This window comes from Miscanthus floridulus, chromosome 1 (genome assembly GCF_019320115.1).
Source record: "Miscanthus floridulus cultivar M001 chromosome 1, ASM1932011v1, whole genome shotgun sequence".
Lineage (NCBI taxonomy): Eukaryota > Viridiplantae > Streptophyta > Magnoliopsida > Poales > Poaceae > Miscanthus > Miscanthus floridulus.
Window position 1 is genome coordinate 43,917,752 of NC_089580.1, and position 70,955 is coordinate 43,988,706.

Genomic DNA, 70,955 nt, shown 5'->3' on the forward strand with positions numbered 1-70,955 from the left:
ACCCGAAAAAAATCATTGGGGCGTAACCCTCTTAGCGACACGCCATATCGGAACCCGGGTATGGTGTTAAATGGGTAAGGGCTGGGTCGTCACCCCCGTGACGCGCCGTGTCGTGATCTGGGCATGGTGTCAAGTAACCAAGGATCGGGTCGTCGCTTCCTTAGTGGCGCGCTACATCGGCGCCCGGGTGTAGTGAAAAATGAGTAAGGGTCTTCACATCAGAGTCGACGGGTGCGAAGGGTAAGGAAGCTAGTCGAACCAACTAGGATCCGTTTAGGTAGTTGGAATGTAGGGTCACTTACAGGTAAGTTAAGAGAATTAGTTGATACCGCGACTAGGAGGCGTGTAAATATATTATGCGTTCAAGAGACTAAATGGAAGGGTCAGAAGGCGAAGGAGGTGGATAATACAGGTTTCAAGCTTTGGTATACAGGGACAGTCACGAATAGAAATGGAGTAGGAGTTTTGATTGATAAGAGCCTCAAGAATGGTGTGGTGGGAGTGAGAAGGCAAGGAGATAGGATTATCTTAGTCAAGCTTGTCGTTGGTGATATGGTCTTGAACGTAATTAGTGCGTATGCCCCCCAAGTAGGCCTCGACGAGAGTGCTAAGAGATAGTTTTGGGAAGACTTAGATGGCCTGGTTAGAGCTATACCTAGTAGTGAGAAGCTTTTTATAGGAGGAGATCTTAATGGGCATGTAGGTACTACAAGCGCAGGTTTCGAGGCAGTTCATAGAGGTTTTGGGTATGGTAGTAGGAATCAGGAGGGGACGGAAGCTCTAGACTTCGCGGTAGCTTTTGACCTGATGATAGCCAACACTTTCTTTAGAAAGAGAGAATCTCATCTAGTGACCTTCAGTAGCGGACAACACTGTAGTTAGATTGACTTTGTCCTCGCAAGAAGAAAGGACAAACGAGCATGCTTGGATTGCAAGGTGATACCAGGGGAGTGTGTTGTTTCTCAACCTAAGCTTTTGGTGGCAGATTTTCGTTTTCAGATGCGTGCCCGTAGGGATAAACAAGCTAAGATTGAAAGAACAAAGTGGTGGAAACTGAAAAGGGAGACGTCAGAGGTATTTAGGGAAAGGGTTATCAAAGGGGGCTCTTGGAAGGAAGAAGACGACATAAACAATATGTGGGACAAGATGGCAACCAACATTCGGAAGGTAGCCTCAGAGGTGTGTGGAGTAACCAAAGGAAGGGGACATGAGGCTAAAGATACTTGGTGGTGGAACGAGGAAGTCCAAAGGGCTATTAAGGAGAAGAAAGAATGCTATAGACGCTTGTACCATGACAGGAGTGTGGACAATATAGAGAAGTATAAGGTGGCAAAGAAGACTGCAAAGCGAGTTGTAAGTGTGATAAAGGGTAGAGCGTACGAGGATCTTTACCAATATTTGAGTACGAAGGAAGGAGAGAAGGACATTTATAAGATGGCTAGGGTTCGTGAGAGAAAGACACGGGACTTCAACCAAGTTAAGTGCATTAAGGATGAAAGGGAGCATCTCTTGGTAAAAGAGGATGAGATCCGACATCGATGGCAAGAATATTTTGACAAATTGTTCAATGGTGAGAATATAGACACAACCTTTCAGTTGGATGACTCTTTTGATGACACCAATAGGCGCTTTGTGCGGAGAATCCAAGAATCTGAGGTCAGAGAGGCATTGAAAAGGATGAAAGGAGGTAAGGCGATGGGACCGGATGGTATCCCAATCGAGGTGTGGAGATGCCTCAGGGACATAGCTGTAGTATGGTTAACCAAGCTGTTCAACCATATTTTTCGATCGAACAAGATGTCTGATGAGTGGAGGAGAAGTATATTGGTACCGATCTACAAGAATAAAGGGGATATTCAAAGTTGTACAAATTACCGAGGAATTAAGTTGATGAGCCATACTATGAAGCTATGGGAGAGAGTTATCGAGCATCGCTTGAGAGCAATAATGCGGGTCTCTATGAACCAATTTGGTTTCATGCCCGGAAGGTCAACTATGGAAGCCATTTTCTTAATAAGACAAGTTATGGAACGGTATAGGGAGAAGAAGGACATACACATGGTTTTTATTGACTTGGAGAAGGCTTATGATAAAATACCAAGGAATGTTATGTGGTGGGCGTTGGACAAACATAAAGTCCCAACGAAGTACGTCGGGCTCATTAAGGACATGTACAACAATGTTGTGACTAGAGTTCGAACAAGTGATGGAGACACGGATGACTTCCCGATTAGGATAGGACTACATCAAGGGTCAGCTTTGAGCCCTTATTTGTTTGCTTTAGTGATGGATGAGGTCACAAGGGACATACAAGGGGACATCCCTTGGTGTATGCTTTTCGCGGACGATGTAGTGCTAGTTGATGAAAGCCGGACAGGAGTGAATCAGAAACTGGAGTTATGGCGGGAGACTTTGGAGTCCAAAGGTTTTAGACTTAGTAGAACTAAAACTGAGTATATGAGATGTGACTTCGGCACTACTACTCGGGAGGAGGAAGATGTTAGTTTGGAAGGTCAAGTAGTGCCTAGGAAGGATACCTTTCGATATTTAGGATCAATGCTACAGAGGGACGGGGATATTAATGAAGATGTTAGCCATAGAATCAAAGCAGGGTGGATGAAGTGGCGGCAAGCGTCTGGTGTCCTATGTGACAAAAGGGTACCACAGAAGCTAAAAGGCAAGTTTTATAGGACGGCGATTAGACCTGCTATGTTGTATGGTGCAGAATGTTGGCCTACGAAAAGACGACATATTCAACAGCTAAGTGTCGCGGAAATGCGTATGTTGCGTTGGATTTGCGGTCATACAAGAAGGGATCGAGTTCGGAACGATGATATACGTGAGAGATTAGGGGTAGCGCCAATTGAAGAAAAGCTTGTCTAACACCGGTTGAGATGGTTTGGACATGTGCAACGGAGACCTCCAGATGCACCGGTGCGTAGTGGAATCCTAAGTCAGGATAGTAACGTGAAGAGAGCCAGAGGAAGACCGAAGTTGACTTGGGTAGAGGCAATAAAAGGAGACTTGAAAGGATGGAATATACCCAAAGACTTAGCCTTAGATAGGAGTGCTTGGAAGACAGCTATTCACGTGCCTGAACCTTGATTACTTCTGTTGGGTTTCAACTCTAGCCTACCCCAACTTGTTTGGGACTTAAAGGCTTTGTTGTTGTTATTGTTGTTGTAAACTATTGGTATGATGTGAAACCTGAAACCTATAAGATAGAAGTTTGCAACCCAACAAAAGGCTTCTTTACCTTGAACAGAACCTGAGCTTGAGCTGAAGCTCTTCTGCATTTTAGTAACTCATTTTGTGGATCGTCCTGAGAAACTGGGCATACATCCACAGACAATGTGTGAAGAAGGCTTGCTTTGGAGAGAATAAGCTTCATAAAAGACAATGGAAGCCACCGAATATAATTATTTATCTGCACAACTTCAAGATTGGCACACATGCCATCAGTCCACTGTGCATTAGTCCACTCTTCACTTAGGATATCACAATTTGTAACCCATTCTGGCTCCCAATTTCGAATCTTCGCCAATAAAAGTAATAAAGAGAATCAGTTGTCAGCATCAAGATGACTTTCAAAAACATAATGATGATATCCAAAAGATAATGTTCAATATTACCTCAATTTTAAGTTTTTCAAGGTTTGGGGAGCTCCTCAACAAGGGGAACAATAGCAAAATGGGGTGCATTTCAAAAAAGCGTGTCTCTATTGCCAAGCTCTTCAAGTTGTGAAAGATGAATGGAATTGTATCTATCTTAACCACATTGGCCTGCGAGAGAAAAAAGATGTGATGGTAAATTGAAAACAAAAAATTGAACGCAAGTGTAGAAAGATGGATGAGATTTGGAGTATTGTTTTCAAAGGGAGCATAAGCCCACAAAAGCAGTGCAGGAATGGTACCATAAAACATTTCTCCTTTACTAAGCCAGCATTTCAGATTCTTTGTTAAGTCAAGGAAACCAAGTTTACTACTTATTACAGAATTATGATATGAGTACGAGCCAAGTACTAATGTTTCTACCTTGATCATGCCGGTTCATAAGGGTGTGGGATGTGTAATTACTCAGGCCCCTAAGCTTGCTGGAGCCTCAATAAAATCTTATATTAGAAGCTAGTTCATACCAGATTTTAAAAGCCCACTTGTTGGAAGCTAGTTCATACAAGATTTTAAAAGCCCACTTGTTAGACTCAATTACATGCATATCTGCTTCAATGTCCGAGGTTTCAAAGTAAAGTAGCATGTGTTATAAAACCCGCGTAATGATATAAAAAAGTTGTTTGTATGCAACCATAAGCTTAGAAGAGCCTATTTTTAAATTCTTCCATATGCCACTTGACCTAAAATAGAGCACCAATTAACATAATGCAGTAAAATTATCTGATGATTGCATCTTATGACTTATGAGCATTCACTGACTTTAGCTGGTAAGCAAGCTTGCTGGACAGGGCCAAGGACTGCCCAAACCTTAAGTCCTTGATTTAGGCCAAACAACACAAAATATATATGGTGATAATAGGGGCAAACAGTGCACCCACGAGTAAAAAATTAGCTCCCGAACTTGGGAAACCCCAGCAAAGAAGTGTAGCAAACGATGTCCACCATGTCCATGTGGCAGAAACACTGACACATCAATGTTGGCATATTGGAGGCGCGGCAACTTCCCAAATCGCCAGCTATTGTCAAGTTGCGAATCAACAACCAGACTTTGGAGATTTGGCGCCTCAATCATGCAGTCAACAGGGGTGAACACCTCCACAAGCGACACGAAGCAGGGGCGACCCCTGAATAATAGCTTGCAATTCCCTCTCGACGTTCCTTAGGTATAGCTCCTGGAGCACAGGAAAGCCGGCGAATCTAGATCGAGGGCGGGGTGGAATGCTGCAATTCTCCAGATTGAGGGACACGAGACGCCGAGACGGTCGCAGGAGAAGATAGAGGAGTGGAGAGGGTTAGTGTCTTACGTATGGCCCATGCTCTTTGAAGATGGAGATAGACTCGACGCTGCGGCGGGAGAGCGCGATGAGCCAGTCGTCGACGTCGTAGGAGACGAAGCGCGGGAGATGCTGGGTCCCGTGTAGCGGAGGAGGACGCGAGAGATGACCGAGGGGGGCGTGAAGCAGAGGGCGAGGCCGGGGAGGCACTCCCAACGGCAATGACGGAGCCAGAATTTTTTTTTAGCTGGGGCGAACTCTATACACAAGCTACATCCTAATCAAAAGCACCAAACAGAACAATGCTTAGGGAGAGTACCACACAATCATCAATCACGCTTACCCAAAAGCAGCGCTTCCTAGTGAAGCTGCTCCTCTCCTCCCTCCATCGCAGGCTCGCAACAGAGCTGCCAAAGCAGTAGCAGTTGAGCAGCTCCTGCCTCCTAGAGTCTTGGCCGGCCGGTGGGAGGCGGTCGGCGGCCGCAGAGGGCGGTCGGGGGGCGAGCTGGCGACGCCGACGGCCAACGTGGAGCGGCGGGAGGCAGGAGGCGATCTGGCGACCGCGCGACGGTCCGCACTCGGCAGTCGGCGCGGAGGTGGAGCCGCAGTGGCCGGCGGGTAGGGCCTGGCGGGCAGCGACCAGCTCCTCGCGAGCTTGGCTGCAGGTCACGATTGGGGGATTTGGAATTTGGGAACGAATCCACCGGTTAGGGAAGAAGTGTGCTTGTGTGAGATGGTGGGCTTTCAAGGGCCTCTCACGGTCTCACATCTGTTGGGCTGAACAAAGTAAATAAAAGGCCCATTCTGTGTGCTCGTTTATCCTCTCACCTCTGCTTTCTTCTTCCATGCTCGAGCGGCGCAGGTCGCTGCATCCTGCTCGTGCTCGCCACCGGTGTTAAGGAAGAAGGGGTCCGGGGGTCTTGGACGAGCTCGCCAGTAGCTGGGGCGGCCGCCCCACCCCGCCGCTAGGGTGGCTCCGCCATTGCCCAACGGCGGCGCCAGACGCAGCAGGAGAGCACGGAGGTGCGTTCGGCGTCGCGGAGGTCGAGGCGCGTCAGAATCATCTCGTCCAGCAGGTGCGCCGGGAGGGAGGACATCATGTCGGCGGCCTCCGCCTCCGCCGGTAGCAATGGCTCCATCACTTGTGAGCCCCTGCCGGCAGCAGATGGATCGATCTGCCGATAATGGTGGGGCGTGTCAGTTCGTTCACGTGGGAATGCGAGTTGATTCGGGAAGACAACGAGATGATGCTAGTAGGCTATAGCAGTGTGGGTAGTAGGCAGTTAGGCACCGACCTGGACCATGGACGGGGAAGATGGAGCAACGAGCAAGACGGACCGAGGACGCGGGACGTCGGTCAGTCATGGCTTTTGGTTGGACTGTCAAAAAAGTGTTGTAAGCTATGGGAGAAGCAGAAAGCCTTTTGGTCGAAACAGTCGTGAAACTGTAGCTTTGTTATGAAATATCTGTAATGCCCCATGAAGACATGATAGACTGTTTATATGCAAATTCTATTATTATTTGTGCAAACGACTGTTTATAGCAGCTGTGAAACAGGAGGGCGACGTCTGACGTGAGGACTGGGGAGAGATAATCCTGTGCATTCTATTATTTGGTTTGTTTTTGGCAAAATGGCCACTGTATTTGCTATCAACCTGTAGTATGCAACATGGCCTCATTTCACATCTTCCTTCCCAGCGAGGAAGGGCAGTTTGCCTCACTCTCGCTATACAATTAGGTTCTATATATGACATGCATTATTTGTGTAACTACTGTATGGACGCTAGATGAAAAATCTAACAAACAGGCTATAATGAAACAAGTTTCTGCAAATTGCTTGCCTCGAAATACATTACCAAAGTAGAATATGTTCTAAATATGTGTTTCATCTCTCGAATGAACAATATAAATAGTTGTTTCCCTTCGTATCATCATTTTTAACTGCGACGTTCTACGTCCCACGCCCCGTACATCGATCCATCGTTCCATAAACCTGACTGTTAGTCCCCGTTTAGCAGGTCCAGCTTCTTGCGGCTCATTCCAAAGAGCCCTGGCGAACAGGTATCTAAAAAACAAAACCTTCCAAGGAGCCAAAACAGTTTTTGAATAAAGGAGCTAAAGGCATAGAAATGTGACTTCTCTCGGCTCCTCTTTGCAAATCCAATACAAGTTATCCAAAGTTACCACTGAAACCGATTTTGCCAAACATTTTGTAAAACGGTTTCAGCTTCACCTCCACATGCTCTATATGAGAAGCTAGAGCCGAAACTCTTTCGTGAGGAGCCGAAGCCCTACAAAAGTACAAAACAGTACCTAAATCCGACCTACCGAAACTGTCTTTCATTGAAACTTTGGCAGCTCCATCCGTAGATTCCTCGCGCTCACTTGAACAGCAGCGAGCTACTCCATATACAACAGCACCTAAGTTTAAGCTGACGGAGACAAAGGATGGCTCCTGGCCGTCGTTTACATCCTTGACAGTGTGGAGGGATCGGAAGAGCAGAATAGTAATTAGACACGTGTGTTGGCGTCTTGCTAGCGCGCGGTTCGTTGCATTGCATATTTGCATTGAACGGATCCACACGCACGAGCGAGTCCACGACGATTCTTCCTAGTACTACATGAAAGAGTTTAGGATCACGCGAAGGGGCAAATAAGGTCCCTTTCGCGACCTTCGGACGCGCCCGGAGAGCCGCATCAGCAACAGGAGCAACGACTAGCTCGCCCATTCATCTGATCCGGTTCAGTTTCCGTCACACACTCTCTCTCTCTCTCCCGATGATCCGATCCTCTACCTGTGTGGGGATAATTGCATGCACTTTTTGTTTTGACTTGGTCACTAGCTAGCTAGCTAGCTTACTGCCAGTTAAGCTCTTCCGAGAAGCATCTTTTTTCTTTCTTTTGCTTTGGCCGACGGTAACAGTGTAATAAACCCTATGCCAGGCTTCACTACTACAGAATAAGCCATCACTACCGGCCCTATTATTACCGGAATTTTAAAACCAACACTGATAAACACATCACTGCCGGTTGATAAGGAAAAAGCCTATCACCGTTGGATTGTCTTAAGAACCGACAGTGATAGATATTATCATTGTCAGTTGGTGATATATTTCGGCAGTGATTGTCTATCAGTGTCGGGCTTATACTACCGACCGGCACTGATCCATATCTCCCAGACCCGAAATTTTTATACAGCCCAGTTAACCCGTCACTCACGTCCATCCACCCATACCTCTCTTCGCTCTCTCTCTCTCTCTCTTTGTCGGCAGACTTCCCAAATTCCTCCGCCCCGTCCTCGGCCCTGCGGTTCGTGCGAGCGTGACCGGTGCGAGCGCGACCGGCGTGAGCGGACGGCGACCGGCGCGCGCACGAGGAAGCGGCACGACCGGCGCAGGCACGAGGAAGCGGCGTGACCGGTGCGGCCCCACGGCTCGGGCAACCGGCGACCAGCGCGGGCGGGCGAGCGACCGCGGTCGGCTCGCGCGGAACCACCTCGTCGGCGGGCGGGCGAGAAGCGTCGGCGGCTTCTTCTTCCTCACGGCTCACGGCTCACGGTACTCTCTCTCCCCCGGCAATCTTCCCTTCCCTGCGCTCTTTCTCCTCTTTCACACACACTGTCACCTTAGATCTATCATGGGGGCGACGACCGGGGGTGCGGCCTCAGATCTTGCGTTGGAGCGGCGAGGGACGGCCTCCGGCGTGAGACCAAGCTCACCTTTCCCGGCGGAATCTCACTCTCTCCCCCTCCTGGCCTCGCCTCCCCTCCCTCTATGTTGTATGAATCAATTTGTGGATGAGTTGATTTATGATGTGTTGAACCCTTATGTGTGATGTATGAATCGATTCAATTTGTGGATGAGTTGATTTGTGATGTGTTGAATCCCTCCTCCTTTGTATGTGATGTGTGAATTATTTCTTGGATGAACTGCTTGACGGCGAGATGGCGGTGGCGGCGGTAGCCCACGAGCATGCTTGCTGTTTTTTTAAAAGCTTATCACTGCCGGGTGAAGTGCCGGCACTGATAGCCAAGTGACATCACTGCCGACATGCCACTGAACCGACAGTGATGAGAAGAATTGGTTAGTGCTTACTGTTTACACGCGACATTTGCTTGTAGTTTACAGCTTTGCTACATTGCCGCGCGAGCCGACCGCGGAGATGGGATGAAAGACCATTCCGTGTCCGTAAGAAGCCCTCGAGGTGAGGCAATTGTGTCATACCTCTCTCTCTCTCTCTAGGGCAGCAGGTGAAAGCCCTAACCCTCTTCTAGAGATTTTTTTTTACTCTACGTCTAGATATAGGGTATATCTAAATACATAGCAAAAGTAATACGTATCTAAAAAAAACTAAAACATCTTATAATTTAGAATACAGAAAGTACATTAGAACTCAAGTAGGAATTTTACCACAAGAAATCTAACCAAGCACTTATCTAGATTGTTGTGATTTTTATATGGTATAATCTAATCCTATATATGCTTGTATTTTTCAAGATTTATGCTGGGATTTAACCATCTAAGTAGTGTGAACATATATACATGTAATCAGATACTACTCGAGAGGGTAAAAGGCACACCGTGTCTAGTGTGAACACGTAGACATAATCAGATGCTCAAGAGAGGAAAAGGAGATAGGCAGTTCAGGTCTGTTGTTGGACAAAACAACGCAAGTGACCATTCACCAAGACGGATGAGCGAGCAGGAGCATCACCGAGCTCCTGCAACTGCAACGTCAGGTCAACCGGCCGATCCGCTTTTTCAACGCGTGCGAATCACTTTTCTTTTTCTTTTTCTTTTTTTGAAGCAAAACGCGTGCGAATTACTACTACCCCTACTCCTATATGCTGGCTGTCCGAAAGGGCAGCGGGGCACTTGGGCGTCGCTTTCATGGCCCAAGCCAGAGCCCCAAGGGCCAGCCAGCCACCCGACGACGCCGGTCAGCCTGCCCTGCCCGTCTTCCGCCCACCTGCACTGAGCAGCTAACGCTGACGTAAGAGCTGACCAAGTCCGGTCCCGATAGAGCAGCGCGCCGCCGCCATGGACCCCACGCACACGTGGCGGCTGCAGCACAACAGAATAGCACCGCTGCCCATATAACCAGCTCGATTAGCTCAGCTGGACACGCACTCACTTCACCAGTCACCACCACCGACACATCACGCACGATCGACCTACAGCGCGCGTCAGAGAGCAAGAGCTTGATCGGCCAGCCAAGCCAATCCCCTACTCGATTAGCTAGATCAGGCATTGATCCATTGAGATCGTCATGGAGGTTTGCAATCTTGGCAATAACGCCATGGAAGCTCAGCAGCAGCGCGAGCAGAGCCAAGCCGGGGGCTGCTCCGACGACCCGGCGGCGGTGCTGACTTGCCTCACATTCCTGGAGCAGAAGATCGGGCACCTCCGCGGCATCATCGGCGCGGCGCAGCGGCCGCCGCGGCAGATGGTGTCTGCCGAGCTCAGCTGCATCGCCGTGCAGCTCGTCTCCATCTCCAAGAGCCTCGCCACGACCGGCGGCGGCGCGGCGGACCAGGACGACGGCGCCGCCCGGTCGCCGGGAGCGGAGGCGACGTCTCCGAACGACGGGGACAGCGACTCGTCCGACCACGACCCCCTCCACGCCGAGGACGACGACGGCGACGGCCGCATGCCGCCGGCCGGCTCCTACGAGGTGATCGAGCTCGGCAAGGAGGAGATCCTGGCGCCGCACGTGCACTCGTGCAAGGTCTGCGGCAAGGGCTTCAAGCGCGACGCCAACCTGCGCATGCACATGCGCGGTCACGGCGAGGAGTACAAGACGGCGGCCGCGCTCGCCAAGCCCGCCTCCGCCTCCGCCGCCGCGCCATCGTCCTCGGCGGGCCGGTGCTTCTACTCCTGCCCCTTCGTGGGGTGCAAGCGCAACCGGGAGCACCGGAGCTTCCAGCCCCTCAAGACGGCCGTCTGCGTCAAGAACCACTACCGGCGGAGTCACTGCGACAAGAGCTACATCTGCCGCCGCTGCAACGTCAAGCGCTTCTCCGTGCTCGCCGACCTGCGCACGCACGAGAAGCACTGCGGCCGCGACCGCTGGGTCTGCTCCTGCGGCACCTCCTTCTCCAGGAAGGACAAGCTCTTCGGCCACGTCGCCGCCTTCGACGGCCACGCGCCCGCGCTGCCGCCCGACGACGACGACTCTGTTGCCAATGGCGGCTTCGGAACTGGCTCTGATCGCCTGACGACGATGGACACCGAGGCAGTGAGCAGAATGGCGAGCATGGAGTTCTTCCCGGACGCCGTGCTCGATGTTATCGGCTGTTCTGACATCAAGGGCTTCACGCTCATGGACGGACAAGGACAATATTTGGAGGACGACGACGGACGAGGGTCGCTCTCACCATTGCCAATGGGGCTCGATTCCTGTGATTTCGATGGATTTGATCTCTTCGGGGCACCAGCAATTGATTTCTGAACTCAGGAGAAAATAGAAAAGAAAAACGAAAAATGATTTGTCCTCACTCAATTGGCATTTTAGCCTAGAAAAACTAAGAATGATTTGTCCTCACTCAATTGGCATTTTAGCCTGTACAACAAGTAGGAAAGTGTACACTAAAACATACCCAAATGCAAGGAATTCACATCTTCAACTGATAGGCCATTGCAATTTGCAAATCGCCAGTAGTAATTTTGTTCAACTTGTGCCAACACAGCATTAAGAAGGACCTAGTAAATTCTGAATACAATATCACAAAGCAGGGTATAAGCGTGAGGAACTATAAGAATCCAGATCACATGTAAGCAACCAATGAACAAAACCATAAGACAGGACTAGGTTATCACAGTCTACATTTTTCATCTTTATCTTCGGAAACATGGCAACACAATGGTGGATGCATCAAAGCACAACCGACAGAACCTCATAACAAGACAGATAGACAATGGACTACTAACAGAACAAGAGCAAATGATTGAAGTATCACAGATCATTCAGGAATTGGCCCTATTTATTGCAACTCTTTTACAGACAGCATGGTTTGGCTCTTGAATTTGTTGTACACAAGAACTAACAGTTGCGTATCCAGTATCCACCAAACTACAATGGTGCTATATTTGACAGGAGCTAGTTTACAGAAAAATGGCCAGCAAAATTCATCTGAATTCTCACTCAGCCTGCAAAATGAAGTCTGAAGTTTCTGAACAATGATGTGGTGACGAAGGACATTAGAACCTAACCCAACAGCGGGTGCACTGGGCCATGCAATCCCCTCTGCAGTCAATATTGTAGCCCAAAACTTTCGGATTCCTCAAGAGAAGGCTCCGCAGAGTCTTCCCATTTATTCCCCAGTCACTGTCCAGCTTGCTCACATTCAGCTTCACCTCGCTGTCAAGGTCACACCCAAGAACCTCCGGAAACTTCTTCAGCAACTTGTGAAGGTCTTCGTCCGATAGCCCGAGGCTCCTGATGTAGTTCAACACTCCAGTTACCACCTCAGCATTCGGAACCTCCTTCTTTCTCTCTTCGCTCCAATACGGCGAGTGGATCCATCCAAACGCCTTATTCAGCATCTTCTCGGCGTCTTCGCTGGAGAAATCCAATGAAGTGAGGACTTGTTTGCACTCCTCATTGACATCCACGACAGAAGCTTGTGCTTGGTCGGCTGATAGCGTCCGCCATTCCCGACGGCTTTTCACAAGCTCGATGTTTTGCTGCCGGACATTCAATCTTCCTCCGCAATTGTTATATGAAAGCTTCACAGCCGGTGCACTCGAGACATTGCGCTGCAGAGGGAGGAATTGGGATGCAAGCGCCTCAAGGGTCATTGCTGGTGATTTATAAAGGAGCAAGCTAGATTGAGGATCTTACAGCTGTAATAAAGAAGCCAAATGCAGGAGTTTCATCGGTCACCAAAGGCAGTGCTGGTGATCTGGCCAACATCCTGCACAGAAGCAGAAAGCTGGTTTCAATCAATGTTATGTTAGTAAGAAATGAACATCGATGCAGGTGAGGTGAAGACAAAGGGAAGCTAATTGTGATTTCAAGCAGAGAGGACAGCAAGTAGTGAACCGAACAAAACCTAGGAATTGTTTCGGCTGCCATCAATTACATCGAAATCCTACATCAGTCCTGAATCCTAACAAGGTATCCGTATCAGTAACGGTAGCGGGAGCAGAGAGGAACACTGCCAAAAAAATAAAAAGCTCCGATGCAGCAACAAGGCATTCCTAGGTGCTCCCTAGAGGACAAAAAGAAGAAGGCGATAAGCAAACACGAAGACGACCACGCGATCACTGGGTGAAGCAGCAATCAGCCAAGAAGAAATTTGGGAGCAGTGCAGCGAACAAATCTGAGCGAAGGAAACGGGAAAAAACAAGAGAGTGCGACTGTACTAGGTGGATCCTTAGCCGCGTGCGCGCGTGCGAGCTCCTCCGGCTGTACCCGTCTTCTCCCCTCTCGTCCGTGGGCTCAGTTCCTCAGGTCACCAGCGTCTCCCTCGGCGGGTAGGAGAAGAAGAGGCGAGGGCTCCGCCGCGGGGCAGCGTCTCCACCGTGCCTCTTCCGAGCCGCCTCCAGCCGCACACGCCCGCCGTCGCCATCCCATCCCTCCCGCAAGAGCCAACCAACCACTGAATTTTTTATATTTTTATTCTTTTTATTTAATATTTTAATAATAATTCTTTTTATTTAATATTTTAATAATAATCGCACCTAAAAAAATTAGGGATACGAGCTTTTGGTCGCGGTAACGGCACCTGACGTTTTCGACGTAAAAAACCTTACCACGTCACTCTGGTTTGGCTCGACAGTATTATTCTAAAATCATCTTAACGACGTGGAAAACTTTGCAGACATAATCTTTTTTATATTTTTAATATTTTTTATTTTTTATATAAATATTATTTTTTCGAGCGTCTTAAAGACCTCAAATGTAAAAACTCAAAACTATAAAGTTATAGATCTCATTGAGAGCTACAACTTTGGTATAAAAAACATCTTCATTTAACCCCATACAAAAAGGATACTATTTTTCTATTGCGATTATTATGCTGCTGAAACTTTATATAATTTTTTTGAGCATCTTAACGTCCTCAAATGAAAAAACTTAAAACTAGAAAGTTGTAGATCTCGTCGAGATATATAATTTTTTATATAAAATCATCTTTATCCGACTTCATATTAAAGAGTTATAATTTTTTCAAAATTTGAACCAGACATAATAATACTGTCACACCAACGAGAGTGGCGCGGCAAGATTTTTCACGTCGGAAACATTGTCTAACGTGGCAGGTGTTGTCGTGCCAATGCATATGACGCGATAGCGTTATTTGGTCACGCTAGCGGCACCGGCCCGACCAAATGGGCTAGATCGGCAAAAAATTTTCAGGTGCCATTATTATTAAAATATTAAATAAACAAGATTAAAAAATAAAAATTCTCCACCAACCACCCACTCGGCCAGCGCGATCCCCTACCTGTTCTTTTACTCGTCGCAGCCCAGACCCCAGGCCCACCATGACATCCAATGGGCTTACGGCTCACTAAGCTTTAGAAACTGGGCCTATAAATGATGAGAACTGAGAGTAGAGTTCAATCCAGTTACTTGAAATGCAAACATCGCTTTCAAACAAAAAAAAGAAATGCAAACATCGGTTCCAACTCCAACTTCCAAGGGAAAGGAAGCAAAAATGAAAATGAAAAAGACAAAGTGTGTAGTCCATGTACAATAAGCCCAACAAACGAAGGCAAATTCTTTCCCTTTTTTGCGACGAAAACGAAGGGAAGTTCACTTGCATCAACCAACCAAAGTTCACCGTGTCAGGAAACAGGCATAGTAGAATAGTACAGAGCAGGGACAGCCTAAGCCGTCCGTCCTTCACATCGTCATCTACTTAACAATCTTCCAAATCCGCTGCAACCTCAGAAAACTCCACATGGAATTATGGAAACCAGCTAAGCAAACGAGTTGTGCATAGCAACTTCTACTGGCCTCCGTGGCGGTATAGGAGCAACGACCGGTAAACAGCGGCGAGGTGGAGGAACACGATCAGCAGGATGAGCAGATCATCGACGAATCCAAAGAGCCCCAGCACACCTGCAGGTTCCAGAATCAAGACCATGATGTGATATGAATATACTCCGTATGATACAGATACAGTTCAGGCAATAGTGGCAACAAGTTTATTAAGATGTTGTCACTTGTTCTTGGGAATATGGAACTCACTTTCGGGAAGAATGTCAACAGGGCTCAGCACATAAATTGCACTCAGTGCGACCTACAAGTTCGAATAAGTCATCATCTTATAAGATTCATATATGGTCTCATCTCTCACATCCATTGCACTGGGCGATGGTATGAAACTGAGGTGAGGTCAGAAACAGCGCAGCCTGTTTGCTTTCCCAATCTTAGTAACTGCCCAGCGTAATATTGAAGAGGAATATGAAGCAAAAGAATAGTTTGATCCTATGGAACTTACCATCATCATCATCCGCGTCCTGAACACAAGTGGGAGAGTCCGCTGGGGATCCATTAGTTCTCTGAACAGTCTTCGGATGAAGAAGGGTAGGTCTTGCAACCTCTGGATAACAGGAATGTCAAAAACAAAGTAGTTAGATGAAAAACTCCCACGAGATTATATGGCTAGATGCTAGAGACATACATTTCTAGTTGAAAAAGTAGTCATATTCATTGTACAATTCAGACAGTTGTATACTTGTATTCCTTATACAACTATGACAGCTCCAATAGCCATATCTGTTATAACATGAAGGCCATATATCTAATGAACCCTACAATTAACAAGGGAATTTCTAACATTCTCTACAAGGAATGTAGGAGAACATTTTAATTATGCCAGGTCCAAATAAGAATTACTCCTGACAACAAAGATGATAGTAGGCTCGGTCTGAAAGAAAGCAGTGATCAAAGTAATTATACGCTAATACCTAACATTTCGTTCCATTAAAATCACCATGCCTAAGGCACATGTACAGTAGTCCGATTGGTTGGATAGATGATTTCCCAACCATATACAAATCCTATTAGGGACTGGGGGAGGCATGTCAATCAAGGACAAACAGAACACGAATTCTGTTTTGAAACAATAGGAAACCTCGTCTCAGACCTTGTTTATCAAGGAGTTTGGCCACTGTTTTTTCATGCAGCAACTTTTACCAATCTCAAGTGTCGATTTTATTCTCGAAAGTATAGTGAAGACACCAGATTTCATGGACAGTGTACCAACCTGAGTCAGGCTGCGTGGTGCTCCACCAAATATACAGTTATAGTGCTGAATCTCTCCTCAAATACGGTGTGCTTGTGGATCATCCTCCTGCTCTGATAATGCAGCAGGCGCCAGTAGGTTTATAAGGCGGCGACAAATGGGACACTTGCAAGCCTGTAAAAGATCAAACACGGATGATGCACTCTCCTGTAAAAGATCATCGTATCACCACATTCAGTAATAGAGAAAACTCCAAGGCAGTAAAGTTGTGTAGGGGTTGCGCAATTTATAAGATGATATTAGTAGTTCACCAAATTTGGAAAAAGAGAAAAAGAATCAATTCTTTATATGTATGCCTGGTCATTTCTAGCACACAAGACCACACATCTACGTATCTACTTATAGATAATACTGAACAAGAACACAACGCAACACAAAAGTTACACAAACTTTCAATAGAAAAGATAACCCCATCTTTGTATTGGCTTGTTATTTTTAATAGAAATAGTGATGGGTGATAATGATCTGTACGGGGGAGCCGTTCTTCTTAACTTCTGCTTCTTATTGCCCTAAAAGGCTAAAAGAATCCATCCTGTTCTGTCGGGCAGAAGTTACAGCAGAGTTGTTTGGCTCGGCTACCACAAGTATTGTGTTCATCGGTTTCGGTTCCATCCCATGACACCACCCTTCCAAGATCCAGCCTCTCTTTAGCATCAATTCGTGTTGTTGACAGCTCGACACTATCTACCGACTAGCATTACCCTGTCTACTCACCTATAGGCTATATATGCCTCTATAACTTCCATTGTTTCAGTACCCTAAACCCTCATTTTGCATCGACTCATGCAGTTAATTCGTAATCAGACTCCTATGGTAAAGAGGGATCAAGGCCAATTCCAGCACCCGACTCGCAAACCGCAGCAATTTAGCAAACCCAGGAATTCTTGACAACTCGAACGAATCCACCCTTCTACAGGGGAAAAAAAAAGGCAACCAGTCCCAAATCTATTCTGAACCGAGTAGCTGACAGTTCTGCGTAGCCGACCGCATCGGCCGACTGGCTCGATTTCCCTCCACGCAGTCGGATCGAGATTAGGGAAAGAACAGCCAAATCTCTCTAAAGAGAAGAGGGGCACGGCAGGACCAGGTAGGGAGAGGAAGAAGAGTAGGAGAAGGGACTTGCCACAGAACCAATGGGAGCAGTTCGCCTGGCACGGGATCCGGAAGCGGTTGTGGCAGACGGAGCCATCGTCCTCCGGCGGCACGGCTGACGCCGACGCCGAGGAGGAGGAGCTCATATCTTCCCCTTCCGGCTTCCGCTCTCTGTGTCCGCCCCGCGGCAGGAACGCGCTTGGCGTGGCGCTGCCCGCGTTATTTTAGGATTTTTAAGTTTTCGCCGTAGCTAGGGATGACACTCCCGTTTGCCAGTTTTATATAGGCAAGTACACATTTACCGAACAGTAAGACTCCTGTGTATTTATCATTTTCGCTGACGTGGCATGTCACGTAACCACTAGCGTGGCGGCGCATCTCAAGACCACCGCTGCTTCTCTTCGTCCACTCGCTGACATGTGGGCCCCACAAGTCATGTTCATCTTCAATCTCTGGCCAACCAGAAGGAGGCGAGCACGCGCCACTTATTGCCATCCACACGCGCCACGGCTGCACGCGCCTAGGCTGCTCAGGGCGCTGCGCGCCCTGCCAGGGTCGGCGGTCTCCTTCAACCTCTCCACCGCCACAACTTGCAGACATGGCCGCGCTGTCGGGCGCCGCCGCCAAAAACCGCAGCTGCTGCCCGACGCTGGCGGGACTCCGCGCGTTGCACAATATGTTCGCTACCTATGCCGTGCTCGACTCCGGCGTCGTTAGGCCCGCGTGCGCATTGGCCTCTCGCACGCCACCGCACCCTTCATCCACATATGAGCTAGCTCTAGAGCGTCGCGGGCGTGCCGGTGATGGTGGCCGCCGACGCCGGAGCTTCGTGGCCCCTGCGTCGTCCTTGCCTACAGCCCGTCGTGCCGCCCTTCAGCACCACTGAAAGTGCATCTAGCCCTTTAGTGGGTTTTGGATGATTGAATGACAACGTGATTAAAGAACTAACCCGTTTGCTAAGTGTGGGCAGGTAATAGGTTATCTCACAGGTACTTAATTAAAGCCAAAATAATGTATTGTTGTATAAACAATCTAGTTCAAGCACAAGACAACAATGCAAATGGAATTCATGCAAATGCTTGTTTATTGTGGGATTTCCATGTACTATGTGAAAGCAAGCTCGTGAGTATTAGTTAATGAGACATAAGGGATTGCATATGGAATGGTCTCATATTTGAAGCTTGCTAAATTGAAATAAAAAAGATAACAATACATATGAATGGATGATTCAACACAAGATGTGACTTAATGGCTTGAGATGGTGAAGATAGCAAGGAAAGGCTTCGAGGTATAAAGCAAGGGTGAAGGACAAGTGACGGCTTGGCGGCCGAAGAACCTAGCTAGGGTGAAGAAGAAAGTACTTGCATTTAGTTGAGGTACTAATCAAACTAAGATGATCATATTGATGTGAAGGATCAAATCTATATTGGACAAGTTGATTAAAGTGACTTGATGCATTTGGAGTTATTCATATTTGATGAATGGAATCAAGTCACGTGCTCAAGATGGCTATGCTCAAGTGACAAGATCAATATTGACATGTTGGCACCCTCACTTGATGAAGATTGAAAGACACGGCATCAATTTAAAGAAGATCAACTCAAAAGGTTTAATTTCGTTTTTCTTTTGATCTTGAGTTAATAGATATGCCGTACTATTAAGAGGGATGCAAGTTTAGGTGGTCTGAGGAAGATAGAGTGCTCAAGCATAATAATTAAATCAAAAGAGAGACACTCTAGCACTTAACGAGCACAAAAAATAATTTTCTGTGACTGTCGGTGTCGGAAGTCCCGACGTAAGCCGGAACTCCCGACAGTCGGAAGTCATGACTCTTGCCGGAAGTGCTGACTCCCAGTTATAGCCTGCGCGGTGACTGTGGATGTCGGAAGTTCCGACGTGAGTTGGAACTCCCGACAGTCGGAAGTCCCAACCCAAGCCGGGAGTCCCGGCATCGATGATTCTTCTGACCTATTGACTGTGCACGTCGAAAGTCCCGACGTTCGTCGGAAGTTCCGACGTTGACTGTCTCGGGTGGACTTTGACCTCGCATGAACAGTGTTTTCTTCATACGTCGGAAGTCTCGAGATCTGCGTCGAAACTCCCAACGTAGATCTGAACGGTTAGATTTTGCCTTGGAGTATATATACCCCTCTCCTCCTTTCTAACTGTTGCCCACTCATTTCATTGCAACGAACACTCGGCCAAAACAGCCCCCAAGCATTCTAGGCTCGCCACTCTTCTCTCCTTTGCCTCCAACTTCAATTCCTAAAGGGTTTGAGTGATTGGAGAGTGGATTGAGTGAGAAAAACACTTTGAGCAAGCTTGAGCACTTGATTTCTTCGTCAAGCCGGTTTGATTTGCATTTGTTACTCTTGGGGATTTTCCCCTAGCCGACGAGGCGTCGCCCAAGAGCTTCCATCTTGTGGAAGAGCCTTGGAAAGTTTGTATTACCCTTGATTTCTAGTGAAGAAACTCAAGTGACCTTTGTGGTATCCTTGAGTGAGGCAAGGAGGTGGAAGATACTCCGACCAAAGTGGTCACCTCAACAACGAGGATATAGGAGCTCCTTTGTGGGGCTGCCGAACCTCGGGATAAATTCTTGTCTCCCGCGTGCTTGTTGTTATTGTGATTTGCTCGAAATTACTTGTATTTGGTTGTCTCCCTCTCTCTAGCTATTTCTTAGGGTTTGGGACTCGATCTACGGAGTGGTGGCTTATCAACGTCAAGAGAGTGATCGAACACCTTACCTTACCACTAGGAAGTGGGTTTGTAAGTCATCGGCATCACAAAGTTCATTTTAGCACTTGTAGTTCATTTCCCGTAGGGGTTGGAAGTGCTGACAGTTTACGTTGGAAGTTCTGACCCAAACTGTCGGGACTTCTGACACGTCGGAAGTTCTGACCCAAACGTCGGGACTTCTGACACATCGGAAGTTCTGACCCAAACTGTCGGGACTTCCGACATTAACTGACTAGTGCATTTTGATTCAACTCTTTGGTTGCCGCTGTTTGGCTCCCTAAGTTTATCTAGTATCTTTTATACACTTTGTGGCTAACTTGTGAGGGGTTGTATTACTCTGATTTGGAGTTTCTATTTTGAAAACTCCTATTACTAATCGTTTCCGCTTTTAAAGGTGTTGATTTTTCAGAAACGCCTATTCACCCCCCTCTAGGCGACATCCTAGATCCTTTCAATTGGTATCAGAGCGAGGTTCTCACCTAAAGCTTCATCACTGTGAGAAAAGGATGTCGACGCCTATCGAGTTGGAGCCGGTGCTTCTCCAAAATGATGGTTCAAACTTCCTACCTTGGTCAATTCATGTACTCAATACTTTTAGAGATATTAGTCCTCTTGTTGAGCATATTGTGTTTGCAAGCATACCTCTTCCTATAGTTGATTGGAGCAACTATAAGAATTTATCAAAAGAGGAAGAGCTATGCGTGCAACTCAATGCTCAAGCTTTTAATATTATTTTGAGTATATTGAGTGCAGAGGTTCAAGATGAGGCAATATTCAATGGACAACCACCTCCGGAGAGTGCTCATCTCATTTGGATCAAACTCGTTGAGTTATATGGAAAATCCAAATGCGATGATGCACTTGAGGTTGAGTCAATGGAAAATATGTCCATTATGTCTTCATGCAGTGAAGAAGCCTCACAAGACCTCAAGAGCGCTGAGCCAGAGCAAGAGGTGTAAGCCGAGGTGACTGCGCTGTCTGCAAGCACATACCTGACATGTCCGGTATCCCTACCAAACGTGTCCGGTATGGCCGAGGTAGCCAGACAGCAGGCAATCTATGATGATGAGGCTCAAGCCTGGTGGTGGCCAAGTGATGAGTCAACCTCAGTATCTCATGATACTCATCACTTGTGTTTCATGGCCAAAAAAAGCAAGAAGAAGGCTAGCAAGAAAGATCAAGCCAAGGAGATAGCACAAGTAGATGATCAAGAAGAGAGTGATATTGAAATTGAAGATAGCTACACTCTTGATCATCTAAGCAACAAAGACAAGCTCATTCTCATGAAGCTAGTTGAGAAGAATGATGAGCTAGAGGAAGAGAATGAGAAACAAGAGCAATCACTTCAAAATCAAGAAAAGTTTCTCATCTCCAAATTACAAGAGCTAAAGGCCATAAATGAGAGGTACGGAAAATTATCAATTGAGCATGCTTTAGTTACTAACTCCTCTTCTAGTGTTTCACAACTAGAGAAGGAAAACTTTGAGCTCAAGGCAAAATTAGATGAACTCTCAAGCAAATATAATGTGCTACAAGCAAACTATGTTCATCTCAAGTGCTCTCATGAAGAATTAGTAGAATCAAGCATCATGCTTGAGGTGGCTCATGAGGTTGTGATTAGAACGGTAAAATCATCTCAACCTCCCACTCACACACTCACTTGTACACAATCTCAATTGAATATTTCTTGTGCTAATGAGTGTGCTTCTCAAGCAAGCCAATCTTCGATTGAGCAAAAATTTATAGAAAATGTAGAGCTTAAGAAAGAAGTGGAAAGGCTAAAAAATGATGTGATTCGATTGAAGGGTAAGAAGAGAGCACAACCTTCTTAAGATAACCGTGTTAACATGGTGAAGAAGCTTGAGAAGGGTTCAAACCTTGCTTTCTCCAAATCCCAACAAAAGAATCACATTTCAAGTAAGGCCAACACAACCAAGAGCAAGAAACATAAAAAAAGACTATGCTATGGTTGTGGAGTGAATGGACATGAGATTACCATGTGTCCACACAAGAGTTGGGCCAATAAGTGTGAAGTGGCCGATCAAATGGCCTCAAATAAGTTGGCCAACCAAAGAAAAAGTGATGGACAAAGCACTTATCTCATGTGCAAGAAGTTGGGGCATCCAACCAAGAAATGCCCAATGTACAAGAAGGCAAGAAAGGAAGCTCAAGTTGCAACAAGAAGATGCTATGGATGCAATGAGATGGGCCACAAGGTTGATGGATGTCCATATAAGCAAAACAAGCATAGGGCAAACAAAGGTCGCATATGCTATACTTGTGGAAGAAAGGGGCATCTAAGCTATGATTGCCCAAATGGTAACATCCCTAAGCCAAACACATTTATTTATGATAATATGCTTAGGAAGACCACAAATGGAATTAGCACTAGCAAGGTGATGTGTTCACCACAAACTAGTACTAAGGCCATTTGGGTGCCTAAGCACTTGTTGACTAACCCAAAAGGACCCAACAAGAGTTGGGTACCAAAATGTGCTTAGGTTGATAATATAGGTACTTGATGGTGAGATGAAAGCTCCGGGGTGGTTGAGCAAGCAAATTGAAAATATTCACTCAATCTATCAATCAATTCTTATCATAATCTCATATATAGTTGACCCAAAGATAAATCAATGACCATATCGTTTACTTCATCTCTACCATTGGTAACAAGTGCCTAAAGACCTTATAGGATAGCCACTTTTGTGTTTAGTGCTCAATGGCTCACAAATAAACATATTTGTGAAATAATTGGAAGTGACTAATTAGTTTTATTTAATCATTATCATATTTGCCATGTGATATTTTTAATGGCTCTCTAGTAGAGAAATCCATTTGTTCAGATGCAGGCATACAAGAAGTACTAGAGCTAAAGCGAAGAATCACAAGCAGCGCTTCAATTGTTTCTGTCCTACGCCTACCAGACATGTCCAGTATGGCCAGGGTAGAAAGGAAAAGTGTTTATGTTCTTCACATGCCGGACGTGTCCGGTATGTCTACCGGACGTGTTTGGTATGGCAGGAACCAGAGCACTAATTGAGATGCAATTGAGGTTTGATCCATATGATTTCATATATCCTTAATTTGCTCAGAAGCTTGTGATCTATCAAACCTAAGTGGGTTGTGAGTATGTCTCAATGAAATTTAAATATGGCAAATTACTTTGTGTTGGTTAAAATAGAAAATTGACTCCCAAATTCTTAAAAGAATAAAGTGCCTGTTGAAAGTCATTCAAATTACTTGTGGTACTTATTTAGGGGGAGCTCAGTTTCTATTTTGCACCATTGTGGACTAATAAATTTATCTAGCATTATTTGTAGTCCTTTAGATGTATGGTATGATTATTTGACAAGTGAGGTCAACATGATGTTGTAATGCCATGTATTATCTCAGTGGTGATATTGTGGACTAACAAATTTATCTAGCATTATTTGTAGTCTTTTGGATGAAAATTGATTTCATATATGGTTTGATTATTTGACAAGTGAGGTCAACATGATGTTGTCATGCCATGTATTATCTCAGTGGTGATATTATGGGCTCAAGGCAAAGGTATGTATTTACATACATGCATTGTAAGTGCATCTAAGGCCCTTTATATGCTAGTGTGTGCATTTATGTGATATAGGATAGATGTTTTTCAAAATCCCTAACTAGCATGTATAGGTGGTGTGGTTTTTGAAAATCATGTGGTTTTTTTGGGTCTTTGTGACCTAGTCATGTCATATTGTAATTATTGCTACCCTTGGTTGATTATTTGCCTAATCACATGTGACATGGTTCTCTCAAGTCCATAAAAATCCCTATGTCCCTCTAAAATCTCTCTCAAGTTTTGAAAATCATAAATTTGCCAAATATTCAAAAAAGAGAAAATCAATTCTTGGCTAATACATGTCCCCTAAGTGAGAATCCTAAGCCTATTTCAATTTATGCAAATATTATGCCTAGGAAGGTTTGTTATTATACCTTATTGGTTAGTATTGCAAAAAGAAAAATCCGCTATTCATACTAAGGCTATGCCTAAGTATGTTGCGTCTAACATAAGAAGACCCAAACTAGTTTGGGTACCATCGAAAAGTGGATGATCGTTTGTAGGTACCATGACATTGGAGACTTGATTCAATGGAATTATTATTGTTCATCTTATGTTGAGTCAAGTATTGAAGCATAGTGCAATTCTATCCCAATGTCAAGTCAAAATTGAGTGAAGTCCATATGCTATCAACATACAAGTGTCATATTCAAGTTGTGGGGATTTATTGATATATTTGAGGGCCTGCAAATAAGTAGAGTTGAAGCTTGCAAAAAAGATCATAAGCTATCAAGGTATATCTCTTGTTGATCAAAGTTTATTTGGGTGCATATGAGTTAATTGAATTGGATATATATGCATATGTTGCTTGCTATGAGATGTTTGAATGGATTAAATGCTTAAGTAATCAAGTTTGAAGTTGGTTTGATTGGATATGTTCATAAGATTTCTTCTAGTAAGTGGTTTGAATGGACATATGTCTTGTGAGAGTATTCAAACAAGTTGATTTCAAGTTTGGTTCAATTTGAAGAAAAATAGCTCAATTATTAAAATATGTCCAATATTGAAAATCTGAGGTAGCAGTGATCATAGACATATTTGAGTAACCAAATCTATTTGTATTGACTTGAAATCTGGTCTGCATGCTCTACACTTATGGTGTTAGTTGCTATGCAAATTTCATGAGATTTGGATAAGTGATACTTCGGATTTGGAGTAGATCTTGTCAGCTATAGTGCAACAGTTTTCAGCATGTAGCGGTGTGGAAAGATATGAAATCTGGTAGCAATATAGAAGTCAAAAGAAGCTAAAATTTTTACAGCTACTAGAAGACTTAGTGTGTCACATCTTCACCAAATTTTGTGGTTTTTGGATATGTACTTTGGGAGATATGGTTTATTCTTTGAAGAGTACAGAATCTGTCAGGAAAGTGACAATTATTGGATTGATCAGAAGTCACTTAGATTCAAAGGTCCTCAAATTAGAATCATATCTATAAGTGATTGAGGTACCTATGTTTTGGTTTTGGTTTGAGATAGAAGCATGACAAATGATAAGTACAAGACAATTTGTTTGAAGAGTATATCTGGTACACATTTGGTACTCAAGCTAGAGATCAAGACCAAGACCAAGATCAAGATGAAGATGAAGTTTAAGTTCTAGTGATAATTGGAGATCTTTTGATAGAAACAAAAGGACTTAAACAAGTAGAAAGAAAAGGACTTAAAGAAGAATTCAAAGTTATTCATCAAATTAAGTCCAACAATATGGATCAATCAAACAAAATCTTTCAAGTGGATCAAGTGGTTTCCTTTCAAGTTATTTCAAGTGAGTATCAAGGATGGTTCTTTGGACAGAGGTAACTTCGCTCTAGGCTTGGATGGCTAAAATTGAAGTGGTAATCTATAGGGACATTTGAGGTACTTGGTTGAAGAAAATCAAGAGATTGGTCTAGAAAGCAAGCAACACCTAAAATAGAACAAGTCATGAAATTTCAAGTGGTATCATGAAATTTCAAGTGGTATTACAAGTGGTGCATCTTTTAGTTCTCTCAAGCAAGCAATGATCAAAGAAGAAGCAAGCCAACCACAACAAGAAGAGTGCACTTGATCATTAGTGATTCTCAATTCATATGGGTGAAGAATAGGAATTCAAAGAATTGGCATCTATTGGTCTTCACTAAACTTATAATTGGACTTCATGGTGCTATTAGAGAAATGAATTGAAATCTATATGACTATCTTCCTCTCCAATATAGCAAAGGTATCATTGTATTGTGCATGATCATTTTTCATCCCTTACTAGTATGCGGTTAGTGCATATAGTACATGCTTATAGGATCATGCATTGCAAATAAAATTTTTAGATTCATAGACTACCACTATTGCTTGAATGATTATATAATCTAGTGGTTAGTGTATGAGTTTGTTCATGAGCTAGTAAACCCATGTATTTGATCTATTTTGAATTACAAACAAGTGACAAGTACAACCTCTTTAAGATGACAAAGGGGGAGAGTTTAATACAAAGGGAAAGATTAGTACAAAGTTTGAACCTTAAGCACCCTTTGTGCTTTGTGTGACAGCTTGTAGCTCCTTTGTCCTTAGTATGTCATTGTTGAACCTTTGTGGTGATAGATGACAAAGGGGGAGAGAGACTGATTAAAGCTTCAGGATAGTTTCATTTGCTTTTCTTTGTACCTGAAGATATGTACTGCAGGCTGTCGTTTCTTGTTTTTGAGCTTCATTGATGTATCTTGGATTTGAGATAGATTGTATCATGTGAGAGATAAGACTTACTTATGCTTTATCTATGTATCTCTTGAAGACATGATCTTTATTTATATTTTAGTGGCTTGTGGACTTGAGAAAATACGTAATGAGTGCTATGTGTGAATTACATGTGTTATATTTATTTTCATAAGGACTATGCATGCTAGAATGAAAATATTTGATGTGATGCCTTTATATTTATTCTTTTGTGATATATCTTGTCATATGCATCATGGTTTCACTTTGTCACACACACATGCACCCCACGAATGCAATGATTTAGGGGGAGTCTCCTATATGTTTTAGTATGTGCAATTGACATTTGAGGTCATTTTATGAATTCTAATCATAAGCACATATTAAGGGAGAGCCTCTCATAAATCATTGAACCCAAAAGTTTAAATGTTTATATCATTTTGTAAGCTTTAATCAAGTTGTCATCAATCACCAAAAAGGGGGAGATTGAAAGTGCATCTAGCCCTTTAGTGGGTTTTGGATGATTGAATGACAACATGATTAAAGAACTAACCCGTTTGCTAAGTGTGGACAGGTAATAGGTTATCTCACAGGTACTTAATTAAAGCCAAAATGATATGTTGTTGTATAAATAATCTAGTTCAAGCACAAGACAACAATGCAAATAGAATTCATGCAAATGCTTGTTTATTGTGGGATTTCCATATACTATGTGAAAGCAAGCTCGTGAGTATTAGTTAATGAGACATAAGGGATTGCATATGGAATGGTCTCATATTTGAAGCTTGCTAAATTAAAATGAAAAAGATAACAATACATATGAATGGATGATTCAACACAAGATGTGACTTAATGACTTGAGATGGTGAAGATAGCAAGGAAAGGCTTCGAGGTACTAAGCAAGGGTGAAGGGCAAGCGACGGCTTGGCGGCCGAAGAACCTAGCTAGGGTGAAGAAGAAAGTACTTGCATTTAGTTGAGGTACTAATCAAACTAAGATGGTCATATTGATGTGAAGGATCAAATCTATATTGGACAAGTTGATTAAAGTGACTTGATGCATTTGGAGTTATTCATATTTGATGAATGGAATCAAGTCATGTGCTCAAGATGGCTATGCTCAAGTGACAAGATCAATATTGACATGTTGGCACCCTCACTTGATGAAGATTGAAAGACACGGCATCAATTTAAAGAAGATCAACTCAAAAGGTTTAATTTCGTTTTTCTTTTGATCTTGAGTTAATAGGTATGTCGTACTATTAAGAGGGATGCAAGTTTAGGTGGTCTGAGGAAGATAGAGTGCTCAAGCATAATAATTAAATCAAAAGAGAGACACTCTAGCACTTAACGAGCACAAAGAATAATTTTCTGTGACTATCGGTGTCGGAAGTCCCGACGTAAGCCGGAACTCCCGACAGTCGGAAGTCATGACTCTTGCCGGAAGTGCTGACTCTCAGTCATAGCCTGCGCGGTGACTGTGGATGTCGGAAGTCCCGACGTGAGTTGGAACTCCCGACAGTCAGAAGTCCCAACCCAAGCCGGGAGTCCCGGCATCGATGATTCTTCTGACCTGTTGACTGTGCACGTCGGAAGTCCCAACGTTCGTTGGAAGTTCCGACCGTCGAAAGTCCCGACGTTCGTCGGAAGTTCTGACGTTGGCTGTCTCGGGTGGACTTTGACCTCGCATGAACAGTGTTTTCTTCATACGTCGGAAGTCCCGAGATCTGCGTCAGAACTCCCGATGTAGATCTGAACGGTTAGATTTTGCCTTGGAGTATATATACCCCTCTCCTCCTTTCTAACCATTGCCCACTCATTTCATTGCAACGAACACTCGGCCAAAACAGCCCCCAAGCATTCTAGGCTCGCCACTCTTCTCTCCTTTGCCTCCAACTTCAATTCCTAAAGGGTTTGAGTGATTGGAGAGTGGATTGAGTGAGAAAAACACTTTGAGCAAGCTTGAGCACTTGATTTCTTCGTCAAGCCGGTTTGATTTGCATTTGTTACTCTTGGAGATTTTCCCCTAGCCGGCGAGGCGTTGCCCAAGAGCTTCCATCTTGTGGAAGAGCCTTGGGAAGTTTGTATTACCCTTGATTTCTAGTGAAGAAACTCAAGTGACCTTTGTGATATCCTTGAGTGAGGCAAGGAGGTGGAAGAGACTCCGACCAAAGTGGTCACCTCAACAACGAGGACGTAGGAGCTCCTTTGTGGGGCTGCCAAACCTCGGGATAAATTCTTGTCTCCCGCGTGCTTGTTGTTGTTGTGATTTGCTCAAAATTACTTGTATTTGGTTGTCTCCCTCTCTCTAGCTATTTCTTAGGGTTTGGGACTCGATCTACGGAGTGGTGGCTTATCAACGTCAAGAGAGTGACCCAACACCTTACCTTACCACTAGGAAGTGGGTTTGTAAGTCATCGGCATCACAAAGTTCATTTTAGCACTTGTAGTTCATTTCCCGTAGGGGTCGGAAGTGCTGACAGTTTGCGTTGGAAGTTCTGACCCAAACTGTCGGGACTTCTGACACGTCGGAAGTTCTGACCCAAACGTCGGGACTTCTGACACGTCGGAAGTTCTGACTCAAACTGTCGGGACTTCCGACATTAACTGACTAGTGCATTTTGATTCAACTCTTTGATTGCCGCTGTTTGGCTCCCTAAGTTTATCTAGTATCTTTTATACACTTTGTGGCTAACTTGTGAGGGGTTGTATTACTCTGATTTGGAGTTTCCATTTTGGAAACTCCTATTACTAATCGTTTCCGCTTTTAAAGGTGTTGATTTTTCAGAAACATCTATTCACCCCCCTCTAGGCGACATCCTAGATCCTTTCAACCACCCAATGCGTAGACCTCCCGCACCACCCGACGTGCAGCCCTCCGTGCTACCTCCCTTGCGCCTCCCGTGCAGGCTCAACGCGCAAGCACAGAGTCCGCTGCAGTTGCGGAGCCCTTCCCAAGCCCGCTGGAGCGACTCCACCCTCCCCGCGCCGCCATGCCCGAGTCTACCATCTCCGCAGCCGGCCGTTGCCCATGCCGAAATTGCATCGAACTCCGCAGCCACCCCATCCTCCGTTCCTGCTCATGTCGAACTCAATTGCAGGCACAGATGCACCCCATAGGCTGCACGCACGAACGCCCTTGCCTGCACGCGCTTCGCTGCGCCGGCCATGACCGAGGAGGCGCAGAGGGATGAGCCTACGTGTTGATGGCTGATGCTGGAGGTTGAAGGAGGACCTGACTGGTGGGGCCCACATGTCACCGAGTGGAGGGAAAGAGAAGCAGTAATGGTCTTGAGAGCACTGCCACATTGGCTGACTATGTAGAGTGCCACATCAGCGAAAGTAGTAAATATTTAGAAGTTTTACTGTTTTGTATGGCAAATATATAGATGGTCGTATAAAACTGGTAAACAGACGAGTGAACGTAAGGATGGCAAAAACTTAAAAATCCCCGTTATTTTGTGTCCACGTCAAGTCGTCGGTGACTTGCCGACTTGGGGTGCTTTGCCCGGCCACTCGGTGAGGTGTTATCCGTCGTTGGATACGAGGCAACGCCGACCTCGACGCTAAAGTAATCCTTCGACGGCCTGATTTAAGACAATTAATTAATATTCCAAATACAGTTATAAATGTATATAACTATATACTCGAGCTTTTGGACCATTTTATTCGCTTCCGTTTCCAAATGATTTGCCACTTCACGATTTTCATTAACACATGTAGTTTTCTATTTTCCGTCTGTATTACTGTATATAATATATAGTACTACTCGAATGTTCAAGAAACACTTAGAAATGGACAATTTAAAACTAGCAACCTCATTTGCCAAATATAATCATACTTTTGACCATTTTATTCGCTTCCGTTTCCAAATACTTTGGCACTTCACGTTCCGAGCCCTGCACTAGAATGTTCAAGAAACACTTAGGCGGTGTTTAGCATGGCTCCTCTTGAGGAGCTCCTCCGGAGAAGCCGCAGCTGTTTTGGAGGATCCGAAACAGCTCCGGCTCCTCTACTTTTTACTGAAAAATAGCTTCCCCGATAAAACATTTGGCAGGAGCTGGAGCCTGCCAAACTACGGAAACATTCACCGGCCCAGCCTGATTCTGATTAAATTCAAGGTCCCATCATAAAATACACACATCCAACTATCATCATACCACCTCCAATACATACAGCCGTGAAGAAATAAAAGCGAAATGTGAGCACGGAAAGCGAATAATCTCAAAAACTAGGTCGAGCGGTCAAATTAACACCAATATGTGAGCATACAAGATTTCAATTCACCTCCGATCAAAAGCAACACGATTGGGATTTCTTTTGAAAGAAATTATTGATTGCTTGTTATATTGCATCCGCTCTACAATGTTTCTTAGTGATTCAGTACAAGCCGAAACTATAAACCAGGTGCATCATACAAGTTCAGAACTAGAGTTTCAGAACAGTACTTTTTTTCATGGAAATAGTGGCCATTTCTTGTCACCCATTGCATAAGAGACGATGCTCTTTTTCAGTGGTGATATGTACTGAGCACCGTGGAACGCAGCAGCTCTCACCATATTAAGGGGCCCAAAATCAACAGAGTACATCTTCTGGAAACCATCTAACACTGCTGTCATCGCCACATTGGCGGCCTTCTGGTCCTTCTCATATCGTTGTAGCAAAGTCAGCTGCCAAAGGAAACGAACAATTTAAAATAGCATTAATTATGATTCAACTATGAATCATAAGAATGGTTCAGGTGCAATGCAACTGTAAAGTTCCAAAATTAAATTTCAAAAGAGAGGCTAAACAGAAACAGCAATAGATACTTACGTCCCCAACATCTGAGCCCACAGAAACTCCTTCAGCAATAACTTTTGCTAAAGCAGCAGCATCACCAAAGCCCAAGTTGACGCCTTGACCGGCTAAGGGGTGGACAGTATGAGCAGCATCTCCAACTAATGCTAGCCTTTTGGAAACATAATCATGGGAATGCATCAATGACAATGGAAATGCCATTATCTCAGAAACTACACCGGTTGCTTTTGGTGGTACTTCAAAGCATTCCTTTGTAGATGTTGCAATGTCCCCAATGCCAGAAAAGAACTGTTCCATGTAATGGTCAAGAGCAGTAGAGCGAGGATGTGGGCCATAACCAAAATCCAATGCGTGGTTCACCGACTTCACAAACTCTTCGGGGCTCATTGACTTATGGCGCAATGACTCCTCTGGGCTCATTGTCCATACAATGTTGCTGAAGTTGTTGCCTATCGGAAGTAGTGCAATTGGACCAGAAGGGAGAAACCTCTGCCATGCACAATCATTTTCCACAACATGCTCTACTGTACAGATAATTGCACTTTGCGGATAATTCCACCCAGTTGTTTTTATGCCTGCAATCTGTCTAACATTGGACTTTGAACCATCAGCTCCTATCTGCAACAAAGTTTAAATAGGACTAGGAGATTGAGGAATGAAGCAAAACAAAGGTCAAAATAATGCAAAAGAAGATAAATAAGAAATTACCACCAATTTGGAATATAAAATCCGTCCATCACTGAGGTCAAGTTTAACTAAATTACTGCGATGTAACTCTTCTGTAGTATGACCAACAGATAATGGTTCACTTGATGCTGGTTTCATTCCTGCTTGTCTGCTCTTCAACGGGAAAGTAAGAGACATCAATCTGGTAGGATATATCACATTTTCAATATCATCCAATTCTTCCTGTTTAGGGAGAAAATTTTAAGCATCAAACAAAGTTGATTATTTTTACCAGAAAGAAAGGCACGCTAACAGAGTGGGAATCTGGGTTGCACGACACCAAATTATCAAATTCCTGTGCTCTTGGCTATCTGGGATTATCTTATTTTACTGCATACCTGTAAGCACATCATTTTTTTTTAAAAAATGGTGTATTTGTACTGTTTACAACTAACATAAGAGAAATATATGATCTTTAGGCAGCACAAAAGCAAACACAACTTTTTGCCATGACAAATACACCATAAGATTTACTTTGATACCTATGATGCATAAACAACCTGGGCAATACAATTCACTATGATGTTCAAGAGTTAAAGAAAAGACAAACCTTTAAACGTAAGAGTAGCGAGTTGCAAAGCACCTTGTTCTCCACCACACATCTAAGCAACGCAAACACAAAAAGAAATATATGGCCACTGACAAAAAAAGATAAGCAGATAAAAAATAATGACAGCTTTTATTAAAGCATACCCAAGGTATTCTTTGCCCACATCTCTTGCATTATACCTCGTGTATCCTAGCCCAGTGTAATCCCACACCTGCCAGTTGTAAGCAAAACATCCAGTATTGTAGTTATTACCAAAGTGGAGCATCAATTTCATTGTGTGTTTGCATGGAAAATAACAGAGAGAAGGACCAAAGAAAAAGAGAAGGCAAATACTGATGCTTGCCCATATGGTTAGGTGATAGATGTACTTTTGCACAATATACACATTGACACTCTGGCGTGCCTAGATGATACAAAAACATCTATTGTAGACCAGCTATCTTCCAAAAAGACATAAGCTCCTGTTTTATGCCATCAGATATAGTAAGCAGAAACATGAATGCACAATAGAAGTATAATACTGTCTCTAAGCTCAAATTGTAAATTGAGCTGGACAACCTTTTGAAAACCTGAGGCTTGCATGCCCCACTGGTATTGCTAGCATAATGTAAAGCACACAAATGATAACTTCAATTGTTTAGTTAAATTAGTACAAACTCATCACTAACTTGGCATCTGATCAGCAAAGCTCAAAATGCAAATACACCAAGAATGTGTTTGGTCAAAAGAGACAAAAGGTGAAACTGTAATAAACAATGGCCATACATTATCAAATAAATTGTTTATATAGATAGAAGCATGTTAAGTCCTCACCTGCATTTTACCAAAGAAAGCATGTCTTTGCTGTTGAACATGCTCCCAGGCGCCAATGTCTGCCACATTAATGCGCACACATGCATGAGGAATATTACCAATAACGCTATTATTTCTGGTAGCAAAACAAGCCATGCACATATAAAAAATGGAAAAGTATCATTTTTTAAACTATATACTTGGTGAAGAGAGACATTCCAATGCACACAAAAAGCAGAAAATTAAACAATAACAGATGGTAACTTTGTCACTAACTCCGCCTATGGTGGGGCGCCTTTGGTGTCCCAGCATAGCAGGTCCCAAGCCCTGGTAAAGGAGGAGGGTTGTGTTAGGCGTGGCGAGCCAATGTAAAAACCTAGCCACTTAAATGGAGATGAAACCCGAAAGAAAATCGTTGGGGCGTAACCCTCTTAGCGACGCGCCATATCGGAACCCGGGTATGGTGTTAAATGGGCAAGGGCCGGGTCGTCACCCCCGTGACGCGCCGTGTCGTGATCTGGGCATGGTGTCAAGTAACCAAGGATCGGGTCGTCGCTTCCTTAGTGGCGCGCTACATCGGCGCCCGGGTGTAGTGAAAAATGAGCAAGGGTCTTTGCATCAGAGTTGACGGGTGCGAAGGGTAAGGAAGCTAGTCGAACCAACTAGGATCCGTTTAGGTAGTTGGAATGTAGGGTCACTTACAGGTAAGTTAAGAGAATTAGTTGATACCGCGACTAGGAGGCGTGTAAATATATTATGCGTTCAAGAGACTAAATGGAAGGGTCAGAAGGCGAAGGAGGTGGACAATACAGGTTTCAAGCTTTGGTACACAGGGACAGTTGCGAATAGAAATGGAGTAGGAGTTTTGATTGATAAGAGCCTCAAGAATGGTGTGGTGGAAGTGAGAAGGCAAGGAGATAGGATTATCTTAGTCAAGCTTGTCGTTGGTGATATGGTTTTGAACGTAATTAGTGCGTATGCCCCCCAAGTAGACCTCGACGAGAGTGCTAAGAGACAGTTCTGGGAAGACTTAGATGGTCTGGTTAGAGCTATACCTAGTAGTGAGAAGCTTTTTATAGGAGGAGATCTTAATGGGCATGTAGGTACTACAAGCGCAGGTTTCGAGGCAGTTCATGGAGGTTTTGGGTATGGTAGTAGGAATCAGGAGGGGGAGGAAGTTCTGGACTTCGCGGTAGCTTTTGACTTGATGATAGCCAACACTTTCTTTAGAAAGAGAGAATCTCATCTAGTGACCTTCAGTAGCGGACAACACTGTAGCCAGATTGAGTTTGTCCTCGTAAGAAGAAAGGACAAACGAGCATGCTTAGATTGCAAGGTGATACTAGGGGAGTGTGTTGTTTCTCAACATAAGCTTTTGGTGGCAGATTTTCGTTTTCAGGTGCGTGCCCGTAGGGATAAACAAGCTAAGATTGAAAGAACAAAGTGGTGGAAACTGAAAGGGGAGACGTCAGACGTATTTAGGGAAAGGGTTATCAAAGAGGGCTCTTGGAAGGAAGAAGACGACATAAACAATATGTGGGACAAGATGGCAACCAACATTCGGAAGGTAGCCTCAGAGGTGTGTGGAGTAACCAAAGGAAGGGGACGCGAGGCTAAAGATACTTGGTGGTGGAACGAGGAAGTCCAAAGGGCTATTAAGGAGAAGAAAGAATGCTATAGACGCTTGTACCATGACAGGAGTATGGACAACATAGAGAAGTACAAGGTGGCAAAGAAGACTGCAAAGCGAGCTGTAAGTGTGGCAAAGGGTAGAGCGTACGAGGATCTTTACCAACATTTGAGTACGAAGAAAGGAGAGAAGGACATTTATAGGATGGCTAGGGTTCGTGAGAGAAAGACACGGGACTTCAACCAAGTTAAGTGCATTAAGGATGAAAGGGAGCATCTCTTGGTAAAGGAGGATGAGATCCGACATCGATGGCAAGAGTATTTTGACAAATTGTTCAATGGTGAGAATATGGACACAACCTTTCAGTTGGATGACTCTTTTGATGACGCCAATAGGCGCTTTGTGCGGAGAATCCAAGAATCTGAGGTCAGAGAGGCGTTGAAAAGGATGAAAGGAGGTAAGGCGATGGGACCGGATGGTATCCCAATCGAGGTGTGGAGATGCCTCGGGGACATAGCTGTAGTATGGTTAACCAAGCTGTTCAACCATATTTTTCGATCGAACAAGATGCCTGATGAGTGGAGGAGAAGTATATTGGTACCGATCTACAAGAATAAAGGAGATATTCAAAGTTGTACAAATTACCGGGGAATTAAGTTGATGAGCCATACTATGAAGCTATGGGAGAGAGTTATCGAGCATCGCTTAAGAGCAATAACGCGGGTCTCTATGAACCAATTTGGTTTCATGCCCGGAAGGTCAACCATGGAAGCCATTTTCTTAATAAGACAAGTTATGGAGCGGTATAGGGAGAAGAAGAAGGACCTACATATGGTTTTTATTGACTTGGAGAAGGCTTATGATAAAATACCAAGGAATGTTATGTGGTGGGCTTTGGACAAACATAAAGTCCCAACGAAGTACGTCGGGCTCATTAAGGACATGTACAGCAATGTTGTGACTAGAGTTCGAACAAGCGATGGAGACACGGATGAATTCCCGATTAAGATAGGACTACATCAAGGGTCAGCTTTGAGCCCTTATTTGTTTGCTTTAGTGATGGATGAGGTCACAAGGGACATACAAGGGGACATCCCTTGGTGTATGCTTTTCGCGGACGATGTAGTGCTAGTTGATGAAAGCCGGACATGAGTGAATCAGAAACTGGAGTTATGGCGGGAGACCTTGGAGTCCAAAGGTTTTAGACTTAGTAGAACTAAAACTGAGTATATGAGATGTGACTTCGGCACTACTACTCGGGAGGAGGAAGATGTTAGTTTGGAAGGTCAAGTAGTGCCTAGGAAGGATACCTTTCGATATTTAGGATCAATGCTACAGAGGGACGGGGATATTGATGAAGATGTTAGCCATAGAATCAAAGCAGGGTGGATGAAGTGGCGGCAAGCGTCTGGTGTCCTATGTGACAAAAGGGTACCACAGAAGCTAAAAGGCAAGTTTTATAGGACGGCGATTAGACCTGCTATGTTGTATGGTGCAGAATGTTGGCCTACGAAAAGACGACATATTCAACAGCTAAGTGTCGCGGAAATGCGTATGTTGCGTTGGATTTGCGGTCATACAAGAAGGGATCGAGTTCGGAACGATGATATACGTGAGAGATTAGGGGTAGCACCAATTGAAGAAAAGCTTGTCCAACACCGGTTGAGATGGTTTGGACATGTGCAACGGAGACCTCCAGATGCACCGGTGCGTAGTGGAATCCTAAGTCAGGATAGTAACGTGAAGAGAGGCAGAGGAAGACCGAAGTTGACTTGGGTAGAGGCAATAAAAGGAGACTTGAAAGGATGGAATATACCCAAAGACTTAGCCTTAGATAGGAGTGCTTGGAAGACAGCTATTCACGTGCCTGAACCTTGATTGCTTCTGTTGGGTTTCAACTCTAGCCTACCCCAACTTGTTTGGGACTTAAAGGCTTTGTTGTTGTTGTTGTTGATGGTAACTTTGTCACTGTTACAGTTACAGTAGTGAAATGTACACAACTAGATGTCTAAACTGGTGACCTGAAAGAAAAATGTTAGTGTTGCCACTGCCATAATGAATCAGAAACAATTGAAGAACGACACAACAATCAAATTGCTAACAACAACAGATGGTAAATTTGTCATTTGCTGTGATGAGGCTGAAACTTTGAGGACTGGTAGATCAATAAAGAGTGACAGAGTTGTTGGCATGTTTGTTTCTTATTAAGTTCCGGCATATCACCAATATAGCCCACGGGATAGGAAACTGAGAAAACATTGGAGTAACTTTGATAAAATTTATAGAAAAATGCATCAAATTAGTTCCACTAAATTTGCCATGGAATATTTAGTATAATTATTTGGTATCATAGATGTTAATGTATTTTTTTTCAAAAACTAGGTCAAAATTAGTAAAATTTGACTTAGGACAAAGTTAAAATGAACTATAATTTGGAACGGAGAGGGTATGACAGAAATGTTTTACCATATTCATTTGGCAAACATCTGTGGCAGCCAAATCTTTTCGCCAAACTTGTGGCAAGTTATGGATAGAAAATGGGTGAGTGACAGCTGGGTTCAGGACTTCAAGGCTAATAAACCATGGCAAGCTCGAACTGTGAACCAAACGCTGATTAAAGTTGCTTGAACTACTTTCCCCGTACATCTAATGTGGTCATATGGTATAGTTGATCAAACATAATTGTGTAGATATCAGTGTAAACGACACGAAAGGTCAATCTAGATGAAATGCCACCTAAACACACAAGACAAACTTGAATCCAAATACTGTTGCAGGGTAAAAGACAGCTGAAATTAAGTATGATGATACATGCATTTGATTCAGAATCATACCTCTGAAGAAGGAAATAGTTGCAGGGGTAACAGTACTGACCCTAGAATCGGGTGTACTGTTTTTATCCAGGTAACCTCTTGACTTCAACGCTGGATTGCTATCGATAATAGCAATTTTAAGATGTTTTGTTAATGGCATATTGGCTGCATACAGGACATACGAGTATGTGAGAAATACACTGTAAATAGGTAAGGCCCCGTTTAGTTCCACCCAAAATCCAAAAATTTTTGCGCAGTACCCGTCACATCGAATCTTGCGGCACATATATGGAGTACTAAATGTAGACGAAAAAAAAAAACTAATTGCACAGTTGGGTGAGAAATCGCGAGACGAAACTTTCGAACCTAATTAGTCCATAATTAGACACTAATTGCCAAATACAAACGAAAGTGCTACAGTACCCAAAACCCAAAAATTTTCGGATCTAAACGCGCCCTAAATGATGCTCCCATAGAAGTGCAACTGACAAACAGTCTTATTTTGGGTGTGATACTATTTCTGATCAAAAGATGCAACAAGGGAAGGAATGTTCCGAGCATCAATAGTCAGGCAAAACTAAACACAAGGCGCCAAACTCATCAGCGTCTTAAACAGAGGAGAGCACACGAACAGCAATACCTACACAATGCACAAGCGACTGCCAAGCCCACCATGCCTCCACCAACAATAGCAACGTCGAGCACATCAGGCGGAGCCTTCACGCCAGCAACCTTCTCGGTGTGACTGTGACCCTACACGTTCATTGAGAGAGTCAGTACCAGGACACGCGCTTGAGCCACGGAACCATACCTCCGAACGGAGCAATCACAAGTCATCACACCAAACGACGCATTCCCCTGAAAGGCCTAAACCCTACAGCAGGAGCGAAACACAGAGGCACAAGGGAGGCAGAGTGTTCGGGGTGAGTACCTGCGACCTGGGTGCCCCGGAGGCCGGCGCGTCGCAGAAGGCCCTGGCGAGCAGCCGGATCCGGTTCGCCGCCGCCGTGAAGCATCTGCGTGGGAGGAGAGAAGACGCTAGTGAGTGCGGGAGAGGCGGAAATCTCAGGGCATAAGGGGCTGGAGGAGAGGTGCATGACGCGCGCTTTACCTTCGCCTGGAGAGCATGGCGGAGAAGGCGGGGGTGCGCGTCGGTGCCGTCGGTCGTCGGCGACGAGGCCACGAGGGGAAGAGAGGAGCGGCGCGCGCGTGGAGGGGTCCTGCGCCGCGCACGGGTGTGCGGTGGGGGGATTTCGGCCTGCTACTGCTAGGTTGGGCCGGGCTCGGGTTTACAGCTACGCGCCTACTCCTACGCCTGATGGGCTGGCTCTGCGTGCACGGGGATGCGCAGCTTTCAGATGATGTCACGCGTCCACGATTCACCCCTATCGTGGGCCCGCCATGGCTAATGGTCAAGGCAATATTGGCCCATGGTGTAAAATGTGGGCAGGAGTCAAAGAGACCTGGCGACAGGATAACTGCCAGTGGAAATCCACTTGGGTCAACTGTCAATGTGACAAGTGGTGTTTTACTGACAAATATCTTTTTTCTTTGTTATGAGTACAAGGATGTTTTAGCGATCTCTTTAGGTGCGGGATATTTAACTATTTATTATCATCTTTATAGATAGCCGTGGGCATTTAGGTTAGTGGCGGGTACATTGGAGGTCTGAATTTGCTCGCATCAGCGAAAACGGCAAACGTTTTGTGTTGTTCTATCTCCGATGAGAGATATATACAATCCTATGGCAAACGGTGCCATCCATGATCCATAAGGACGGCAAAGTAAAATGTCTTTTTTTTTGCGTATGTGTAATCCTATTTAGTAGAAACTAACGCTAGTCTCGAGTTTATACCATACTCATTAATTAGGTACTATCTAGGGCTTTTTTATGATGCAAAACAGTTGATAAGAAACATAGAGAAGATGCATCTTATGCATTATAATATCTTGTGTCGTCACACAAAATCTAATATCTTGAGTGAACCCTCGTACCTTTGGCGGTTTTCTTGCATCGTGACACGATATGCAATGTGCTATGGATTGGTAGCGAAGAACAAGTAGAATTTGCTACAAAAGCCGTCTAACATGGGTATTCCTGCGTATGAGAACATTGTAATGGAGAAGATCATAGCCAAAATAGGATTCATTTTGGCTAGAGCGCCCGGTCTTATAGCTCTAGCAGGATATGTCTCATGTTGGGGCTCAAGATCTAATGCTCTAGGTCAACTCTCATAGCTTAAGCGCCATGTCTCTTCGGTTGTGTCAAAGAATCTAGGGGGAATTTCTTGTGAGCCATTAAAAACGATCATAATGCCATATGTGCCTCTGGAAAAGTTCAGCGGTCTTCAGCGCCACTGCTCTAATTTTTTTGTGCCCTCCATGCCACTGATGTCAGTTTGGGCTCTAACGCAGTGAAACTGCATGTGTGAAAAGTCGAAAATATCCTTATGTCTAAATATGTCATTAATTTTTTTGAGCATCTTAACGACTTCAAATGAAAAAACTCAAAATTAGAAAGTTGTAGATCTCGTCGAGATCTATAATTTTCATATAAAAATTATCTTCATTTCATTCCGTAAAAAATATGATTTGATATGATTAATATATCTTAGAAAAATCATATCTTTTTTGCGGAATTAAATAAAAATAATTTATATATATATATATAAGTTATAGATCTCGATGAGATCTACAACTTTCTAGTTTTGAGTTTTTCCATTTGAAGTCGTTAAGTGCTCAAAAAAATTAATGACATATTTAGACATAAGGGTATTTTCGACTTTTTACATCTGTAGTTTGACGGCGTTAGAGCCCAAACTAACGGCAGTGGTATGGAGGACACAAAAAAATTAGAGCAGTGGTGCTGAAGACCGCTGAACTTTTTCAGGGACACACATCTGCCTCAAGTCCGGCGCCCGAAATCAGCGTCACATTTTTGGTATGGGCGAAGCTCAGGTGTGGCGTGCTTAGGCTATCCGCACTCGTCCACCTCTATTTCCATCTCTAAAAAGGAATATTCTATCTTAATCATCGAGATTCTCTACTCTATACACATTTCTCCTGCACCCGTGTTATCTCTATTCCATACTCTATACCCACTATTCCATAATTTATTCACCTCCCACCCCCTTTCTCTCCCTCACCAACTCTCTCTCTCTCTCTCTCTCTCTCTCTCTCTCTCTCTCTCTCTCTCTTGCTGCAGTGCATTTAGCGTGTGCACAGTAGTCCTCTGGGAATAGCGCTCGCGCAGCCGGCCGCTACGCGCGCACGCGATACAGGCGCGCGCGGCCGCTATCGCATGCGCATGTGCGTTTGTAGGTGGGTTTAGCGGTAGCGGTGCGGATAGCCTTAGGCGGCAACCAAACACTAGCTAATTGTATCTAGCTAATTGTATAAGATATTGTAGCATCATAATATGCCTCGTAAAGCGTCTTTCGTTTGATAGGACCATGCTTCCCATCTTTTGTGACATAACAAGTGGATACTAGAACGTGATATTGTGTATATTCTAATAATGAAATAGCCTAATAAAAAAGACGGTTAGCGGTCGCCGTTGGCATTTTTCCGTAGGGCTTATTTGGTTAATCTCCTCCTTAAGGATTCAATCAATCCTCTCTGATTCCTTTTAATCCCCACTAAGCCAATACAGTAAGGTCTAAACGGTACAGTGTCTTTATAGTCGCAGAATACCATGGAGCAACAGTCAACTGGCACGTCGAAACTGCTACGCGTTTCATGGTAACCTAAGTCTCATGCACCATCACAGCTGAATCGCCGCGTGCTGTCTTTAACAACAATCGGCCTGTTCGCTAGCTGGTTTCTGAGAGAAAAACACTGCTGGCTGGTTGGTTTGGGCTGACTGGTGCTGGTTTATTCTGAGAAAAAAAACACTATTGACTGACTGATTTGGACTGGCTGAAACCAACGAGCGAACAGATTGAATGGCCCCTGGTCAGCCTGCAGGTTAAACCTCGCTCCGACCATATATATAGCCGGCACCGGCACAAGGCAGAAGGCAAGCCAAAGCCATCCCCCCTCCCCTCCTCTGCCTGCCTGCCTCTTTCACACGGAGCACAGTAGCAGAGAGACGACGCGAGACATCCGTTCCCTTGTCGCGCTGGGCATGGCCATCCCGCTGCCGCGGCATGACGTGACAAAGGGCGGCGGCCAGGCGGACGCCGACGACGCCGCGGCATGGCCGGGCGGTGACGACGACCAGCCGTCGGTGGCGGCGGAGCTGCGCGCGCTGTGGGGCATGGCGGCGCCGATCACGGCGCTCAACTGCGTGGTGTACCTGCGCGCGATGGTGTCCGTGCTGTGCCTCGGCCGCCTGGGCCCGCTGGACCTGGCGGGCGGCGCGCTCGCCATCGGCCTCACCAACATCACGGGCCACAGCGTGCTGTTCGGCCTCGCGTCGGGGCTGGAGCCGCTGTGCGCGCAGGCGTTCGGGTCCCGGAACTACGAACTCCTGACGCTGTCCGTGCAGCGCGCCGTGCTGCTGCTGTTCCTCGCCGCGGTGCCCATCGCGCTGCTGTGGCTAAACGTGGGGCCCATCCTGGTGGCGCTCGGGCAGGACCCCACCATCTCGGCGCACGCCGCGTCGTACGCCGCGTTCGCGCTCCCGGACCTGGCGGCCGGCGCCGTGCTGCAGCCGCTGCGCGTGTACCTCCGGTCGCAGGGCATCACGCGGCCCATGGCGGCGTGCTCCGCGATCGCCGTGGCGCTGCACGTCCCGCTCAACGTCGGTCTCGTCTTCGGCATGGGCCTCGGCGTGCGCGGCGTCGCCGCGGCGCAGGCGCTCACCAACACCAACATGCTGCTGTTCCTGCTGGCCTACATCCGCTGGGCGCGCGCCTGCGAGGGCACCTGGAAGGGCTTTGCGCGCCCCGCCGCCGTCGCCAGCGGCCTCCCCGCGCTCGCCAGCCTCGCCGTGCCCAGCTGCGTCGGCGTCTGCCTCGAGTGGTGGTGGTACGAGGTCGTCACCGTGCTCGCCGGGTACCTCCCCAACCCCGCCGCCGCCGTCGGCGCCGCCGGGGTGCTCATCCAGACCACAAGCCTCATGTACACCGTGCCCATGGCGCTCGCCGCCTGCGTATCCACCCGGGTAAGCACCCTCTCCTCCATCGATATATCACCCTCAAACATGGATCGGCGAAAAACGAAAAACCGATCGTATTCGTATAGATGCCGAGATCTTTGCGCCGGATTTTCTTGCCCATTTGGATTGGGTTTTGGATCGGGTCCATAGATTTGCTTTCGCCAGGTTCACATCGCGGTCGCACGCAGCAGTCAGCACCGGCGTTTTGCTCGTCGGTCCGCGGCGAGGCCGTGATTTTTCAGCTATCACCATGCATGCATGCCACGGAACTTTGACTACTTGTGCCGAGATTGACTTAGCTAGCAGGTAGTCACGGTGTCACACGAAGTCTTGTTTTCTCACTTGTTTATTCTTTTCGTGACGTGGACCAAAACTTCAAAGATTTTCTTTTGGAGAAAAACTCTGCTTTCAGCTATCTCTCTCTCTCTTTCAGATTCCTCTCTCTTTGGATTTAACATGCCCTGTTCCTGAACAATGCATTTTTTAGCATGCAATTCAGAGCCATTGCAGAGTTTTAGTTGTACCTATACTAGCACGTAGTAAAGCTACTCTCTCTTTTCTTGCCAAAGTAACAACAAAGCAACAATCTTGTGCGTGGTGAGTCTGCTTCCTCCTATTGCCATCCTTGGGCATCTCAAATTGGTCTCCACATGTGTGGTGCACCATTACATATTCCCCTGCACTGCTCTACTTTTGTGCGCTAACACGTCAAGTGCATGCACTCCTTCCATGCATACATAAGTAGGCTCCAACCAAAAAGGAAGGCTTGCCTTTTCAATTTTCAATTGAAGAATGCAACAGCATGGAACATGCTGTGGCCATCCATGTTTTCATGTTTGTAAATAAAGCTGATGAAACACGCAGGGAACCATGGCGGTTCCCTTGTTCCGTAGATTCGCAGGTGCCTCATTTTAACCCCGCCCATGGAAGTTACTCCTACTACTAGATACAGTCACACCGATTTTTACAGCGTGGGAAAACGACAATGCCACGTTGGTGGTTGGTCTTCTCATGTCACTGTGCGTTGTGTTGCACAGTGTTTGCATTGCAGCACAGGGACAGGCACTGGTGGCTTGTATAGTTGCCATGAAAAGATTAGCTTGGCTAGTGCGCAGAGCACGAGCCGTCTGCTGCTCGCTGTAACACACTGTTGGGCTTCGTTTTTTTCTCTTCTGTTGAGTTCCAAGAACAGACAAGAATGGCTGGCACGCCAACCATAGGAGAACAGCACCAAAGATCTCGGCAGCACAGCAACGTCTACTGCAGCTTCACTGTGACGCTATGCTCATTTGGTTTTTGATCGGCCCTGATGCCATATTGCCATGCATGCATGCAGGTGGGCAACGAGCTGGGCGCCGGGAAGCCGCGGCGCGCCCGGATGGCGGCGCTGGTGGCGCTGTGGTGCGCGCTGGCGATTGGCGCGGTGCACGTGGCGTGGACGGTGGCGCTGAGCAGGCGGTGGGTGGAGCTGTTCACGACGGAGCCCGGCGTGGTGCGCCTGGCGTCGGCGGCGATGCCCGTGGTGGGTCTGTGCGAGCTGGGCAACTGCCCGCAGACCACGGGCTGCGGGGTGCTCCGGGGCACGGCGCGCCCGGCCGTGGGCGCACGGATCAACCTCCTCTCCTTCTACCTGGTGGGCACCCCCGTGGCGGTGTACCTGGCGTTCGGCGCCCCCGGCGTCGGGTTCCGGGGCCTCTGGTACGGCCTCCTGTCAGCGCAGGCCTCGTGCGTCGCGCTCGTCCTCGCCGCCGTCGTGTGGCGCACCGACTGGCGCGTCGAGGCCATGCGCGCCAAGAAGCTGGCGGGGCTGGAGCTCGCCCCTGCCGCGACCACCGCCGCAGCCGCTGACGACGACGACGCCGAGGAGAGGAAGCGCCTCGTGGTGGCCGCCACCGGCGGAGGGCATGTAGTAGTGTAGTGGTAGGTAGGCTAGCGACAGTGCATGTCGTAGCTGGATGATGACAGCGACGCGACGTGCGAGTGCAGGGTCGCCGTCGTCGCCGGAGCCCGTGTGTCCACCCAGACCCAGCATCAATGGACGCCACGGATCATAGAGTTGCTTGGCTTTTCGCTGCTGCCTACAACTAGCTCGCTGGCCATAGACTAGTAGTATAGGTATAGCTTTGTGTGGCGTGCAGGGGCCTGGACGCCTGGGTGCCTGGCGGGTTATTATAATTGAATAGCTATCTCTGCGCCTGTGGTGCGATGGTGGTGGCTGCTGTCGCGGCGCGCAACTAGCTAGCTAGCGCCGGCAAGTGGTGGCCATGCATGTTGTTGTTGTTGCATTGCACCCAATCCATCGACCTGGTTCATTGGCGCCGGGGAAATGACCTAGCGAGTAGCGATGCGAGCTAGTGGCCACCCCGGGCGGCAGGACGGCCAGGGTGGTGGTCTTCCAGAGGCCGGTGCGGTGCGGCGCGGCGCATGCCATTCTCTCGTTCGCTGGCAACCCACCGGGGCACCCAGACCCAGGTGGACAGATTGGAGGCTTTGGGGAAAGCGGCTTTGCGATATTATTCTTCTCCTTCCCCTTTTGGGAGGACAGGCATCCCGCGCCGTCGCTCTCGCCTTTTCCTCGCGCGGCTTCGGCTTCATCTCGGAGCGTCGTGTCGCCGCCGGCCCGCCGTCGGTGTCTGTTGGCTCGCGGGTGCTGGGTCAGCTCTCGGCCCGCGGTTTTCTCCGCGACTCAGCAGCGCGACGTCGCGTCTTCGTCTACCACATCGCTAGCTAAGGGCTTCGTCGTCGTCGCAACGCCCGGACTGGGACTGGACTTATCTAGCCAGCCACGCACGCCCCCACAGGCGTCGCCATCTTGCATTGGTTGCCGCCTTGCTTGCCGGGCGGACTGGGGCTATCTAGCCAAGGCTGTAATAACGGAGAAAGGGCAGGACACGTAGTACTCAATGTGAGGGCTGTGACACTTGCTGCGGAGTTTTAGCTGTTACATCAAATTGCCTGCCTATCAACACAATCGACATCAACGAAACTACACAATCCATCGGAAGCAAGCGGTTCACCTATAGCGGATATTTTTTATAATAAACTTATCTAGAGATATAAATGTTAAACCTAGTCAAAGTTAACGACTTTCTTTCTGGGACGGAGGGACTCTAGCACCGACAAAAATGCAATTGGAGCCATCAATCGGTGAGCACAACATAGGCCCTGTTACGGGGCGGCATCCCATCCACGGTTCCGAGGCCACGACACGGGGAATCGGTGGTGTAGTTCATTTTTTGATTTTTCTCCTCACGAGCGGTCGTAAGAATCACGGGCACCGCAAGACGTTTGGTGGATTTTTCTGATTCTAGTGGTGGGGCACTCAGGAATCCAAGTATACTCGATTCCAAACAGGGCCATAAGATCGAATAGTACAAGAGGTGAAGATGATATGCTGCGACTCCATCAAGATAGCTCACCAGATGCCGAATATAGGAGCAAGGCAGAACTTTCCAATTGTCGATGGTGGAACACATACTTCGATAAAAAACATTGGTGAAGTCAGATTCGATAGCATAAGGCCCGTCTAAGTGGAATTCACGCCTCTGTTTCCATGACTTCCATGCGTTGAAAACACTGCAGAGAAGTTTCATTTCTATGAAACTCATTTCATCTCATCAAACTTTAATTTTATCTTTCTTCATCAATGCCATGCCGCATCTTTGCTATATGGAACTTCCCTTTGCTAAGTACTAGAGAATTGCTAAGAAGAAAAAGCATGGAACTTTCAGATCGTCCTGTTCGGTTGAACTTATCAGCCATGCTATAGTGTTTTTCTCTCACAACAAAACAGCACCAGCCGGCTTATCAGCCGCAAAAACTATCAGCCGACCAGTTTAGTGGAGGAATCTTTGGTACATCTATTGCTCCACCGTCCCTTTTGCTACAGGATGTTGGAACTGTCTAAATGTTCAGGTTCTCCATTAATATGATATATACCAGAATTTAGAGAGCTTCAAAATACAGCAATGGGCTCTTTTCTTCATGGAGATCTTTATCATAATGTGTTGGGCCATCCGGAAGGCAAGCATTGGTCTAATCTTCGATCAAGTTCAGCCTTCCTTGGAAGATGTAAAAAGGACATCCAAGACAGAATTTGCACTGCTAGTGTGCAAAGCGAAGATATTTCCCACTTATTGACATATGGTTATATAATCTTGTTTAATCTTCTTAGTTTTCTTTTTTTTTTCTCTTTCCTTCTTTGTCTCTCGAAACCCAATAGGCCCCCGCTCCCCTTATCTGTACCAAACTTTGTTTTTGTCAATTTTATTTTCATAGTAGGGGTACCTCTCTCCTATTTATTTAATGTCCATAACACTCTTATGAAACCTTATATTGAGATTGGCGTAGTATACATGAGTGGAACAGACGTGAAGAATAATTGAGTTGTATTATGGTCGAACTATATAATGGCCCCGTTCGCTTCGCTGAAAAAACAAGTCGAAACATTGTTCCGGCTGAAAAAAACAAGTTGAAAAGTATGGATTATAAGAGAAGCGAACATGACCAATAGACGTGTGATTTGTGGGACCGTTTGGCTAGTTTTCTTGAAAAGGCACCATCAGTTAGATAAGTCGTATCAGACTTGGCCTGTTCGGCTGGTATTAAAGTCGGCTGATAAGCCGACTGAAGCTGTTTTGTTATGACATAAAAATACTATAGATTCTACATGATAAATCGGCTGATAAGTTCAAGCGAACAGGACGGCTGTAGATTCTAGCATAATAGACCAAGTGTTTTTTGAATGAATATATAAAAAGTCACTCCACTATTGGTCCGAGGCCAAAAGTGCTCGTGAAATGTACTATATAACTGAATATAACATCAAAAGATATACCTTTTGTTTCTCTGTTCACATTGATCATTAGTATTTTTGTGATAACAACATTGATTAGACTGTGCGCGGATCGAGCTAAGGATGTGGGAATGGAATCAACCTACCAGGCTAAGTTCGTGGCATCGACATCGTGGGGATAGGATGATGCGCATTTACCAGTTTTTTTTTTATCTTTTTATTTCCCCCGAGGAGGGATGCATAGCATGAGATGGACAACAAGAACATGCGCACCACACTTGCATCGAAGGCCGACTTCGGCTGTCCTCGTTCTCTGGCCGAGAATTGCTGTGCGAGGGCTTCTTCGGTGAAGCCTTTGAAAGTTTGGCCGCACCAGCTTTCCTCGTCTCCTGTTTCCTTTTGCTAGAAGGTAAAGCGAACCATCAGATAAACCTGCAGGATTTTTCTTTTCTTTTTTGGGAGAAAAGTTTCCGTGACTTTTATCTTTAGAACGTTATATACTCGTAACCTTCATATATAATAACATTTTATGGAAAAAATTTATCACCGTAACTTCTTATCATAACCTTTCCAATATCAATAATAATAGGATAACGACGTCCGTCCCGTAACCCTGTCCAGACGCGCTCCCGCAAAAGAAAAAAAATCCCCCTCCGCTCGTTCTATTCCATGCGGCACCTCCATCCCCGTCCTCGCCCGGACACCACGCCCCGCTCCGTGCTAGCTGCTGCTGCCTTCACCTGTCGCTCGCTCAAGCCCCATCCCACCCACGACACTGCTGCTGCCTTCACCCGTTGCTCGCACAAGCCCCATCTCGCCCGCAATGCTTTGGCTCCCCATCCCGCACTACGCTCCATCTTGAGTTGCGCCGCGCGCCCCATCTCCTCCCTCACCCCCGCTCCCGCCCCCACCCCCACCCCCACCCACACAAGCACGGCCGCGTCCGCCCCCACGCCGTCGTTGCTTGGGCGGTCGGCTCCGATGGATTCGTGCTATCGGCGGTGGCAAGGGTGCAGCAGCAGCGCACAGCGTGAGGGCGGCCTAGGAGATGGCGCTCCTCACAGGGGCCCTTTAGGCGGCGGCCCTCCTCGGCCTCCTGCCCGGCCGGGCCTCCTCCTTCTCCGTCGTTGCCACTCCGATCCCCACCAGGTAGGCCGCGGCCCGCGCTGCGAACACTGTGTTGTTTCAACTCTGTGTTTCAAGTGTTTCAGACGTTTCAAAGTTATGTTTCAAGTGTTTCATCTGGATATTGCAAAAGTATATCTGAGATATTGCGTATGTTGCAATGACAATATATGCATGTTGGACGCCTATGTTTCAAGTGTTTCATACGTATATTGTAAATGTTTTATCTAGATGTTTCAAAAGTATATCAATCTTGGTGTTGCACATGTTGCAATAGCTATACATACATGTTTCAAACGTTTTATCTGCTTTTAGACGTATGCTGCAAATGTTTTATCCAGGTGTTTCCCTTGAAAGCAGCCGTAGGGCCAAACCATGAGGGCTCCTTTAATTTGGTTTAGTTTTAGGGGTTTCTCGGCTTCTCTACTGCACATGCATTTGCACTGTAGTCAGAGACGGTGGAAGCCTTCGAAATTTAGCTTGTCAAAAAGGTGCCGGTGCAGTGACGGACGGGCGATCGATGTTCCATGAACATACCGTATAGTAGCAAAATTCATTAGAGAGAATACAAAAAATGCGGGAGTCGTATCGAGCTACAGCTACCGCGCGCTGGAACGCCGTCGCTGGAGAGTGGTGGTGTGCGTACCGTACATATGAATCCCGAGGGAACATCACAAAAGGAAAGGAGGGAGGAGATGGGTCCTTCCTTTCTGCCTACTCCTGTTTAGTTTCCAAAATTTTGTAAATTTTTTCAAGATTTTTGGTCACATCGAATCTTTAGACGCATGCATGAAGTATTAAATATAAATAAAAAATAAAACTAATTACACAGTTTAGACGAAATTCACGAGGCGAATTTTTTTAAACCTAATTAGACTATGATTAGACACTAATTACCAAATAACAAATAAAAGTGCTATAGTACTATTTTCTAAAAAAATTCGCCAACTAAAGGCCTTACTTATAATTCGCTCGATCGATCTCGAGCACTAGCAGGCTAGCTAGCTAGTAGAGCAGTGGCTCGAGAGGCACATATCGATCGGAGCATGCAGTCAAGGATGAAGGATCGCGCTGCTGGCTGGCTGGAGGCCGAGCTAGATAGATACGCGCGCGCCAAGACACACGCATGATGAGCTCATGACCGGCCGTAGTGTCTAGTACTAGTGCCTCTAGTGACCTGCTGGTGTGACACCGCTATTGCTGAACACGACGCGGGTTCTTTGCGACATGATGAGCCGTGGAAGAAGTCAGCCTGTAATCATCAATCACTAATCAGGACGGAAACACAGGGGACAGCCTCTCTTTCTGGGTTAAAGGGCAGCGTGCCGCTGATGATGCAGGCGCCAAGCAATTCCGGGATTCCGATTTGGAGGACACCACACTCTCTCTCCGCCCTCCGTACAAAAACAAAACAAAATGTCTACTTCAAGACTAGTCGAACTTCTTAAGATTAAGGTTTTTTTTATCCACGCCATTACAATTCTCCGAATTCGGAGAAAACGTCATTACAATTCCACTATTCGGAGATCCATCTCTTCTCCATCTATACCATTTTCTACACCCGCCGCGTAGAAGGCCCAATATGAGCCACGTATTTCTACAGGAATGTATAACGGTGTCAAGTCCCCGCCTCCTTCCGGGAGCCCGCCCGCGGACGCCTCGCCTCGCGTCGCCGTGCCCCGGACCTCCGCTTCGCCTCGCCCCTAACCTCCGCTCTTGGCGCTGCTCCGGCTACCGTGGCCGTGAACGCCGCGGCCCGTAGGTTACGTGAGTCTGACGCACGTACACCATGGCGGTGGGGAATTAGCTTGCTGGATGCGAACAGGGTGAGCTGGTGATGAGCCGTGGTCTTCCAACGGCGAGGCGCACTACTCCGCGTGCACTGCCTCTGGGAGGGCAGTGAGCCGTACAAGCTAGCGCGCGGTACTTGGAGCGGCGGCGCGCGGCGAGGCGAGCGTCCGCGGGCGGCTCAGTTTGACGGATGGAGACAAAGACTTCACGTCAGTATGCTTTATTGTACGCATACGTGCTGATGGTGGACCTTTATACTAGGGCAGACGTAGAAAATGTCATGGATGGAGAAGAGACGAAGTTATAGTTTGGAGAATTGTAATGGCCTAAATAGAAGAAAAAACACAACGACAGCCTGAAGTCAAATATTGCCGCGGATGGAGCTCGTGCTGTGCACTCTTTGCATAAATTGATCCGACAAGACAGGGCATTGGATCGGATCGCGTAAGTTATTGACTACCTTCCGGTCTCTCGCTTGCTTGACCCTGTCTGTGTTTGCTGGTTATACGCGTTGGAAGCTACTGTTACCCTTTCCATCTAAGCCCATGTTTAGTTCGCGAAAAGTTTTCCCAAAAAATGCTACAATACCCATCACATCGAATCTTGCGATACATGCATGGAGCATTAAATATATACGAAAAAAAACTAATTGCACAGTTTAGTTGGAAATTGCGAGACGAACGTTTTGAGCCTAATTAGTCCATGATTGAACACTAATTGCCAAATAAAAATGAAAGTGCTATAGTAACCAAGTTTTCAACTTTCCACCAACTAAACACGGTCAGTAATGGGGAACACTGTATGTCTGTATCAACAACCGGCTTACGTCCATCGTGGGAACAACGATCCTCCGATGCATCCAAACAAGACCATAAAAGTTTTTTTTTTTTTTTCAAATTATCGGTTGGAAATATGTGAAGGCAGCAGAAAGCGAGTAGTTGGAGTGGAAGACCAACAAGATTGGGAGCTTCTCGGGTGCCCCACCGATCCACCATGATATCACCATGCATGAGTGGCCGTCTGAGCTGTGCTCCATCTCCATCATAAAATCCACACGAAGATGAGAAAGAAGATGCCGACGATTACATGCATAATCCATGAAGATGCTTACATATCTATATCCACTCATTAGCAGGTGCCAGATATTATAAAACCCACTAGAGTAGAACCGCAGGCATTTTCAATTAGTAGTAAGACCAGGACCACCGCCATTAGAGATTAGAGAACTAGCAGTAGGAGTACTAGAGAGAGAGAGAGAGAGAGAGAGAGAGAGAGAGAGAGATCGATCTTTGCTAGCTGTATCGCCAACAGCCCAACAGATCCCTGGAAACAGGGAAAGCGATCCAAGGGGCGTGCTGATCCTGATAGGCTGCTTCCCTCCTTCCTGTCATCCTGCGCCTGTGATTTTTCTTTTCGCATCCATTTCTACTTGAATCTTATAAAGAAAAGGTCCAGTGTAATGTAGTATGTACTGCTACTACATGATGATGGACTCCAGTGCAATAAAATCTTGTCTCGTGTTTGATATTTGAAAGTGCAATCAAGCCCTAATTATATGTTTTGGTTATAATAACCGCGCAATTAGAAAACTAATGAGATTTATCGAGATGACAAGTAGAGAATTTATATTCGAAGACGCAACACAAAACGGAGGAGCCCCCAATTACAAATGTAGATGGCTTCAAACTCAAAGGAGGTTTAAATTCTTTTATATTTTGAATTTGAGTATAGTAAAAGCCGTGCTATAAAGGGAACACAATGCTTAAGCTAATATGTGCTACCAAGTGTTCAAACAACCACATGCATTCTCAGATTCAAAGCCAAGACAATCTACACTTCACTATTACGTTTGATGTCTTGCGTGGTGCGGCACTGCCACACTTGAAGAGAGGCACTGCCGCACTTGAGTCGCGGGCTCCGTCTCGCCCGACCTCGAGGCCGCGGGCTCCGTCTCGCCCGACCCCAAGGACGCGGGTTCCGTCTCGCCCAAAGTCATAGGCTCCGTCTCGCCCGACCTCGAGGCCGCGGCCTCCGCCTCGCCCGACCCCTTGGGTGCGGTGACTGTTGGGGGCTGGGCGGTATATATACCTTTCCCCTTTCTCCCCAACGGCTCTCTGTCCCTTCTTCTTCTTCACTTCAGCACGTCCAAAACAGAGTAGGAGCTCTCTCTATCTCCCTCCATTGTTGACCTCAAGCTCCCAAGCAAATTCATTGATTTTTCCATCAATCCTTGAGGAAAAAGGGTCCAAAACTCGATTAGAGAGCAGCTCCATTGATTCCCCAACTCAAAGAGCACTTGGTTCACGTTTTGGCCGGCGGTTGTGTTTGTTACTCTTGGAATTTGGCTTCTAGCCGGCTAGAGCGTCGCCCGTGGAGCTTGCCAACTTATGTGGCAGCCTCGGGAGGTTTGTAACCATCTCTTAAAGTTAGTAAACTCACCCCACATCTCAAGAGTTAAGTCTCTTGATTTGAGAATGAGAAAGGGTTGGAAAGCCCTAAGCCTTAGTGGCTAACCTCAACAACGTGGAGGTAGGCAAGACTTGGAGGCGAGCCGAACCATGGTATAAATCATTGTGTTACTTATGCTTAATTTACATTACTTGCATGACATATTATGGTTGAGGTGATTTCTAGGGTTTCTAGTCGATCTACTTGTGTGTGGTGTTCCTACCACTTCTAGCTCTTGATCTGTGATTGTCATGCCTGCAGGAAGATAGGAAATTTCTCCGATCTAAGTTTTCGTTCACGGATTTTGAACTATGATTTAAAGTTGTCTGTAGGTGCGGCAATATTGTTGTTCTGACCCAGCAGTGCCTCTGGATGAATTTGATAAAAGTTTAAGTGTTTATTTTGACAGGCCTGTTCACTCTTTCTACGGTATTGCATGTGTCGATGGATGCACAACTGGACAACGGGGGAACAGGCACGCAGAGTAGGGAGCGGCGTGTGGGGTGGGGTCAGCACCTTGACCTCTGTCCTGTTTGGAGACTAGGATGGCTACAAGGATTGTGGTTTTGTTCGTGCGTGATGCGTGCACAGTCGGCGCCGGCTGGTGTTCATGTGAGGTCGGTCTCAACTCATGGATAGATCTGCTGTGCTGGTTGGATTGGAACATGTCTGCTGCTTTGCCGCTGACGAGCGTACTATACTACGTCTACGTCCAGTCCAAGAAGCAAGCCAGCCAGCATCTGCATGCACGGGCACCATTGCGTTGGATCTTCCGGCCGGTCGATCGAGTCGGTAAAAGACTAGTACTGGCCTTGCAAAAAATTTGGCAAAACGATACGGTAGCATTTTCATTGTTATTTAGCAATTAGTGTCCAATCATAGTCTAATTAGGCTTAAAAGATTCGTCTCGTGGATTTCGTCTAAACTGTGTAATTAGTTTTATTTTTTATTTATATTTAATACTTCATGTATGCGTTTTCGTATTTAATATGACGAAAAATCTTGAAAAATTTGATGTTTTAAGAGAGAACTAAACAGAGCCCTAGTGGAACAACAGCGCCGAAGCCGGCCGAGCAGAGTATACCTGCCGCCAGCCCCAGCTACCCACCGGATGTCATCTTTCATTCGCTCGCTCCGTAAAGCCGGACGAGCAGAAGAACTTTGGACGTCCGACCACTAGCACGTTCGATCGCAAAGACGTTCTGTGTCTAGCTTCACCAGTGTTCCTCAACTTGTTTGGGGTATGAACACCGACACACTGTAGACGAAGGTGATGAGCCACTTCACCATAGATCATAACCGGGTCGGAGCCAAGATTGCATTTTTTTCATACAATAAGTCACAACCAAGATTGCGTTCAACTTTATTTAGGGGGTGTTTAAATCCAGAAGCTAAACTTTAGGGATGTCACATTGAGTGTTCGGATAATAATAATAAAATAAATTACACAAATTCTTAGTGATCCGCAGGACGAATTTATTAAGCCTAATTAATCATTCATTAGCATAGATTACTGTAGCAACACATTATCAAATCATAGACTAATTAGGCTTAAAAAATTCGTCTCGCAAATTAGTCTCGGTCTGTGCATTTAGTTTCGTAATTAATCTATATTTAATACTCCATACATATGTCAAACATTCGATGTGACAGGGACTAAAGTTTAAGAAAGGGAAAATAAACAAGACCTAATACAATGTTTAAACCTTGTTGGAACCACAACTTGCCCAACCATTTTCGTATCATGAACTTTAACTGGATGGAGCAAGGCTGTGTCCGAATCCTTGGCTAAAGTTCAATCATTGTCACATTGAATGTTCATAGACTAACTAGGAAGACTAGACATGAGCTAATAAAAAAACTAATTGCAGAAGCCCTAGCTTAATTTACGAGCCGAATCTATTAAACCTAATTAATTCATCATTATCAAATATTTACGGTAGCGCCACATTATCAAATCATAGACTAATTAGACTTAATAGATTCGTCTCACAAATTAGCCTTAATATGTGTAATTAGTTTTGTAATTAGTCTATGTGTAATACTCCTAATTCGTATCAAAAATTCGATGTGACAGTACTAAACCTTAGCCCGCTGGAAACAAACATGGCCGTTCAGTGTCTAACCATTTTTATACCATGAACTTTAATTGGCTGGAGCCAAGATCACATCCATGTGAGACATAGTTTCCGGGTACCTTGCAAGGAAATGTGAAGATCTAATTTGACTAGGACTCTTCGTATAGAATCCTAGTAGCATTGCTACTTTAATCCAACTATAACTCCTCCGACTAGGAGACCTGCCTCCTGGACTATATAAAGTAGGGTAGGGCTCCATAGATCGGCAGATTGTATAACATCTCATGCACAACAATCCAACGCAAAGGCATCACGCCAAATTGGACGTAAGGTATTACGCTACACTAGCGGCTTGAACCAGTATAAATTGTTGTCTTCGCGTTTGCCGCCGAGTTCTGCATACGCTGAAGCTCCCCAAACTTTGTCCCGAGTAACCCCGTGACAGGTTATTGGTCGTCAAACACCGATAGCTGACGCGCCAGATAGGAGCTTTCGACGCAATTGCGTTCAAGAAGCTCAACATACCTCAAGATCAATGTCATCCGTGGCAACTCGGCTTCTGGCGGCGGCGTCCTTCAACACCTATGATGGGGTTCGACGTCTAGAGGCGATTTGCGGCGGCACGTTATCGTGTGTAAAAATGCGGAGTTAATCCACGGCCGTCGGCGTTCATCAGCAGGACGAGTCCACGTCCTCCGTGACTTTAGCCCCATCAGATCCGTCCTGCATCGAAGCCTGAAGGCTGCTCGTGGCATGATGAATCCAACTTCGAGCCACGGCCGGCGATGGATTTTTTTGGAACATCAGATTGAATCCGACTTCGAGCCGGTGCCGGCGAGCGGACTTCCCTGACGTCTCCCAACTAGCAAGCAAACAGAAAGGCATACGCTCAGCCAAGCAATGCAGGATAGAGTTTGGATTCCATGCCAACAACAACAAAAAAAAAACTCGCACGTCCAACCAATTTCATCACATACCATAATCGGGTTGAAGCCAAGATCGCATCCAACCGAATTTTAGGTGTGGCTGCTGGGAGGATGGAATCATAAGTCATAAGGGCATATGCCCCCATGTGCACTAAAAAATGGCTAGAAGTTAAGGTTAGAAGCTAGCTTCTCTAGATTGCATTGCTCCATGAGCAGTCACGATGTTGCATGATCGCATAGATATTATAAGCTCATTCCTTCACCCTACCTCACAACGCCAAGAAGGCTGAACACCACAATGGCCCGTCGACGAGTCAAAGGACATTTTGACGATTGAAAGTATAGAGATCTAGCTTTCTGTGCTAGTTGTTTTAGTTATCATTATCGTCGTCTGCATATCTTGTTGCAAGCACAACCATGCATGGAGGGCGGCGGGGGAGCCTCTTGTCGCGGGGATCTGTGGTAGTCGACCCGAAGGTCGGTGGACATGATGTTGTTGCGCAGTGAGCAGAGGCATACGGTGGCACTTAATTTGGGAAGAAGGAAATATTTATTTACACGAGCATGGGCATGTAATGCTCCGTACTCCCCGTGTCCCTTAAATTGAGTCGTTTGGGAGAACGGCGCCGGTACCCAGGACATCGGTAAAATGCCTGCATACCTGTAATTCCCGCCCTGTTCGGTTAGGTTGGTTTGACTTATAAGTCATGACTAAAAGTACTGATGACTGATTTGATGTGAGAAAATATACTATTCATTGACTGATAAATTATAACTTATAAGCTAAGGGCCTGTTTGGTTTCAAATAAGTCATCTACTTATAAGTTAAAAAGTGAAATAAGTGACTTATTTTGCCTAACACCACCAACTTATAAGTCACCCCTGCTTATAAGTCACCCCTGCTTATAAGTTTTAAGTTGGTTCACCTCTGCTTAAAACTTATAAGTCACCCTTTTCCGCGTGGGGTCTACACCTTTAATGAGCTTATAAGTTATCTAAAACTAAACATGCATGATTTATAAGTCACTGATTTTTAATCACCTGACTTAACAAGTAACCTGACTTATAAAACCAAAAGTACCTAACTGGTACAAGTAGCAGTAGGTGGCGACGGATGTCTGAGCTTATTTTATTCCTGGCCGAGTTCCATTGGCCGGCAGGAGTGAAGGCAGAAGGCTGATGCCTCTGTGAGACACGGACAGCTGCGGTACGGTAGTTATAAGTGGACTGTAACGTTTGCAGATTACTGTAGTCGTTTTCCGAGACAAAATTTGACTTCTAGGCTGAGGCCTGGTTGAGATCGAGGTTAGAAATCAGTATTTGGCACTGTAGCACTTTTGTTTGTATTTAACAATTATTGTTTAATCATGGTCTAACTAGGCTCAAAAGATTCGCCTTGTAATTTAAAATCAAACTGTATAATTAGTTATTTTTTTATCTATATTTAATACTCTATACATATGTTTAAAGATTTAACGTGATAATGAGAGAGTAAAAAAACTTACCATCACTTTTTTTTTTTACGCAGGGAGTAGTACTAGTATGTGCTAGGGTGTTGAATCCCAATGCACGGCAAAGATTGTGCATATACCCGCTTTTTGTGCTGTTACCAACAAGCTATACTACTGTGCTAGGGTCAGGTGTCGTCGCTGCATGCATCGCGCCGTCCCATCCCAGGCAGGCATGCACCCACACCGAGCTGTAGTAGCTGCTGCAGCGCAGTCCAGAGTGCAGAGTGCAGAGTGCAGGAGCAGGACTGCAGCCTGCACGAGAGGCCGAGGTGGCGGCCAGCCCGAATTGGAGTGCAGCACTTTCCTCCGTCCATGATAGGAGCTGTCGATCGGCTGCGTGCATGCGCTGTTCGTCGGTCTCTGCAGGCTCGCGTCGCGTCGACCGGCATGGCATCGCCGTCACCGGACACCGGCCTCCGTTCGTGCATTCAAGTGAACGCCGGCCTCCGGTCACTACTTGTAGGCTGTAGCTGGCGGCTAGCGCTGCTGCTCCCCGTGCCGTCCAACACCTGATGCACGGCTGCACCTCTGCATGGCCAACCTGCGTGGGTCAATGAATGGGCGATGGCTCTCACCTCTCGCTCGCAGCAATTGCATGCACCTGCAGCCCTGCAGACCTTTATACAGGGCCTAGTATAGATGAACAGAACCTCCATGGCCTTTTTTTTGGCACTTCATCCAAGATCCATGGCCTTTTTTGCAGTTCGATCTTCGATGAACGGAACGGTGAGCCGCCGGCGCAGCAGCAGGACCGACCACTAGTGTAGAGTACTGGTACTGTACGTGTACTCCTCTACCGGTACGTACTCGGTACGGAGGAGTACGTGCTGTTCAGTGTGCTCACTGTTCGGACTTCGCCTTTTTACAGTCGCACGCAGCTGAACTTGCTTGCTGCAGGAAACATATCTCAGGTGCTGCCTCTCTCTCTCTCCTACAGTAGAAGACGTTGTACAAGATGTACTGGCTCCGTTCCAAACTACTCTCTCTCCTTACATAAAAGAGAATGTGACTATAGAATGAGTCGGAGTCAAACTAGTTTAATTTTCATCAAGTTTACAGTGAATAATATTAATATTTATATCTTCAAAAAAGTTTATTATGAAAATATATTTCATAATCAATTTAATGATACTTATTTTGTATTATACTTGCTAGTAGGTTTTTATATAATTTTAGTCAAATCTCAAACCGTTTGACTTCTCAAAAAGTGATAATTGCATTCTTTTATGAACAGACGGAGTACAAGATGTTTTGGCTTTTATAGATATATTATTTTAATATATGTATAGATATAATGTATATCTAAGTGTATATCAAAAGTCATGTATTAAAAAAGTAAAATATTTTATAATTTAAAATAGAGAGTGGCGTCCACTGGGATTGAGTAAAAGACATGACTACCCCTATAAACTCATTATGACATTGCTGAGACTATCTCCAACAGACCAAACTCAAACACAATACCCATTATAAGGATTGGATCACGCACAGTCGCTGCATCACCGACCCAAAATTTCCTTTCTCCAACAACAGCGAACCCAAAAAAATCTGCTGCTCCTCGCCCGCCCACGCCACGCGGACTCGTCTGTGGCGACGTGCCGCTCCATCACGGCCATCTCGCCGCTCCCAATCTCGCGCCCAGGTGCGGCGGCACGAGGACGCCCCTCCAGGCCCGACACGACGGCGCGGGACGAGCACGCCCAGGCGCGGCGGTGCGGCGACGCGGCGCGCCCCATCCGGCCAGCGGTGCGGGCGAGCGCGCCTCTCGGTGACGCGGTACGACGGCGTGGGTTGGTGGGACCCAGGGGCACCACCAGCGCATGGGTTCTTCGGCGCAAGCAGGTGAAGGTGGCATCTCTCCCTTTCTCCTCTCTTTCCCTCGCCGGTGCCCAGGTCCAGCGTCGATCTGTGCTTCTCGGCCTTGATGGGGTCGATCCGAGGCCTCCACGACCGGATCCGGGGTCGCCATGGCCGGATCCAATGCCTCCATGGCCGGATCCGTCCTCCCGCGCCTGTGGCCGCGGCCATGGACTGCCGTGTCGTGGTTCTGCCACACTTGTGGCGCCGTCGAGGAGAGAGACGACGGAAAGAGGACGCATATGTGGGTTCCCTCTCTCCTTCTACGCAAAATAGGTGCTCCCTTTGGCTATTCTGTTGGAGGCCGTTTTTCACTGTGCCGAACCAAAAATGGATTTGGGTAGCGGTATGCGTGGCTTGTTGGAGACAGTCTGACCATTTGAGTTGACACGCTCATTAATGCATTGCTTGCTATCATGCCACACCAACAACAGAGTATTTTTTGGAAAAACAAATCATCCAACTACACCAACTTTTCACATTTTTCACGTGTACCTCCCAAACAGATCTTACATTATTTTCGAGCGACAAATAAAACACGCCTACACCCTGTTCGCTGATTGGTGCTAGTGCTGGTGCTGGTTTAGACTGGCCGATGCTGGTTTTTGTGAGAGAAAAACACTGTTTACTAGTTGAATAAGTCTGGTTGAAACCAACAAGCGAACATGGCGTTAGTGTCAAAAACACCAAACGCCACATACACTAAAAAAACATCTAAACAAAGGGCTGCAGGCGCCATTTTTCTAACGCAGACGCCCGTAATGGCTAATAGCCACAACATTGCCAAATCACTTGAACCATTCACCGTCCATAGCCATACCACACTTGAACGCACCACTAGAGTAGGCCAGTAGCGAGAAGAGGAGTTGCCTGATCTTGACAAAGAATCTGCTCAACATGAAGATGATGATGGAGTATGTTTACAAGGTGGGACTCATATGTAGGGCTATAACGTTAAATATATTGGGACAATATTTGAATGCTAGAAGGTTAAATATTTTGGGATGGATGGGAGTAGAGAAATTTCTGTTGACTTCACATAATAATGACTTTATACAACCAACTATAGCATTATTAAAAAGACCACTTACAAGAGATAATTCACACTTTCTTCTATCAAACAATAATGTCAAAAACAATAAAAAAAACCAAGCACCTAACATATACTAGGATAAGTGAATAGAATTACTAGGGTCAGTCACCGACACACACTTACACATTTACGTCCTTTATTTTTTCATATTGTGACGGAGATAATTAGACCCCGATAGGATAAGCTCTCAACGATTCTATCTCGAGCTGACATGCTACCGTACATGGTACCGTAGCTATACTGTTTATAAAACTATTTTTCTTGCTCCTTAAAATAATATGGAGCCGGTAAAACTACTTCTTTTTATCCTCCGGTTTCGGTTTCTCAAGTTACTACATAGAGTCGGAGCCAGCGGGCGAGAGACGAGAACCCTCTCAAACGTGTCCTTATTACGTTGGTGAGGCCCATGGATACACTACTGGATTCAGATTCTTTGAGATTGCACTCGGTAAAGCCTTTATCGAGTGCGACATTTGACAAAGAACACATAGTAAAAAATTGATCGGCAAAACACTCTTTGCCGAGTGTATTTTATCGGGGACTCAGCAAAGAAAAGCGACCGTCACGGCGTCGGTCCCGTTGACGGTCACTTTGCCGAGTGCCAATCCTGCAGGCACTCGGCAAAGATTTTTTTAATTTTTTTTTAAAATTTTTTTTGCCGAGTGCCAACCCGTGAGACGCTCGGCAAAGATTTTTATTTTTTTTAAAAAAAATTCTTTGCCGAGTGCCAACCCGTGAGGCACTCGGCAAAGAGCTCTCTTTTTTTGAAAATTTTCTTTACCGAGTGCCAACACGCCAGACACTCGGCAAATATTTTTTATTTTTTTAAAAAAATTCTTTGCCGAGTGCCAACCCGGAAGGCACTCGGCAAAGAACTTTTATTTTATTTTTTTGAAAATTTTCTTTGCCGAGTGCCAACCCGCTAGGCACTCGGCAAAGATTTTTTATTCTTTGTCCACCATCATCGCCCAGCACTCGGGATACGTTTGGCACCACCAGGGAATCATCTACACGTCATCAAGTATTGGACAGAATGTGGCCCTCCGGAAGCAGGGCGCCAATCACGGCCAACATCTTATCGAAGCCAGGTCGACTCAAGTTTAACTCGGACTTCAACCCCATTAAGCGTCCAATGGCATCCAGTTGAGACACCATTGACCGATCGTGAAGGGGTTTCTGTGTCGAGTCCATCATATCGTAGAACGCCTGTGCGGCTGCCTCCATCTCCTCCTTCTCACGTCCCTCATCGAACTATCCTTGGTGAAAGTCATCTAATATGTCTGCTACCCCGACATCAGCATCAAAAGCCTCCACCCATGGTCTCACCACCTCCTCTCTCATACGATGGGCTTCACCATGGTGGACCCACCGGGTGTAGTCCGGCGTAAATCCATTCTTCACAAGATGTTTACCCATTTTCACCTTGTTTACCCTTCTCCTGTTTCCACATTTGCTGCAGGGACACAAAACTAGGCAATGTCCTTTAGCAGCGTTGCCAAATACACTGTTCAAGAAAGCATCGGTCTTGTTCATCCGTGGTGTAATCACTCTGACTTCTCCAGCCCGTGTACATCCACTGACGGTCATCCATCCTCTAACATATGTATCAGCGAGTAATGTAACCATCAATTGCATCTACATAGTGTTCCTACTGTCTAATAGGTAAGGATAGGTCCTAATCCCACCCACAGATACGTAGATGAGGTTAGTTTCCATGCTCTACTCCTATCTGAGACAGAATTTCGACAGCACATCCCCGCTGTTCTCCAGATACACGTCCTGCCAAAGAAGAGTATGTATCCGGAGAACAACAGGGAGGTGATGCCGAAACTCTGTCTCGGACCAGAGCAGAACATGGGAACTAACCCATCTACGCATCCACGGACTGTCCAAAAAGCGTGGACAATCCGAAATAGATACGGTCATAGATATGCAAAGATCTGCATACCTCCAACCGTATCTCTTTCGAATGGGAGACGCCTAACTAGGTTACGCGATCTACGACAATGATACGAAAAGAGGGGTTATACCTAGGGTGGCGGCGGAGTCAGGCTAGCAGGGCCGTGGCGAGACGACGTGGTGCAGGCAGACCAGCACGGTGGCGGGTCGGTGCAGTGGCGAGACGACGTGGTGCAGGCAGACCAGCACGGTGGCGAGAACTCCAACTCAACTCCGATGGGCTCTTCTCTACAAAAACGGAACAAAATACTGCCACTTACAAAAAAAATCAGCAGAACCTCCCCTGCACGGTGAGATTTCCAAAACCTGCAAAAAACAATGGCACGATGGCCGACAAGCACATATGGCTCAACATAAGCCATGTAGTTTGGATATCAATCCATGCAGAAGAATATATCCAAGTAGTATCACTACCTGTACTACTACTTTCACTATTGCTACTACTACTACTACCATTGGTTCTACTACTACTACCACTATTGCTACAACTACTACCATTAGTTGTACTACTACTGCTACCACTACTTCTACTACTACTACCACTAATTGTACTACTAATACTACCACTAGTTGTACTACTACTACCACTAGTACAACTAATACTACTACAACTACCACTACCTCGATAATAATAAGTGAGAAGGCATACCTGACGGGCGACGGGGTAGGGGCGGGCGACGTTGGGATCGGGCGGATTCGAGGACGGGGTCGGGCACGGACGGCGTCGGGGCGGGCGGTCCACGGGGCATGGCCGGGGGTAGGGCGTGGCCGGGAAAAGGGCGCGGCCGGGGCGCAGGGCCGGCCAGGGTCAGGGTGGCGTGGTCGAGGAAAGGGCCGGCCGAGGGCACGGCGCGGCGGGCGGCAGGGCGCGCGGGCAGCGCGGGCGGCCGGGCGCGCGGGTAGCGGGCGACGCGGCTAGGGGAAGGGCCGGCCGGGGGCACGGCGCGGCCGGCGGCAGGGCGCGCGGGCAGCGGGCGGCGTGGCCGGGGGCAGGGCCGGCCGAGGGCACGGCGCGCGGGCAGCGAGGGCACGGCAGCGCGACGGCCGGGCGGCGTGGGCGCGCGGGCGGCCGGTGGCTGCGCGGATGAGCGGGCCGGTGTGGGCGCGGAGGCGGGGGCGGGCAGGCATGGGCGTGGGTCTGGCTGGCTCTGACTGCCCGGCCGGCCAAAAATGACTAAGTCCCCGCCCCGCGGCTTTGCCGAGTGCTGGATCAGGGAGGCACTCGGCAAAGATTTGATTTTTTTAAAATTTCTTTGCCGAGTGCCGCAGATTTGGCACTCGGCAAAGATTTATTTTTTTAAATTCTTTGCCGAGCGTCTCAGATCCGGCGCTCGGCAAAGAAATTTTGTTTTAAAAAAATACTTTGCCGAGTGCCCCTGGGACGGCACTCGGCAAAGATTTAATTTTTTTTATTATTTCTTTGCCGAGTGCTCCTATGGATGCACTCGGCAAAGAGGAAATTTTTTAAAAAATTTAAAACACTCTTTGCCGAGTGCCTGATGGCTGGCACTCGGCAAAGACACCCTTTGCCGAGTGCCATGCCCCGGCACTCGGCAAAGTTTTTTTTTGTTTTTTTGTTTTTGGCCTCCAATTTTTTTGTGCAGCCCTTTTAAAGCACCAATAACTCCTAGTTGTAATTTGGGGATTTTTTGTGGCTTTTTGTTATATTTAGTTACTTTATTTCGTTTACTTGAATTTTTTCAGAAATTAGAAATTTGAATTGCACGTGGTACGAATAATGGAGTTTAATGATTCAAAAATTGATAATCATGTTAGTGAGTGTTGTGAGAGGCTGTATCCAGGAATGGACCCGAAATTTCGGACATCTTGTTCACGAAACATGTCCGTGAAATTACGCGTGAAGTGTTTTTAAATTCTATAAAAAGCAAACGAAGTCCGAAAATCATGAAACTTGTTGACATGCAGTGATATCATATGTGGAGGCTATGATAAAAATTCCAGAAGATTTTGTGCACGTTGTCACGTACGATGCTTACAAAACAGGACATCTCGTACGTGACAGCGTGCACGAAATCTTCTAAAATTTTTATCATAGCCTCCACATATGATATCACGGCATCTCAACAAGTTTCATGATTTTCGGACTTCGTTTGCTTTTTATAGAATTTAAAAACACTTCACGCGCAATTTCACGGACATGTTTTGTGAACAAGATGTCCGAAATTTCGGGTCCGTTCCTGGATACGGCCTCTCACAACACTCACTAACATGACTATCAATTTTCGAATCATTAAACTCCATTATTCGTACCACGTGCAGTTCAAATTTCTAATTTCCGGAAAAATTCAAGTAAACGAAATAAAGTAACTAAATATATCAAAAAGCCACAAAAATTCCCAAATTGTAACTAGGAGTTTCTGGTATTTTAAAAGGGCTGCACAAAAAAATTAGAGGAAAAAAACAAAAAAAACAAAAAAAACTTTGCCGAGTGCCGGGGCATGGCACTCGGCAAAGGGTGTGTTTGCCGAGTGCCAGCCATCAGGCACTCGGCAAAGAGTGTTTTAATTTTTTTTAAAAAATTTCCTTTTTGCCGAGTGCATCCACAGGAGCACTCGGCAAAGAAATAATAAAAAAATTAAATCTTTGCCGAGTGCCAGATCTAGGGCACTCGGCAAAGAATTTTAAAAAAAATCAAATCTTTGCCGAGTGCCTAACTGCAGGCGCTCGGCAAAGAAGGCCGTGACCGAACGCCCTTTCACGGGCAGCCTATGCCGAGTGTAGAGATTTTGCCGAGAGTCTGGCACTCGGCAAAGAAGTCCTTTGCCGAGTGCCCGTGTTTGCCGAGTGCCCGACACTCGGCAAATAAATCTTTGCCGAGTGTAATTCTTTGTGGAGTGCAGCACTTGGCAAAGAAAGTCTTTGCCGAGTGTCCGATTTTTGACACTCGGCAAAGAATTTTGCACTCGGTAAAGTCTCTGTTTCCAGTACTGATACACATAAACAATTTCAGTAAATTGCGAACCGTTGGAAAGAAATGCAATGCACGTGTAAAGCAAAAAAAGAAAACCCTACCACTACCTCTAGCTAGGTTAGCCACACACCTATATAATTAACAGCACTAGAGAAAAAGATAGTATATGGCTGTTGCCTCCAACATGTTCCTTAACTTTTCGACGAGATAGATCAGCTAGCCGGCCTACAACCATGCATCGGCATCTAGCTAAGAAGCCTTTTCCGATGCACCTATACCATTATTACCATGTAATCCACATTTTACAACTAATCTAGCTTGTGATCCAGATATTCTTGATACGATTTTCAATGCACTAATTAACCTATTTTAGATTATAGGAAAAGCTATCTACAACTTAGAATTTTACAATAAAAAACTATAATAATAAGCCAGTTTCCATAATCTGAAGTGGATCTACATAGAACCTAATAAACTTTTAGATATCAAAGATCCAACCGCTATCTCTGGTAGAAGTAGATCATCCAGTAGTAGTTGACCTGACTCTAGGTAGCTCATGCATGTATGTATGCAATATGGATGCATGGCTTGTGGTCGATCGATCCTATCTTGCAGATGTCATGAATCAACTAGCCAATAACTAGAAAAGCTAATAAGATAGCCAAGGAACGCGCAGAAAGGAAGGGCAGGGACCAGCCTATCGATGTCCATCATCACTCACCATCAAACTAACTGCATGTTAAAAGTGTTGATCCAATCTTGCAGATCGCAGTTAGCCAATAACAGCCATGATGGAATGTCACTAAAGGCGAGTGTCAAGCAATATATGTGCAGCCATCATATCCTGTCCATGCATGCATACCATAAAGTTCGTTTCTATTTTTTCTTAAGAGCAGCCATGATGTGCCAGAAAGTGATCTTTACAGATTTGTATAAAGTCTGATTCAACATTATGCACACAGTCCTTATAAGGTCTCGTTTGGTAGTACGTCTTTGCTTCACTAATGAACACCCTTTTTTTTCTTCGGCTGTTCGGCTCCACGAGCAGTTCCTTTGCCACTTTTCCCTTCTTTAGCTATCTCTCTAAGCTAGTCGTCGGCCTCCGAGATGGTGAGGGTGTTGACTAACTCCAATGCCATGTGCAAGGCCCGCTGTTGTTGAGCTTCTCCTCAACGAGCTCCACCATCAGCCAATCATGCAAATAAAGCAGCATCATATTCGTGTGTTTCTTATGAAGAATTGAGGCATTTTTTTCTTCTGTCTAGGCCTCGTTTGAATCCATAGATTTAAATCCATTCTAATAATCATAGCTTAGACATAGATTAATTAAGCTAATATAGTCGTACGTGGAATATATTTGTATACTATTGTTGAACATATGGGAGATATACTTATGTGTTGCACTTCTAAAGCAGGGGACTGAGCCAAAGAACGTCTTATAAATTCGATGCAGAGTAGAAACAAAGCATGAGGATCTATAGAATCAATTTCTATCTCCCAACCCAAGAATTTAAGATAGACTTATATCTAAATGTTAGAAAGTTATGGATTGCCAAATTTCAAGCCAAATAGGTTGATCTATTCAGGAGATTCTAATTTCTCTAAAATGAAATGATCCAAACGACCCCTTATTTACTTTGGTTCTTGATTTGAATTTTAGCAGAGGATTAGTGCTACTGATTAACCTAGTCTAATGCATTTCTATGGATACGATGTCTGTTTTTGAGTTTGTTTTGATACGTTTCTGAATTTCTCCTCCAAAAATCGTTGATATTTTTAGGACTTAATTTGTGAATAGTTGTATTTTCTCGATGCATTTTGGCCAGAGTTTGCTCTCCCCGTCTCCCAAATGTCAACCGAAAATATCAATGTGGTTTGGTAGGGTTTTCATTTGCAGACAATTGTTTCCGCCGTAGTGCATGGTTTTGGAGACCCTGCATCCAAGACCTTGAGGTTCTCCTCTTCCTTTTCCCCTTGCTACAGTTGTCCAGGGCGAAAAGTAGGCGACGCGCGTTTTCGGCGGCGATTTCGCCGGCCCCTTTCCTCTTCGGTGGCCGGGGAGGCGTCGGAGAGGGGAATGGGCCGGGGAATCGCCGTGCGGCTGTATATAGGGTAGGTGGAAGTCTACCTAGGTCTAGGGTTTGCTCGCCATCTACTGATGGCAGAGCTAGGGTTCGTCGAGGGGGGGTGTTCTTCTGCGGCGTGCTTTTCCAGGCGGTGTTGGCGAGACAGGAGTCGACGACGCTGGAGAATAACTTCTCCCCACATCTCCTTCGTCCCGGCGGCGTTCTTCTCCAGCGCCTATGGCAACATCGGGGAGTTCTGTACAGGAGTCCGGGGCTGGCGCTTCATCGTCTTTGCTAGGTGATGTTGTTGTTAGCCTTCTTTTGCAAGGATGTGGAGCTATCTGTGGGTGTTGTGGTTGCTGGCCGGCCGGATCTAGCTCAATCCTCGCTCGGCGGCGGCGGTCGCTGGTGGCGTGCTCAGATCCGGGAGCTAGAGAAGTTGGGGTGCGGCCCCGGTCGATGGGTGGTCGCCGACGGCTTCATCCCGTTTCCCATGACGGGTGTCTACTTCGACTCCTTTCAAAGCCAGCGTGCGATGGGACTTTTCCAGCTCATGGTGGTGTTCGACTTCTTCTTCGCCAGCGGCGGCCGGCGGCAGGGTGGTCGATCATGGATGGTTCGCGAAGCATCCAGGGCAATCGATGTAATTTTTTCTTGTTTAGGGTTCTTCGTGAAGATTGGCTGGGACAGTTGTCTTTACATCCTATATGTACGTATCTGTCTTTGTATGCACCCATGTGTGTTTTCCTTAATTAGAAATACAGATACGTATTATAAAAAAAGGTTATTTAGATTCATGCCATTATAATTTTCGATGTTTGGAGAAACGACGTTACTATTCATCTATTTTGAAGTATGTCATTACAATTCTTTGTTTCCCGCAAATATGCCACAGAATACGTATGGACACGGCCTGGGCCCAGCTGCAGGCGCATACGAAGACATATACTTCATCACGGCCTCTCTCTCCTGTCACTAACACACGAGCCCCACATGTCATCTTCTTCCTTGCCTCCTCATCTTCTCTTGCTGAGCGCGTCGGTGGCGATGGTGAGAAGCAGCAGCAGCAGCAGCACACACGGGTGAGCGGAGCTCGCGGCCTGGGCGGCGTGCGGAGGACGCGGCCGGCGCGGAGCGGGCGAACTAGGCGGCGCACGGAGCACGCGGTTGGGCTCACGAGCTGCTGCAGCGGGCGTTCGAATGCGCGAGCCGGTGCGGGGGTGCCGGTGGTGAGGCGCGAGCAGCCGTGGGCCATGTCTGCTGGCGTCTAGGAGAGGCCTGGCCGGAGCTCCTGCCGGCCATGGCGTCGGTGCGGGAGGCCAGGCTCAAGGGGCTGCACATTTAGGCCGGCTGCTCGCCTGCCTCCTCACCGGCGCCGCCGGCGTGCCTGTACCTGTGCTGGGGCCAGCATCGGCGTGCTCCGAGGCGTGCTCATGTAGGCCATGCTCACCTTCGCGCGGCCATGGCGGAGCGGAGCTCCAGGCGCACGCGCTCGCCGTTGCCATGGCCAGCCGGGGGCGAGGCCGACCACCATCTGCGCGACAGCAGCCCCCCAGCCCCTGCGCGCGAGTGGCAGGCGGAGGTGTCGAGCACCCTGTCGAAGTACTCCTGCAGGTCGTTCATAGCGTACAGCGACGCCGAGATGCGCTGCTCCACCTTGATCCGCTCGAACTCAGCCATCTCGGCGCCCTGCGTCATGGCAGCGACCGGCTCCTCCGTGGTTCCAGCGGCTGGGACAGCGCCGTCGACGGCCGCGAAGCTGTCCAGCACCGGGAACTGGCCGAACGCCGAGTCGAACATCCATGAATCAAACTCCTCGGCGCCCGCGGTGGCGAACTCCGGCCGGTACACCTCGCCGGCATCCAGTGCGCCGATGCCGCCGTGCTGCATGGCCATGGTGTCGTCGCTGCTGGAGCTAGAGCTGGAGTTGCTGCTGCTGCTAGAGCCACCACCACAAGCACTATTCGTGCTATTGCTATTGCTATTGCTTGTGGTGCGAGAAGGGGAGTTCGACGCCTGCTGCTTGGCGGCGGCGGTGGCGGCTACGGAAGAGCTCGCTGCGGCGGCCTTGGCCTTCTTGATCTTCTTATGGTGGAGGAGCCCGCAGATGCGGACGACGAGTGGGCAGTCGGGACTCGGGAGAGATGCGCGGCGCGAAGTTGGTGCGGGCGTCGCTGCCGCGGAGGAGGCGGGGCGGCCTCGTCGTAGGCCTTGGTCGTGGCCTCGGCGGTCTCGAAGGTGCCAAGCCACATGTGGATCTTCTGTGTGGTGTCCTTGATCTCCGCCACCCACCGACCCGACGGGCGCTGCCGGACGCCGACGAACTTGCTGTGGTTGTTGCTGCCCTTCTTCCGGCCCCGTGGCTTGGACGGCTTGGCCTGCGCCGCCACCTCCTGCTGGTAGTAGTAGTAGTAGCTGCTCTGCTCACCCCCATGTTGCTGCTGCTGCTCGGCCGCGTGCTGCTGCTTCTTCTCGGCATCGTCATCGACACGGTCAGCAAGGGGAGATGAGGAGGGAAGAAACAAGAAGATGACATGTGGGGCCCATGTGTCAGTGATAGGAGAGAGAGGCCGTAATGAAGTATATGTCTTCATATACGCCTGCAGCTGGGCCTAGGCCGTGTCCATACGTATTATGTGGTATATTGTAGGAAACGAAGAATTATAATAGCATGCTTTAAAATATGCGAATAGTAATGGTGTTTCTCCAAACATCAAAAATTATAATGACATAAATCCAAATACCCCCCCCCCCCCCCCCCCAAAAAAAAAAAAGGAGCCCATATGGCGTGGCCCATGGGGGCGCCACCCTCCTGAGCCTAACGAGCCAAAAGGCCGAACGGCCTTGAGCCCCAATTTTGCTCTGGCTGGCCACCATATGCTAACGGCAATTTTTCAAGAAAAATGACCCTTTATTTTACTAATTTCTGCATACGCCAAAAAGGTACACTGTACTACAACAGATTAGTACAATTTATGTTTTAACCGTCAAGTTTCTTCATCCTGCAGATTCTTTCTGCATCTTTCTTGGAGGCATTATTTTAGCTTCACTTTTTTCCAAAAAAAAAAGAAACTATGTACCCTATGTATATCTATTTTTGTCTAGACCTCCAAAATGCAATGACAACACTGTTATTTGCACTCTAGTCCTTGAGTTTTAAACAAAATTATGATGCATAATGTTTACCTATGCAAATATTTTTTGGGTGACTTAAGAGTTTGTATCGCAGTGTGAAATACCGCACTGATTTGATTTTATCTCATGGAAATTAAGTCTCCGTACCCTATGTTTTCTGGAAATCCACCACGTTCCATATGTTTGAGAAATAGCAATCCTACTGAGACATGCAATTTTATGTTGTTTTAAATATTCCAAAGTCTCCTCAATTAAGCCACTTAGCGCTGCAAAGGCCAAATGTGCTTAATTCGTCAAGCAGAATGATACGCAAATTCCTCTAAGTAATTATCTTACCAATTCGATATAATATATAACAAAAGGTTTGAAACCTTTGTATATTGAGCATGCACATAGTAACACCATAGCTACTATTGCATGATGTACACCGTGTTTATGACAAAAGTAATTATCATGAACATACCCAATAACAACTCTAGAATAATGATCTTCACCAATTTGTTTTGTTATTACCTT

At 46.3% G+C, this 70,955-nt stretch overlaps 4 protein-coding genes and 1 pseudogene across 6 annotated transcripts; 2 read left to right on the forward strand and 3 right to left on the reverse strand.

Moving 5' to 3' along the window:
• Positions 1–10,058: 10,058 nt before the first annotated feature.
• LOC136504815 (zinc finger protein STOP1 homolog) lies at positions 10,059–11,661 on the forward strand. Its single transcript, XM_066499873.1, has one exon. It carries the CDS (start codon positions 10,214–10,216, stop codon positions 11,393–11,395), a length of 1,182 nt encoding a protein of 393 aa, XP_066355970.1. The 5' UTR covers positions 10,059–10,213; the 3' UTR covers positions 11,396–11,661.
• A 248-nt stretch (positions 11,662–11,909) lies between these two features.
• Positions 11,910–13,553, reverse strand: LOC136504900 (uncharacterized). Of its 3 annotated transcripts, XM_066500034.1 has the most exons (4): positions 13,312–13,553; positions 12,999–13,157; positions 12,788–12,860; positions 11,910–12,702 (listed from the first exon to the last, which is right to left on the reverse strand). In XM_066500034.1, exons 2-4 carry the CDS (start codon positions 13,019–13,021, stop codon positions 12,145–12,147), a joined length of 654 nt encoding a protein of 217 aa, XP_066356131.1. In that variant the 5' UTR covers positions 13,022–13,157; positions 13,312–13,553; the 3' UTR covers positions 11,910–12,144. The 3 variants fall into 3 exon arrangements, with proteins under 3 accessions (XP_066356131.1, XP_066356075.1, XP_066356199.1); XM_066499978.1 differs by having other exon boundaries at positions 12,999–13,553; XM_066500102.1 differs by lacking the exon at positions 12,999–13,157 and having other exon boundaries at positions 13,312–13,549.
• Positions 13,554–14,660: 1,107 nt separating this feature from the next.
• Positions 14,661–38,888, reverse strand: LOC136504749 (uncharacterized). Its single transcript, XM_066499774.1, has 14 exons — positions 38,734–38,888; positions 38,554–38,638; positions 38,267–38,375; positions 37,644–37,787; positions 33,201–33,259; positions 32,531–32,598; positions 32,388–32,439; positions 31,820–32,020; positions 31,127–31,729; positions 30,599–30,981; positions 16,164–16,349; positions 15,396–15,497; positions 15,143–15,194; positions 14,661–15,013 (listed from the first exon to the last, which is right to left on the reverse strand). Exons 1-10 carry the CDS (start codon positions 38,748–38,750, stop codon positions 30,766–30,768), a joined length of 1,554 nt encoding a protein of 517 aa, XP_066355871.1. The 5' UTR covers positions 38,751–38,888; the 3' UTR covers positions 14,661–15,013; positions 15,143–15,194; positions 15,396–15,497; positions 16,164–16,349; positions 30,599–30,765.
• Positions 38,889–41,623: 2,735 nt separating this feature from the next.
• On the forward strand, positions 41,624–45,385 carry LOC136481812 (protein DETOXIFICATION 54-like). The gene is made up of 2 exons (XM_066479102.1): positions 41,624–42,729; positions 44,060–45,385. Exons 1-2 carry the CDS (start codon positions 41,749–41,751, stop codon positions 44,639–44,641), a joined length of 1,563 nt encoding a protein of 520 aa, XP_066335199.1. The 5' UTR covers positions 41,624–41,748; the 3' UTR covers positions 44,642–45,385.
• A 23,365-nt stretch (positions 45,386–68,750) lies between these two features.
• Positions 68,751–69,898, reverse strand: LOC136455830 (ethylene-responsive transcription factor ERN1-like; annotated as a pseudogene).
• Positions 69,899–70,955: the final 1,057 nt, after the last annotated feature.

Excerpts from the sequence above, each read along its gene's own strand:
- LOC136504815 (XM_066499873.1), top strand. The coding sequence starts at position 10,214 with ATGGAGGTTTGCAATCTTGGCAATAACGCCATGGAAGCTCAGCAGCAG.
- LOC136504749 (XM_066499774.1), bottom strand. Across the intron at positions 38,376-38,553 it reads CCGGGGCACCCAGGTCGCAG|GGTCACAGTCACACCGAGAA; the intron begins GTACTCACCCCG and ends ATGAACGTGTAG. Across the intron at positions 32,599-33,200 it reads CTTTCTTTGGTAAAATGCAG|GTGTGGGATTACACTGGGCT; the intron begins GTGAGGACTTAA and ends TACAACTGGCAG.
- LOC136481812 (XM_066479102.1), top strand. The coding sequence starts at position 41,749 with ATGGCCATCCCGCTGCCGCGGCATGACGTGACAAAGGGCGGCGGCCAG. Across the intron at positions 42,730-44,059 it reads CCGCCTGCGTATCCACCCGG|GTGGGCAACGAGCTGGGCGC; the intron begins GTAAGCACCCTC and ends GCATGCATGCAG.
- LOC136504900 (XM_066500034.1), bottom strand. The coding sequence starts at position 13,021 with ATGGCAGCCGAAACAATTCCTAG. Across the intron at positions 12,861-12,998 it reads GCAGCCGAAACAATTCCTAG|GATGTTGGCCAGATCACCAG; the intron begins GTTTTGTTCGGT and ends GCTTCTGTGCAG. Across the intron at positions 12,703-12,787 it reads TTGGCTTCTTTATTACAGCT|CGCAATGTCTCGAGTGCACC; the intron begins GTAAGATCCTCA and ends CTCCCTCTGCAG.